The following is a 70,218-nucleotide window of genomic DNA, read 5'->3' as shown; positions in this document are numbered from 1 at the left end:
CAAACCTGACCCTCAGAAGCCATCCTAACCCACAGCTGGCTGTCTATCTGTGATACTTGGATTCATTCAGTCTGTTTGATTCTCTTTCGTGAACTTGAACAAAGAAAGCCTGGTGAGAGAGTGAAGTTCTGGTAGTGGGGTCGGAAGTTGACACTGATGGTAGACTCCGATATACCACTGAGATGCCCCATCAATGAAGGACTGGTACCCTAGGGACAGAAAATGCTGTTGGCTTGACTGGCAGCCCCGTCAGGGACCATTCAGCAGAATCTATGGTACTGGAGCCCTCAGTGGGAAAATGTGCATGTGGCAAGTCCCAATGAGAGAATCATAATGGAGACCCCTGGGGTCTGGGACAAGGTTATGCCATTTGCAGTGGGGAATTGTATACCATTTGGAAAATAATCCTCTGGATGCTATGGGGCCATAGCAGAAACACTGCTTGATTACGGGACACCTCATGACTGTGTGGCCATAACTGGCCTTCATGAATTAGGTCCTGTCAAACACACCAAGTCAGGATGTGGGGCAGGCCCAGAGCATTATGTTGTCAGGTGGAAGTGGTCTACCTGGGATCAAACATGAATAGGACTGGGGGGCATAAACTAAGCAAGCTGCATGAGCACATTGCCTGTCTGCACCAACGCCTCTCCCTTAGCTCATGCTTAGATTACACAGCATGGGAAGGTCCCTTGGGGGAAGCCAATAGACGAGGAAAACACTAAGCTTGATTCATACATCGGACAGCTGGATATGTGGGTGTCAGGAGTAAGAGAATGGTGTTTGCACTGCAGCCCCATATAGGAGTGGTCTTATAAAATAGTGGCAAGGAAAATCCTCCAATGGGCAGAGTCTCAGGCAGAGCATTTGGCCACTTACTTTGCATGGAAAATAGAATAAATATAGACTTATGGGCGAGGCTGTGGTTGGACATGCATCACAGCTCAGCTTCTGCTGCCAGCCCTGCTTCTTCTCCTTCCTTCTTATAGGTTTTGATCCCAAGGGCACATCTTAATAAGCACCCTGCAAAACACCAGGCTCCACCTTAAAGTCTGCCTGATAGGAGCCCCATTCTGTGACAAAGAGAGAAGACAGCTAAAAGAGACTGAGATGGAAGAGCGCAAGGGAGCCATGAATAGTTCTGGGAGTCAGGTAGTGGGTACTCGTGGGAGTGGAAGGAGGAACAGGGACAGAGATGGGGGGAGTGGTTGGAGTGGTGGCAGGTGCTGCTACTGAGTAGATGATAGTGAAACTAGAGCTACTTCAGATTCTCAGCCACCTGCAAATCCCCAGTGGCCTCCCCAATTCTGTAAAGCCTGGCTCTGTGGGTTCCCAGGAACGCCCATCATTATCGCACATTGTCTATACTTCCTTATTCTTAATAAAAGAATTTGTGCTGGATAAATAGTGTAGTGGGTTGAATGGTGGCCCTCCCCCAGAAGACATGTTTACATCCTAACCCCCAAAACATGTGAATGTGACCTTATTTGGAAAAAAAGTCTTGGCAGATATAATTAAGAATCTCAAGATGAAATCACCCTGGCTTATCCAAGTGGGCCCTAAATCTAATGACAAGAGCCCTTATAATAAAAATGGGAAAGGATAGACACAGGGAAAAGAGGGAAGACCATATGAAGACCCAGGCAGAGATTGGAGTCGCCCAGCCACAAGCCATGAAATGCCTGGAGTCACTGTGAGCTGGAGAAGAGAACCTCCAGAGGGAGCACAGTCCTATTGATTCAGCAGTTTTGGACTTTTGGCCTCTGTACTGTGAGAAGAAAGATTTCTGCTGTCTCAGACCATCACATTGGGGGTAATTTGTTACTGCAATTCTAGGAAACGAATGCACGTAGTTGCCACAATAGAGGCTGCATTTCCCAGTTTTCCTTGAAGCTGAGTGTGGTCATAAGACAAAACCCTCCTCCATGGGAGTAAGATTCTGCATTTCTGACCTAATGCCAGGTGATGGTGCTACTGGTGGTCCGGCAACCATACTTTGAGCAACAAGGGCCTGCTTAGCATCACCCTGGGAGAAGATCTGGGAGGGTTTGTGGAGCAAACAAAGATATCACAACAGGGAAAGAATATATAAAATGTAAAGGGGTACAGCAGTGAGGCCCTGTCAGCTGCAAGCAACCAAAATGACTGAAAGTAGCTGGGCCATATGATACAAAAGCTGGAGGTTGGGCAGCACTGTGTGAATCTCAAAGGTCTCTGGGTCTCAACCTCATCATGCTCCCACGTGCTGCCCCTCCTCCTGCTCTAACAGCCCAGAATGTGGGTGATGAAGGCTGGAGTGGCTCCAGGTGTTACCAGCAGAAGACTGGGGAGCATGCCCAAAAGCAGGAATGATATTTTTCCTCTCAAGGAAAGGTTTACCCTCATGCCTCATTGGACAAACTGAGTACACATGCCCTTTTCTAAGCCAATACTGGAAATGGGAGGATTATCATAATGAGTTTTTATTGATCAAATTCTGCCTTTTTGGGACTGGGGACAGGAATATATCTTACATGCAAAATCTGATTAATCCACTATCTTTGGTTCTTGGGGGTCTATGTCTATTGTTTGTTGTTTCTCTTTGCTCTCCCCCTCGGTGGCTTGTTTCCTTGTGGATTAGGTGATTATTAGTCATGGCTTGTGTATGAAGGATATATGGAAAGTCAACATGTTTGGCAAAAACAAAACAAAACAAAAACAAAAAAACAAAAAACAACTGGTGCTTTCTACAAACATTTAACTATAGCTTGGTGCCTGAGAGACACTTGGGGTTGAGCTGATTCATTGTGCCTCCTGATGACTGGTCAGGTTGGTATGTCGTGTGATTCCATGCCTGCTCTGGCATACCTGCTCCCTCTAGCAGATGGCTGCCTGAGGGAAATCATGGAAGGCAGGGACCCAGGACAGGCAGAGAAGGGTATTCTCTCTCCTAACACTCTATGCTAGGGTTCAAAGCAATCTAGGCATCCTGCCTTTGCCATAATATCAGGGTTATGTCTATACAGAAAAGACTATCACTGTCAAAAATGACCATTCCCACCCCAAGGAGCTTTCACTGGTGGTGTCTCTCCTTGGGTTTATGGCCATATTTCCAGGGTCTCTGCACCCACCACAAGCCTTCTGTTCCTTCTCTTACCCCAGACCTCACACCCTAACCCAAACCCACCATTGCCTTCCTCCTGTTCTGCCAAGGGACCCTCCAGGTTCCTGAAACTCAGTTATGATGAGCCAATTTCTGGTAGGAGCACAGGGGCCTCACCTTTCAGAAACAAAAAGGAGCCTGTGAATCTCTCCAGAGGTCAGGGCTGAAACAGATTTGGGTTTCACAGAATGTGTGTGTAGATGAATCTTTCTAGGGGAAACATAGCTTGAGGTGGGCCAGGGGCACAGATGAGTCTTGGAAATACCATCATTTAAGGGATGGGCAGAGAAAGAAAAGACGATAAAGGAGAAATAGAAGAATGATGAAAGTGTAGTGTCCTAGAGGCAAAGGCACAAACGTGTGTCAAGCATGAAATGTTCAATAGCATCAAGCTTGGCTTTCACGGTTCTGGAAGGTCACCCCAGATCTGGCAACATGGAGGTCTTTGTTGGTCTTGTTAGAAACAGTGTTTAGGGGCAGATTTCCCTGGGCTGAGAAATAAGTGGGAGGTAAGAAGTGATGACAGTGAATGTAGACAGAACACTTTAGAAATGGTGAATATCTCCTTCCTCTGCCCAAGGAGATGTACCCAGATCGTCCCATTTAATACTGCAACCTGCTGTCCCCACACCCAGTCCCTTGCCCATATTTACATCTTTCTTCCATAGCACTCACCTTCTTCCAAAATACTATATGTATTCTCTCCTTTACTAATTTATAATGTTCCTTGTTGATTGTGTCTCTCCCTTGGGAGACTGTAAAAGTCATGAAGGCAGAGACCCTTGTCTGTTTTATTAACAGATAAAATCCTAAGGACCTAGAACAAAGGGTTGCCACCCAGTAGGTGTTCAAAAATTTTGGTTGAATGAATTAATGAATGAGGAGAAGGATGGGGATTGAGAAGAATGCCTGGGCAAAGGAGGGTTTTGTCTTTAAAGATAGCAGCAGCCTAGGGGCGCTTGGGTGGCTCAGTGGGTTGAGTCTCTGCCTTTGGCTCAGGTCATGGTCTCAGGGTCCTGGGATCGAGCCCAACCTTGGGCTTTCTGCTCAACGGGGAGCCTGCTTCCCCCTCTCTCTCTGCCTGACTCTCTGCCTGCTTGTGCTCTCTCTTTCTGTGTCAAATAAATAAAATCTTGAAAGAAAGAAAGATAGTTGCAGGCTGATTATGGGTAGGGCTTAGGCAAACTCTCCAGTTTGAAAACACAGGGGAGAGAAATGGGAATTAATGACTCAAGGTCTTGGAAATGATGTGTTTCAGAGAACACTTGGAGAGAAGGGTATAGTTTGGGCAAGTTGTGAGTGGTGACACCTAAGGCTGGGAGGGTAGGTTCATCTAGTGTCTGCCACAACCCTGAGAGGCTCAGAGCTAATATCCTGGGAAATGGAAATCCCAGACTGATGGTCTTTTTGAACAAAGTAGTGACAGTTCACTGTGGGGACCTCTCAGGGTCACCGTGTTGCAGAGCTCAGGAGACACCACTCATAACCTCGTAAAGTGTGTAAGTGATGTCCCCTGAAGTTGTGCAACGTGGAGGCCCAGTGAGAAAAGGCCAGCACTGAGAGTGGTGCAAGACAGGACTGTCCGATGGCAAGCTCTTAGAGATACAATAAGGCCTGACAAGGGGGCGGCACAAGGGACAGGTTGAATGTCACAGAAGCCCGAGTTTTTGCCAGAGCAGAGTTAACACAAATCCAGATCAAATAGCAGGTGGGAAGGTAAGAGGGTCAGAAATGCCAAATGTTCCTTTGCTTATGGAACGACTTTCAGGGTGGGATGGCTGTGCTGGGGAGATAAGGAACTGAGGTTATGGTAGTTGCAGTTGCTCAAGAAAGAAGAAGGAAGTCCACTTAGATATCACAAATTTTTTAAAGTATGATTATAGATAAATTACCAGATAAGACCCATAAAGGGAATTCACTACTTACTCTTAAAAAGGGGAGCTATTGGAAGAGTCTGTGACCTTTGAGTTTGAGGCAGGGAGGCCACCTATGTCATACTGAGATCATCTTTGGTGCCTGTACCATTCCTACTGGATCCAATCACATTCTGTCCACTCCATTCCAATCCAACTTTATTCCAGTCCATTCAACAGATGTTAACTGAGCATCTACAAGTCCTCAGCATCAAAGATAAGAATTAAATGGCATGGTCCTTGTTCCCAACTGGTTGTCAGGCTGGAAAAGGAGAGAGAGAAGAGCAACAACAACAGAATGTGGAAGGGGTTTAATCAATCCACAGGAGATTGAGGGAGGCCAGAAGCAGAAGTTTGGGAGGATTAAGGCTCCTTCTCTCTATGAGTTTCCTATGGAGATGAGACACAGTTGAGCTTTCCTTGGTCATCTTTCTTTCCAAAGTCCCAGGAGCTAGGGCATGCAGGGGCAGAAAGGGGTATGAGAAGCTCAGGATTTTGTATTTGTTCCTGAGATCTCTTACTGTGCTCAAAGTCATAGAGGTACCATTGGACTTGACTCAGTCACTAACTGGCTGTGACCTTGGGGTGTCACTCGCTACCTATAAGCCTGGAAGTACATGGAAGCTCTCTTGACTGCATGGTGCCTACTTTAGCTAGCCACATCAATGAGTAGATCCCAGGGATGATGAGTCCTAGTGCAAAAGCCCTCACCTCCAAGAAGGCTGCCCAGATATCCCTTTTTCTCAGGCTGGCAAGAGTCTCCATAAACTCCAAGATCTAGCTCTGGGAAGGACTCTACTGCAGAGCCTCCCCTGACCTCCCACCAGATGAGTCTCTTCTCCACATGCTTCCACTATGGTGGTCATGGTAGGGGAGAAAGGGAGTATTCATTTGCACAGCACCTTCCCTAGGTTGTGAATTCCATGGGGTCAGGCACTGGGTTTTAATCCTCCTCCTGTTCCCTTACCAAGTGTACAGTAGGTGCTCTGGGCTTATTGAATGGATAAATAAATGGCTGAATGTCAAAATGTTATACCCTCCTTCACTACCCAGAGCCAACATCACTGCCCCTGGAAGCCTTCCCTTGCTTCTCTAGGTAAAAGTCTAGGCCCTTCTTTCTCATACTCTTATCCGGCTCTCTGAATATCTACCACATTACAAGGGTCGGCAGACTTTTTCTATGAAGGACCAGATAGTAAATATGGCTTTGAAGGCTATAGGTCTCTGTTTCAACCACCAGCTACCCTGGCAGCGTAGGAACAGAGTGCAGCCAGAGACAAAGCATGAATGAATGAGCATGTGTTCCAATAACACTATTTCCAGACCCTGAAATTTGAATTTCATGTAATTTTCCTATATCACAAAATATTATTCTTTTTTTAAATTTTTTCCAACAGTTTAAAAAATTTAAAAGCCATTTTTAGCTCATGTGCTAAACGAACACAGGCTGTAACCCATATTTGGCCCGCAGGCCATGGTATGCTAACACCTGCTATGGAAATTATTTAGATCTACTTGCTAATGGACTTATTTTGGCATCTCCTATTATTCTAGGAAAATGAAAAGAGTGGAATAATTAAGAACCTAGCCCTTGGAGACAGTTGAGCCTATATCCTAAATCTGATTCCAGACTCCCTCCCCTCCCTTCCTTCCTTTTAAGTCAGTCACGAGGGAGGTCTGAGCGGGAAGGTGCCAGGCCAACTCCTCCAAGGAGGGGACATTCCTTTCCTAGGGATACTATAACAGAACACCAAGAGTCAGGTGGCTCAAAGCTACAGAAATGCTTGGGCCCCCAGTTCAGGAGCCTAGAAGCCCAAAATGAAGGTGTCAGCAGGGCTATGTGCTCTCCGATGTGACTGCCCTGGGTGAGGACCATTGCCTGCCCCCTTGAGCTTCTGGTGTTGGCCCCAGTCCTTGGTGTTGCTTGGCTTGTGTCTGTACCCCTCCCTGTGTGTCTACACATCTTCTCCCCTCTGCACACATCTCTGTGTCCAAATTCCCCTTTTATAAGGACATTAGTCATATTGGATTCAGGTCCACACTCCTGAGCTCATTTGAACTTTGTTATCCCTCGAAAGACTCCATTTCCAAGTAAAGTAACATTCTAAAGTCCTGGGCGTTAGGACTTCAACATATTTTTTGGGGAGGAGAAGGGGGCACCGTTTGGGTGTCAGAACAGGGATGCAGCTCTTCAGGGAAGGGGGCTGCAGGCAGGTGTGTAAGCATCCAGGGAAACATTCTGAGGACAAGAGAGTGTTTCTCACAGCCAAGAGGAGAGATGCGGGCATATGTGAGAGAAAGCTAGAATGAACTACTGTGTCATTGGATTGGAACCAGGAGAGTCGGTGTGAACTTGGGATTTTCAAAATACTAGATATAGAAATAACTATAGCTGTAAATGCATAGTTCATGCATTTATTCATTCCCCGGATCGCTCCACTTCCTAGGCAGTAGGGGGCCCCATACCATTCTTCACTAATAAAACTGAACAAAAGGAAAAGAAGAGAAAATAGAATTTCTTGGATCTATGTCTGAGCCTAAGGCTGGGGCAGGAGAAGTCCAAGATAAGACGAGAGCATCTTAGGGTGCCTGGAATTCAGAAAGGCCTCCGGAATGATGCGGATATGTCAAAAGGACACAGGAGTCACTTCGAAGGAGCACTTACTGGCCAAACCTGGAGGGATTAAATCATCCCAACAAATAATCAGTCATCGTGATGCATGCCATCTACAACAAAGTAGGAATCCATAAGTTTGCATGGATTATACAAGTGAAAAAAAAAAAAACAAGGGAAGACAGTGAAGCTCTTTCTTCTAGTGGAATGTCAAGAAATGTGGAAGGAGGAATGATACCATCTAAAGGGGCAACCATTCTGGTTGTATTTGATTTCCTGAAGGAGCATCATGGCTTACTAAGTCTGCAGGTTGAAGGAGGCTGACGATGGGATCTCACACAGTCTCAAGGTATCCTCCACAAAATACTTATTGATTTAAAGGGTCAGTGGGGGACTAACTTTACAACAAGTTGACTTGGCCAATGCCGTCTTAATCACGTGACCAAAATGAGGCTCACGAATGAGCTTCACACCTGACAGGATGTCCTGTCCTGAGAAGAAGCCAGTGTCATTGCTTTGTTATCCTGACCAAAAATTATAACCTGAGGAAACACCAGACCAACCTAAACAGGGAGAACTCCTGCAAAATGCCTGGCCTGCAGACTTCACAGAGGTCAAGGGAAGAGGGGCAACCAGCCCAGGTTGAAGGAGCCTGGAGAGACATGACGTCTACACGTGGTATGTGGTCCTGGGCTGGATCCTTTGTTATGAAAGACAGTGAGGCTTGAATGGGGTTTTCAGGCAAAGGGTGTATTGAGGTTCTCTGTGCTGTTCTTAACACTTCCTGTATTTTAGAATTGTTTTGGAATTAAAGTAAAATGAAAAAATAATGCAGTGTTAAAGTAGACTGGCTATGTTACTTTTGACAAGTTATTTCCCTTTCTATGCCTCAAATTCTTCATCTGTAATAGGAACTTGATGCCGCCTGGCTACTTAAAGGATATTGTCAGGAATAGAAGAAATCATGTTGAGTGAAGCCCAGGGAGTCCACTATCTGGTCATATCATGAAAGTGCTCAGGCTGTGGTCATTATTCGTTTCATATTCTTCTCAATATTGTACTGTGTTTCGTAGAATCTAGATGTCAGCAAATGTAAGACATGTTTTTGATTTATATGCCCCTGGGAAAGTAAAACCACGCCCAATTAAACTGACAACAGGATTCCTCACTTAGAATGTTTCATATTTATTGAGAAAACTGCTTTATTTCTTAAGTTTTTTATCCCAGTATAATTAACATACAGTGTTATATTTTTTTTGGGCGTCCAATCTAATGATTCAACAATGTTATATATTTAAACAGAAGTACCATATGAGGGTGCCTGGGTGGCTCAGTCTGTTAAGCGTCTGCCTTCGGCTCAGGTCATGGTTTCAGGGTCCTGGGATCTAGTCCTGCATCAGGTTCCGCACGGGAAGTCTGCTTCTCCTTCTGCCCCTCCCCTCCCTTATGCGTGCCCACGTGCTCTCTCTCTCTCTCTCTCTCAAGTAAATAAAGCAAGAAAATCTTTGAGGGAAAAAAAAAAGGTGACACCAAAAATTCATTAGGGATGAAATGCTGAGATGTTCCTCATAGTGTTACCTAAAAAAAGAAAAAGGGAAGTACAATTTGATTAACAGTTCCACTGCTGGGTCTGTTCGCAAAAGAATTGAAAGCGGGGACCCGAACAAATGTTTGTACACTCATGTTCACAACAGCGCTGTTCACCATAAACGAACAACCCAAAAGGCCGTCAACACATAAACATATAAACAAAGTGTGGTTTAGCTGTACCGTGGAATACTATTCAGCCTGAAAAAGAAGGAAATTCTGACTCATGCCACAATGTGAATGAACCATGAAGCCGTTCCTGTAAGTGCGACAAGCCAGTCACAACAGGACACATGTTGTACGACGGTACTTATGTGAGGAACGTGGGGAGGTCACATTCATAAGGGCGGAAAGTAGAACGATGGTCCCCAGAGAGGGGGAAGGAGGGGGATGGGCAGTTATTGTTGAATGGGGACAGACTTCTAGTTTGAGATGATGAACAAGTTCTGGGTGCAGACCTTGGTGATGGTTGCGCAACAGTGTGAATGAACTTGATGTCACTGCACTGCGCACTTAGAAGCGGTAAATGGCAAATTTTATGTCATATATAGTTTGCAACTGGAAGAAATAGACACTACGAATTTACAGGGAGAGAAATCGGAGTAAAAGGGACCTCTGGGAGGCAGTGATGGGCAGGGGGCACAAAGGGGCCCTCTGGTGTCGGGGAACATTCTGTATCTGATCTAGTGGTGGTTACGTGAGTGCATGGAATTATAAATATGTCCTGCACTGCACACTTAGGATTGGTTCACTTTACTGTATAGAACTTGAAAATATTTGCGGGGGGAGGAGTGGGGTGAGGGGGAGAATCTCAAGCAGGCTTCTCGCCCAGTGCAGAGCCTAATGTGGGGCTCGATCTCACAACCCCAAGATCATGACCTGAACTGAAATCAAAAGCTAGACATTTAACCGACTGAGCTGCCCAGGTGCCCCTAAGGTTTTTGGGTTTTTTGTGTGTGTTGTTTTCGTTTTTAGAGAGAGATAGTGCCAGTGCGGGGAGGGGAAAATATGTTGAAGGCAAACACAATAGAGTATGAGCAAAACTTCCCAAGTCCCAGGAGGAGAGGAGCTAGCCTCCACGGCATGCAAGTCACTTGTCTAAGAATCACAGAGCCGAGAAAGGCAGGCTCCCGGGGAACTAGGCAGGATCCCTGTATCGCCCACCCCTCTCGTCCGAAACCCCCTGAGTTACCACATACCCCACCTCCCCTGTGAGATCTCATCCCTGCATCAGAGGCACCCCTGTCCCCAAGAACATGATCGAGCTTTTCTCGTTTTATTTCTTTGTCTTGTTGTTGCTTGCTTGCTTTTATATCATCAACAACTGTATTTTTTTAAAAGCTGAACACTGGCAAATTCTGATGTTCTGAATTCAGGCCACCTCACTGCTGAGTCCTGGTCACACCCCCCTGTCGTGCTGGTCACACAGGGAGCCCAGAGGCTGAGGGGCACTTGGTCCACCCGAGGAAGGGGTACAACCTGCTGTCAGGAGCTCGGCCCCGGTGCGGGAGTAGCCAGCACAGCCATAAGCCCCAGGGAGAGAAGTAAGTAAGCCTGGATCCCTTGTAGATGGAATAAGCCAGGCTCTATGCCCAGGGAAAGCACCGACTCCCCTTTCCATCTTCCTCATTGAATGGAGCACAGGATGAGAGGATCCTGGAGGCAGGACAGAAGGCTCCGGCCATTTTACAGAGACTGGGGTTCAGGGGAGGGCGAGGGCAAGGGTTTGGAGTGGAAAGAATGGGGTGCTGAGTCAGATCGGGGAAAGCGTCCCCCAGATGCCCCTTGAGAAGAAGACCTCTGCCAGAAGCCTCTGATGCAAATATGTAAAAGAACATGACCAGCGCCCTCAGAGAAGGCACAGTGTGTCCCAAGTCTGGTGTGGGAAGGCAGCTTCCCCCACAGGCCCGCCCAGGAAGGCTTTGTGATCGCCCCGGGCCAGGCCTAGAAGGCACACACAGGTTGTCAACCAGAAGCCAGATTCCTCACCAGTGTGGGTCTCCTGCCCTCTCTTGGTGGGCAAGGGGGGGGCAGGGGTCAGACCCACCCTCAAGGTGATAAGACAGAGCTTCTCAAGCTCCCAGGCAGCAAAAATCTCCAGGCGTCCCCATGGGCCTCCTTAGGCGTCAGTGCTCCCGAAGGAGCACTCTGCCCCACCCCGGGCCCCAGGAGGGCCTGTCTCCTCCCAACCAGGCTCCCGGTGCCCAGTGACCAGGCCTGAGGGAAGAAAGGCCTGGGGCATGACTTCAACCCCCAACTCTCCAGCCCTGGACACACCCCTGCATGACCTCACCCCACCAGGAAGGGATTTCACAGGAGGGACCCAGGTCCTGCAGGTGCCACTCTGCTCTCCAGCATGGGCTTTTCCCACCCCTCCCCACTGCCCCCATGGGACCTTCCAAGCCATCCTGGCTCAGTGAGCCCTTCCCGGCAGGAAGAAGGCCAGGAATCCAGGGGCTTTGGAACAGAGTCCCAGCCCCGCGCCCCTCATCCCTGCCCTGTCACTGCGACCTCTGCCTGGGAGGTGTCCTCCTCTTTGCTCACCAAGCTCTCTGCTTGGGAGAAATGGCACAGCTTTTTCCTTCTGCCCAACTCCAATACAGTTCATGGAGCACTGAGTGTCTTTATTTAAAATTTTGTGGATTTCTTGTGTTATTTTTTACAACATTGCACTAAAATACTATTTATCTTTTTAATCTTAATTAAAATATTAATTTATCTTAATTAAATATTAATTTATTAATTCATATATAATTATATTAAAATTAAAAATTAATTAAAATTTATATTAAAATATAAATTTATTAATTTATCTTAATTAAATTATTAAAAATACTTAATTAGTGGGTGTTTGGGTGCCCCTTTACATTTTCCGCCCAAGGACATGCCTTACTCGCTTTGCCTTGGCCTCAGCCCGTCTGCGCTCAGGAGTCATTCATTCATTTATTCCCCACGGGGTCACTGAGAGCCTCCTTTGCGCCGGGACACGTGCTGGGTGCTGGGCAGAGAAACATGAGCCACTCTCAAGGCCGAGCTGGGAAAGGCAGCTGGCCACACTGAGGACTGTGGGACAGTATTGGGGCAGGGGCTGGTGCAAGACAGATGGACACCAGGGAAATCACAGGAGCAGGGCTAAAGGCGGGGGTGGGGGGCGCTACCGAAGCCCTGGGCTCTGAGCATCTCAGACAGACAGCTGCTTGCATGTGGGGAACAGGTGGGGGTCCCGACACATCGCCACCGGTGATTTGCACAAGGTCACACTCTGTGAGGTCAGTCATAGAGGTGGGAGCGGAGGGGGGGGGCGCTATTTGGTATCCTCCCACCTCTCCCTGTATCCCCTGGGGGCGTCAGGGACTGCGTGAATCAACTAGTCAGGGAGCTGACTGACAGAGATGTGTAGGTGTGAGCAGGGAGCAGTACTTGTGGCGGAAGGAACATTTGCAAACTCAGTAAGGCCTAGGAGAAAAAAAAAAATCAATACTCTCGGTGTCCACAGTTCTCAGAAGCTGGGCAGTCTTGTGAGGAGTCACAGAAACCGGCCTGGCCTGGTGTCGCTTCCTCTTTCTGCTTCTCTGTTTCCTAACGACAACGTCAGCATAAATAGGAAGCTCCCGCGGCTCCCCATCGCCTGGACACTCCGGCAGAAGAAGGCTCTGCTGTCCCACCACGAAGAGGTACACTCTGGCTTTCAGGGGCGGAGCAGGGGGTGTTTGGGCCGGGAAACCAAGGACAAAGAGAGCCTGGGGGGGTGGAGTGGGCAGGGGTGGCTCTGGGAGCCCAGGAGCCAGAGGGCGAGGAGACAGGCCGCGCTGCCACCTTGCCTGAGGGTCGTGTGGGAAGGGCTGTAAGGTTATGGGGGGGCAGGGGTAGCTCACCTGCGGGGTCCACCTGTCCTGGCAGCAGGGAGGACGCGGGGTGGCGGGGTCAGGGAGGTGGAGAGCTCAGACCTCGGAGTCAGACACCTGCGTGCATCTATGCTTTGCCATTAAAGTGTCGCTAAGATGTTGGTGGCGGTGAGAACATCCTCTCCCTGCCCCCGGTTTTCGCCTCCTGGTCTCTGGAACGGTGAGAGCTCCCATAGTCTCTGACATCCTGGTCTAGAAAGGGAGAGTTGGAGAGCGAGGGCGCGTGCGCGCTTGGGGTGTGGGTGTCCGTGGCAATGCAGGGGTGCAAAGAGACTGGGAGGCGGCGGGGGAAACCCGGAATTTTGTCACGCAGCGAGCAAACTAGAGCTTGGTGTGGCTTTGGAAGCTCACTTTGGAAGATGAGAAAGGGCCCTGTCCCCTGCGGAGGGACTATTTTCCCCCCCGGGAGAAAGTGTTTTGGATAGCATACTGGACCCTGAGCCTCTGCTGCTTGGTGGAGTTCAGGCCCGGGTGTGGGTGTTCTGTACCCACGCGTGCTGGCTGGCTGGAGGGGTGCGGGGGTGGGAGCGCGGAGATGTCTAGGGGTAGCTGCGTCCCGGCATACGCAGCTGCGTGCGTTTGCCCTATGCATGGGAGCACAGGTGTTCCCCTGGTCACCTCGGCGGTGCGAGCCTGTGGGGCTTCCTCAGTCTGGTCCCGGTGACAAGTTGCAAATGTACAGTCTTGAGTCTTCAAAGACCTTGTATCAATTTTGCATCACCAGGTTCTGATCTCAACTTCTCATCTTTCCTACTTTCTGATCGTTTTAAGAGGAACGGAACCTTTCCTGTTCGCTTTTGATCACTCTTTTTCTCGTTCACCCGTTCTCCTCCTGTGCCATACCCACCAATACTACAGGGTAGTTATTGAGTTGTTTAATGAGCATGTTTAATACTAAGTGAATACATGGGGATCTGCTTTATCAAGTTAGAATGATCCGGAATCATGTAACACACAAAGAGAACGCGTGCCAGCTTTCTCTATCCCCTGGTCCAAACGTCTTCTGAGCACGCTGCAAGTATATAGTTTTCCTTTGTACATAAAAGGGATTATAATATACATATCGCTCTATGACTTATTTTTTCACCTAATACATCATTTAGGATAACGTTCCTCAATAACACAAATAGATTTAACTCATTTTTTAACCCTAAGAAATAGGCGGCATTTACTAGTAGGGGTAAACCACAGGATACCCCATCCGGTACTGATAGACATTTAGGTTGTTTCTAATTTTTCCACACCTGCAAAAGTGTTTCTTCCGCAGCCCGCATGCCTAGAAGCAAAATTGCTGAGCAAGAGTTTGTGTTTAAAAATTTAATAAATATTGTCAGATCGTCCTCAAAGTAGTTGAATTGACATATACTCCCACAGTCTTGTATAAAAGTCAGTTTCTCTTTAGAGGATCAGTCTTTAAACGGTGTCCAATGGGTGGATGAAAATTATCGGGATTCTTGCTTGAATTTTTCATTTCCCTGATTATGGGTGAAGTTATGACTCTGTCATATATATTCTTGGCCATCTGAGCTCCTTTTCTGAAATGAATGGAGATGTTCTGTCCATTTTCTTATGGGTTCTTTGCCTTTTACATATTTACTGTTGTAGTGGCTCATTTATTAGGTATCTTAACAGTGTATTTACATATGTTTTAAATATGTTTCCAGATTATCACTTGGCCTTTTTTTCTTCACCATGTTTAAGATATCTTGTTTCATATAAAAGCGTGCTAGTTTCTTTTCATATTTATCTTTGTTTTTCTTTATGCTTTTTGGATTTGGTGTCTTCTTCAACCCCTAAGGTTAAGGAAATACTTATAATGCTTTCATCGTTTTAGTTCTGACTTTTAGGTCTTTAATCCACCTGGAATTTGGAGGGGTGGGTAATATGTAAAGTAATAATCTGACTTTAAAAAATTATCAGCTAACTGTCTCAATGTCATAATTATGAGTATGTAGTCTGTCCTTTCCTCCATGATTAAAAATTCCACTCTTACCTCCCAAATTCCTGCTTGGTTATTTTCCTTACTGTTTTCCATTCCATCTGTCTGGGATTACATTCCCATTATTTTCCTGGCTAATAGAACCCGTCTCTCATGTTTGCTTTGTTATTATCTAGAATGAGTTTGTCACGCACATTAAAAATCGTTTTTGGAGTTTTGATTTAGATTGCATCGAATTTAGAAATTATTGGGGGGTGGATTGACCTCTGGAGATGGCAGTAATGGGCAGACTTCCCCTATTTGTTCCTTTGACCAGAAGAACACAAACATTTTCCTTTTGACTCTGACGTCACTACAGATTTGTAGTAGATGCCCAGAAATGCCAGTATTCCCGTCAGTGCCTTCTTTTCAAGATTCATCTGTTCGTTTGTTTCATCTGGAATGGCTTTTGTATTATCGAATACTGAGAAGCATTTGTCGAGATAAGATATTCCTTTTTTCCCTTTTAATCTGTTTTTATATTTCTTTTAATCATGAAGAGATTTCTTAATGGCTCTTCATCTGTGTCTGGAACAATCCCCATGTGGCCATGATGTGTTCTTCTTTTAAAAGTCTTTGTCAGATTGTTCTATGACATTCTTTTCATCTGGAATGAATTTGTGTGTTTTTTTTTTTTTTTTCATTTCCAGTTTTTGTTCCTACCATTAAAGTTCTTCATGAGTTTGGGAATTTTGGTGTGCATGTTTGTTTTGAGTGAAAAGGTGCTAGCTTTTTCTCTTCTCTTTTCTCCCTCTCCCTCCTTCTCCTGCCCTTTCCCTATCAGTCTTTTGCTGCCATGCTTACCTCTCACTCTTAGTGGGTTTTAACACTTATATTTTTAATGCATGTATTTAATGCGTATTTTCCATCAGCTTTTGGGTATAATAAACATACATTGTGCTTTTCCAAAGAAGACACGATCTTTAGCTTAGCAAGCTTTCAGTTCTCCTCTGCTTTCCACCCCTAATCTGAAAGCCAACTCCCACATTAAGATCATCTGTGTTTTACTTCAATATAGTAATTGTGAATTTACTTATTTTCACTTTATAAGTAACAATTCTTTACTTAGTTTAAGTTTTACTGCCTTCTTTTCTTACCACTAATTTCAGTATCATACACTTTTTGGACAATTTCTTTTTTCCTGAAATGCATCCTAGAGTAATTGTGTTCCTCAGAAAAGATCTGAAAATTTTCCTTGTCTTTACATTTCCAAAATGTGTTTTTCTGACCTCGAGCGTCAGTGTAACTTTGACTTTTTCAATGATTCTAGATTTTAAACATATTGCCCCTCAGTATTTTCGAGACATCATTATCTACTTAGAGTTCAGAGTCACTTGTGAGAAAATCTGGCCAACCTGACCCATTGAAAATAATGTTTGTTTCCTTCTGGAAACTTCTCACAGTATCCTTTTATTCTTGGATAGCCAAAAGTTTACCAGCGTGTGACTGAGCATGGCACTATTAAAAATGGAGTTTACCCTTCACTCAGTGGACTGTTGTCTCCTTTAAGCCCTGTGAAGTTTTCTTCTATTTCCATCTGTTTGGTCTCCAAACAGTGGTGGCTTAACAGTATGGAAGTTTATTTTTTTTCTCACATCAAGAAAAAAAAAAATCTCAAAGATGTCCAGAGGTAAGCACTCTCAGGCTGGTGTGGTTGCTCCACAGTGACAAGAAGGATCCAGGCTTTGCTCTTTCTCTGTTGCATAGGGCTCCATCCTCAAGGTAACCATATGGTCTCAAACAGCTTCTGGAGCTCCAGCCATCACTTCCAAGTTGTAGGCTGGGAAGAAGCTGGAGAGGCAGGAGGGCAAATGTGGACCCTCCTACCTGAGCCAACTCCCTTTAAGAAGCCTTTTCTGGAAGGCGCAACCAATGTTTCCACTCACACCCCCTTGGACACTATTTAGTGATGTGAACACACCTAGCAATAGAAGAGAATAGGAAATGTAATCTTTTATTCCATGTAGCACCAAACCCAGCTGAAACCAGAATTTCTTTTACCAAGGAGGAAGGGAACAGCCCAGGAGAGGACACTGTCTGCCTCATGGTTTGCAAGTTTAATATGATTTAACTTCTTATATTTAAATTTGTAATTAACCTGGTATTTGGGGATGGTGTGGAGTAGAGAGTTAGGTGGATATGTTTTACAATGTTATTCAAGTATTTTAGCACTTCTTATATTCCATCCATCACATTGATTCACGAATTCTCCATCATGTAGTACATTCTTGGGGAGAATGGAATTGCCTGGTCCGTGTGTCCATTGATCTATCGTGTGTATGTCCAACACACTGCTTTAATCACCAAATCTTTGAAATAAATTTTGCTATTGGGGAGAACCTCCTCATTTTTATAAAAACTCATTAACTGTCCTCACGTATATTTTTTCTTCTGAGTTCCTGCAAAAAACATCATGTTAAATTTTGTTTGGAATTGTATTAAACCTCTCACTTATTTTAGGATTACTCGCTCTTTTTACATATATAGTATTTCTACTTGTGGTAAGACCCAAATAGAAGCTCTGGGTTTTTAGGCTAGTCCCAGATAGACAGAGCAAACTGGGCCAGCCACAAGGACTCGTATCCCTCCCCGTGGCATTGCCCCCACCTGAAGGAGCTGAAATGGACAGTCTCTTTCCCCAGCTCCACACAAACCTCCTCTTCTTTCCTGAGCCTCTTCTTGTTGTTGTTATTAGATTTTATTTATTTATTTATTTATTTGAGAGAGAGAAAGAGAAAGCCCATACACGAGCTAGGGGAGGGGCAGAGGGGGGAGGAGAAACAGATTCCCCACTGAGCCCAACTCCGGGCTCAATCCCAAGTCCCTGAGATCATGACCCGAGCTGAAGTCAGATGCTTAACCAATTGAGCCACCCAGAAACCCCTTTCCTGACCTTTTATCCGACTAACTGCTTTATAAACATCACCGCATTGACACACATGTATTTGTACCCACATTACTGGTGCAGAGAACAAGGTTCAGGTGCATTGGTGGGTCAACCCAGGCTGCTGGCATGGGACGGGCTGAGCCTGTGCTGAAGGTCAAGGTGGCTGCATCCAGAGCTGTGCTTTTCCCAGTAAGACAGCTGCTGCTGCTGCTGTGTGTGTGTGTGTGTGTGTGTGTGCATTTTGAAGTTTCAGACAGTCTTACAGGGGGAAAAGGAACCACTGTCCTCTGCTCTCCTCTCCTGGGTACTTCCCAGGGCTACACAAAATGAAAAGAGGAAATCCCCAACCTTCTGCAGAGAAAAGGGAACAGGCATTCTGAGGGTAGTGTGGGAGGGATGACAGTAAATGGAGGGAGGGCGGGACAGCACCAGGCCCCGAGAGTGTGCGCGCCCAGTGTTGAGCACAACTGGGATCCCAGCCAGGGGAGGACACTGTGGACGTCGTGCTCTGTGATTGCTCTGAGCAGATCAGGTCGGGGGCCCTGAGGGAGCTCAGAAGAGGGCTCCCTCCTAGGTCTTCCATTTGCGAGGGGGTTGCACGGGAGTTCCTGGGGCACGACCAGGTGGGGATCCACTTCTGCAGAAGCCATCAAATGCATCTCCCTCACGGTCATGCCCTAGGCACTGAGGCTAAGTGGAAAGGACCACCCTGGGTGCTAGGCTGAGGTGGGAGGGGGTGCTGGAACCCACGCATCACTCCTGGGTTCACCCTGTAACATGGGCCAAGTCCCTGGGCTATAGGATGGGAGGGGCCAGCTCTCAGCTCATGTCTCTTCTGCCGGCAGAGTCCCAGAGAGAGGATTCACAAGAGCCGGGGACATGGGTCTGGCCTGGCCTCCAGCCGGGGAAGAAGCCAAGATTCCAAGCCAGTGAGGACCCCAGCCCCTGCCCAGCCCTGAATCCACTTGTGCCGGCCACCTGCTTGCCCAGAGCTGCCTGAGAGATGGTTGTGTCCCAGGGCCTGCTCCCTGTTGTCTTGCTGGCTCTGTTCTGGGGGCCCAGCGTGGCAGGGGCCCATGGTGAGCTCTGTTGCTTCCTCCCCTTCCCTGGCCTCTCCTCACAGCCAGTCCTTGAACAAGGCCACCCCCACATGCCCTCCCCGGGCCCCAAAAGCCCCCAGGCCCCTCCCTCCCTCATTTTCCTCCTCCCCGATCCTCTCGGGTGTCCCCCTACCCGTTCCTGGATTCTCACTCTTCTCCAGCCTCCCGAAGGTTCATCTCTGCTTGGATGGCTTCTCTTCTCCTCCTGGCTTTTGAGGCTTCTCCCGTCCAGGCTGGCCGTTCCAGCCTTATCTCTGTCCCCATCTCACCCCACTCTGCTCCTCTGATGGCCTTGACCAGTTGCCTCCTTTGTGCCTTCATTCCTTGGGGACCTCAGTCTCGTGGTCTTTGCCTGCTTCGGTCCCAGCACCCTCCTCCTTCTCAGATGTTCCTCTGGCTCCTGAGTCCCCCAAGTCCCCTCCCCAAGGGCCCCCAGAGAACATGAATTCTCCGATAACCCTGAGAACCACATTCCCTTTCCCAACCTCGAGGCCCTGCTGCTGACCAAGAGACCCGGCCAGGGAGGTCCCACGGGGCTCTGCCATGCTCACTCTTAGGGGTGGTTTTGTGCCCCTCCTCCCAGCTGTCCCAAGGGGTCCTGGGCCTGATGCATGTGTCCCTTGTGGGGTGGGAGGGAGACCCTGCGCCAGGAGCAGGGCACAGCAGGGGCTCAGGAAATGTGCTGCACCTGCAGTAGAATGTGGTGCTTCTCTCCCGACGGGGGAGTCCACAGCTGGAGCCGCGGACACACAGAACCTCTGGCCCCCTTGGGGCCCCCAGGGAGCTGTGCCTAGCAGCCGGGAGCCCCTGGAGTACTCTGAGAAACCTCTCCCCAGCTCTGGGCACCCCCAAGGCGCTAAGAGGGCAGGTGACAAGGGACATCAGGAGGGGAGAGATGTGACTCCCTTTGTGCCTCTCCCTGGGCAGAGACTGTCCCACTGCAGACCCTGAGCTGCTACAATGACTACAAGAGCCTCATCACCTGCAGGTGGGCAAACACTCAGGACGCCCAGGGGCTCATCAACCTGACTCTCTACCGGAGGCTGAATGAGTGAGTGACACCAGAGCCCAGGGACAGAGTGCAGGGAGGGATGCGGCTCTGTGGGGCTGTGCCAGGGGTGGGGGAGGCCACACAGAGGTCAAGGATGGGGAGGCCCCAGCCCCGGCCCTGACCTGGGCCCGGGAGCTCCTGCTCCATTAGGCAGCCTTCTGGGCCCAGGTGCGGGTGTCCGATATCAGGGTTTGGAGTAGAGGCTTACGCATTAACATCGCTGTTGATGAAGGGATAGCGATAATCTTATATCATCACAATTGAACGGACTTACCCTGCAAAAGCCGATGTCAGATGGTCCTCCCTGTGAGGAGGACAGGGCAAAGGGTAGATGCCCCAGTTCACAGACACACAACCTGAGGCTGCGGAGAGGACGTCCCTCTCCCAGCCACAGGACGGCTGAGCGGCAGAGTGGGGACCAGTGCCCTGTGTCCGGTGCATGGGGGACTGGCCTCCATGTCTCTCCAAGGCCCTGCTGCCTCCAGAGTGTGGGTTTTCTCCTTCTCCTTCACGTGATCTCTGCGGTATATGCCATTTGGGAAGATTCCTCACACTGTCTTGGGGTCTGGGGACAGTCTAACTCACCGTAATAGAAATAATTAAATGGCTAGCATCTCAGGTGCAGGGAGACCCCGTGGAGGCCAGCCCTGGGGAGGAGTAGCTCCTCACACCCACAACAGCACCCCCCAGCTCTCTCTCCCACGCTCCTGGGAGCCCACTTTCCCGTCTCCATCCTCCTCGCCCACCTCCACCTCCCCACTTTGCTGTGGCCCACTTCCTCCTGCGTGGAGACTCGTGCTCCCAGAAGAGGGGCTCCCAGCCCCCTCTGTGCTCACACCGCCCGCCCACCCCCTCTGCCACCTCCCTGGGTGCTCCCTGCAGCGAGTTCCCACCCCAGACCTGTCTACAGCTGCACCCGGGCTTCCCATTGCTCTTGCTGCTTGAGAACACCACAGCCACCCCAGTCCCCGCTCTTCCTGTGCCATCGACAGGCCCTCTCCAGGGGTCATTCTTGATCCCTGAGCAAATGTATCCTGGCCCCCACTTACACCTGCCAACAAGGGCTGACGCTCTGGAGGGGCCTCCAGACCCCCATCTTCTCCAGCAGGGGCCATTCTCTGCCTCCCTTTGAGGCCACCCTCCTCCAAAGAGCTGTCTAGACCCACAGCATCCCGGGTCTTTCCAGTCATTCTGAACCCACTCCCCTGGGCTTCTGCTGCCCCCATCAGGCCACCCAGACTGCTCCTGCCAAGGCCCCAAGGCCCTCCCTGCTGCTAAATCTCCATGTCCTCCCTTCTTGACCGTCCTCCCTCCTTGACTGAAAGCAGCACCTGGCATAGACGGACCCTGCATGCCCCCACAACACCTCCATCTCCCAGCTTCCAGCCACCACACTCCCCCCTCTCCTTGTGTCTCCCCTGGCTTACCTTTTCTGTCTCCCTGTTTGCTCCCTTCTTCTGTCTCCAACTCAAAGGGTGAGATGCCCGGGGTTCATCCTTAGCTCTCCCCGCTGGTATATCGTGATCCAGGGGCAGAGCCTAGCCTAGCCTGCCAGCCTAGCCTGAGGCTGAGCCCTGGTGACTTTCACACTCTCACCGGCCCCACCTGCCCCCAAAGCCAGGCCCGCAGGTGCACCTGTCTCCCCACAGGTCCTTAGGGAAAGGCGTCTTCCACCCCCAGTGCTCTACACCAAATTCCTGCCCTGCCCCAACAGGGCTCCTGGCTCATCCCCATATCCCGCGTCACTAAGCAGGGGCTCCAAGAGGCTCCAACCCAAAAGCTGGGAGGTATGTTCCTTCACCTCCTTTACCACTGTTAGGTCCGTGATCAAAGGAGTGAGACTGATACAAAGCGAAGGTCAAGCAAAGCTTTATTTCGCACCAAGCATCGAGAATCAAACCAACCGGTCAGGGGCGCCTCTTACAAAGAGGCTACTCCTCCCCGCCTCTTACAAAGAGGCTACTCCTCCCTGCCTTACCGACTAACTTTTATAGAGCAAAGGCCATGTGGATGAGCCTGGCCACACACAGGTGGCCAATGAGATCGCAACACACAGAGAAAACTGCACAGTCATGGTAGGTCCCACACGGGTGGCCAATTGAATTTCAATTTACCCTAGTAGATATTTGAACTGGCCTATCACCTTGGTCAGAACTGGCGCCCGAAAGGTGGGCCCACTCTCCTTGGTAGCTAGGGAGACAGTATGCATGCCCCACTGATTGGATGTCTCCACCTGACCTGACCCACCCTTATATCTGGGCTTTGCTACCTGGGATTGGTTTCCCCGACTTGCTTTTAAGTAAGTTCCTCTGGGAGGGGCAGGGTCAATCTAAGTTTACTGCATAAACAACAAAATGGCTCCCTCTGGCTAAGTAGGCCCTTAACACCACCTTTCCTTCCCCACCCGTGCCTCTAATCCACCAGCAAATGCCGTTGACTTCATCTTTAAATAGAATGTGGATCTGGCCAAGGCTAACATCTCCAGTCTGGTATGAACCACTTCCTATCACTTGGATATTCTAGAAGCCTCCTACCTGGTCTCTGTTTCCAAGACGACCACCCTCCCCCAAACCTAATCTATCCACCATCCTCTATCCTAGAGGAAGCCTTTCAAAATATATATCACGCTATGTCACTCCGTTGCTCATAGCTACTCATAGCTCTCCCACCCTCCAGGACTGCACTCCATGTGCACTGGGTAACTGCCTAGTCATGCAATGCTCCCAGCCTGTGCCTGCCCCAGGGCTTTTGCACTTGCTATTCCCTTTATCTGAACTCCCCTTTCCCCAGGATGTGCATGGCTCCCTCCATCACTTCCTTCAAGTTTCTGCCCCAAAGTCACCTTTTCTACGAGGCTTTCCCTGTCTCCTCTGTTTGAAATCACACCCCCACCCCCGCCCTTCTGACTTCCTTATCTCCCTGACCTGCTCTATTTGTCTATGTGAAGTTTGCTCCATTTGACACATGACATATTTTATTAAGTCATTTCTCATGTGTCCCCCTGGCCCTGGACAGAGCCTCGAACACCGTGACTGCTTGGTGACATTTGTTGAGTGAGTGACTCTCCCATGCTGTGGGCTAACCACATTGTCTCCTGGCAGGGACCCTCCAAAGCCAGTGTCCTGTGATCTCAGTAACGAGACGGCCTTGATAGACCACCCCTGTCCCGCCTGTGTGTCCAGAAGATGTGTCATTCCATATGAGTTTTTCGTTATTGCTGACAGAGACTACTTCTCATTCCGACCAGACCGGCCCCTGGGCACCCAGCTCACCATCACTCTGACCCAGCATGGTAAGGCCTGGGGTCCCCAGATGAGGGTGGCCCCTCCATGGGTGGTCAGCCCGCAGAAGGGCCAGGGGATGAGAATCTTCAAGGGATGGAGATACTGGCTTGGGGGTGGGTTTGATCTCTGAGGAGAAGAGGCTATGGTCTTCCTATGATGGTGGCATTGGAGCGACAATGTGAGGAACCCCTGGCCAGTGGCACCTCCCTTGGCCCGAGCTGCCCCACCACCTGCAGCAGTGAAGGCTTCCCTTCCAAAACAATCCTTCCTATTCAGGTAGAAACCTTATCACTTGAAAGCACTCATCCCCATCTAGTCTCATCCAATGCCTGCAATAACCCAGTTTTAGATGAGGTGATTAAAGCCCAGAGAGGTCATATAACTTTTCTAAAGTGCCACTCCTGAGCCATGGTGACAGTGACAGGTGAGAGAGGGCACCAGGTGTCCACAGCGGTGCCAGAAATCAGTGCTCTTGGGTGGATGTCTGTGATCATTTCATTTAAATAGTTAAGCTTCGTTTGACTGTCTGTTACACAGAAATATAAGCAGCACTTCGATCTCGTTAATTCAATTATATCTATGCTCAGGATGAGCCTAAAATAGAGATGGTCTTTGGAATTCACTTGGTAAGAATCCTACGGATGGCTGGCTTTTAGGAAACACTGCCCAATATTATTTAATCATTACAGTAATGCATGGTGTCATGCCCTACTTTTCTTTTTTCCCCCATTTCTCTGATAATGAAATGGAACTGAGAAAAGAGGAACTTGCCCAAGGCCACTTGGATGCATGTGTCTGACATAGCGTCCTGGGTCCCAAACACCGGGCAGCCTGTTGCACCTGCAAATGTCAGATGGAGACGGGGCTCCGGCCTCTGCTTCCTGCCTGTTTTCCTCACAGCAGCGCAAAGCTGTTGCACAAAGAGGAGATGGGTTAGGCCATGGTGAATTCATGTCAAACAGCGTCTCAAAACGTGTTTGATGGATGAGAAAAGGCTCCATCTTGGTGGAGCTGAGAGCCTGCAGAGAGGCAGGAAGCAGTGGAAATTGAAACACAGATGGATGCCATGTGCTGAGGGGCAGTGGGCGAGGAGCCTCTGGGGGTCAGGACAGGCTTCCCAGAGGAAAGAGTTTTGCAGGGAGATCTGAAGGGTGAGTGGGAGGACAGAACAGGAAGAGGAAACAGCGTGCACCAAGGCTGGGAGACGGGAGGGCAAGGCAGTGTGGGAAAACCATCAATCATTGTATCCCAGGAGCATCAGTGTCCAAAGGGCTGGATAGTGAGGGAAGAAGGAGAGGGGCAGTGGAGGTAGGAGCCTGACCTGGAGATGCTTCTGTGCCCTGCAAAGGGACTTAGAGGCCAACATCTAGGCGATGGAGAGCCATCGAAGGGACATGACATGATGCTGCATGGGTGACAGGATAGATGGCAGGGGATGATGGGAGGTGGCAGGAGGCTGGGGCCCAGAATGCAAACTAAGACGCTCATTCCAGGGAGAAAGGATGAAGATTCAACTGGGACACAACGAGGGGATGGGAGCAGGGGGGCATACGATTCACAGAGAGGGTGTACACACACTTCATCCACTAATCTGTTCTCTCGCTGAGTGCCCACATGCACCAGCAAATCAGTGAACAAGCCAGTCAGCGTCCCTGCCCCGTGAAGCTGGTGGCCTCATCACAGGGAAGGTGTCAACTTAGAAATAGGGGAGGGAGTGTGGTGTTTGCCTCCTGGAGTGCACGTTCAGCAGGGAGGTCAGTTCTAGCCCGAACCATTTTGGCAATGAATCAGGGAGGCTGGTCGGTGCTGGGCAAGGGGACAGGGGTGCATCTGACCGCTCTGAGACCCCCACACATGGAAGTCTGGGACATTTCACTTCCTCTCTCAGGTCTCCACCTGAGAAATGAGCTAGCAGTGTAAAATCTCTCACGTCGGGTGAATAGGTTTTTCCTTGAGTTCCTGGTTGGTCCAGTTTTTTTTTAGGAGCTTCTAGAGCTCCACACTGAAAGGGATTCCCACTCTCTGACCGGCTTAGGGGCTAGGCGGGCAGGGACTGATGAGCCTGATGGAGGGTTGGGGTGGAGGGACTAAAGAGGGGGTGCCCTGTATCTGCCATTCCGGCCTTAAGATTTCTCTAGATGCTCCAGCGCTGCCATGTTCAACGTCCAGCACAGAACATTTACATCTTGTTTGGAGTCATTGAATTTTTTGTGTTTGAAAGTCACCCCTCAGCATTCAGACCCAGAAGCTTCACGAAGGAGGGAGCCAGGCCATTCTTGAATGAATATGCTCGCCCAGCAGACAGATGTTTGCTGTTGGCTGACAGAATGGTTCCTTGAAAATTCTCTGAAGGTTGCCTGTTCATGTATTCATTCAACGTTCACTCAGTTTGTCCCCAAATTCCCTGAACCACTAATCTCAGGCCATGGGGACAGAGAAGGGCGTCAAAGTCCAAACCCTACACCCACGAGCTCCTGACTGCAGGGGCAGACACGGAAACGCATGAATGCACCAGGGTTGTAAGGACAATATGATGGGCTATGGTAGGACAGGAAAAGGATTGGGGGATTCTGCCCAGGGGAGGGGGGCCCAGGAACGTACTAGAGGAGGAGACATTTATGCTGGGCTCTGAGTGGTGCAGGACCCTCGGAAGGTGGAAAGGGAAGGAGGACGGTGAGAGGAAGGGGGAGTAACATGAGTCACAGCGCCCTCTGCTGGGAAGGGGGCGACACAGGCTGCACAGTGAGCTGTGGGGACAGGTGGGGACAGGTGGGGACAGGTGGGGACAGGTGGTTCCTTTGGGAGATTATTGCCAGCGCTTCATGGAGCTTATGTGATATGCGCACAGCTTTTGTTCATGTTCACAGTGAACCCAGACAATTTTGCAGGTGAAGGGCCTGAGGTCCACAGAGGAAAAGGGTCTTGTCCAAGGCCACTCAGCTGGTAAGGACAACACTTGGCCTGGAGCCCATCTGCCCACCACACAGAAAATGCCCCTCTACCATCACCCAGCCCCTTAAGGGCCCTTGCCTCCTCCTTCCTCCAGTGCAGGCCCCGGCACCCAAGGACCTCCTGATCAATACTACCGGGGAGCGCTTCCTGCTGACCTGGACAGTGGCCCTTCTGGATTCCCAGAGCCACTGGCTGTCCAACCTGGAGTATGAGGTGGTCTACAAGCGGCTTCAGGACTCCTGGGAGGTTAGGACCACGGCCAGCTCCGCCCCACAGCCAAGGGACCAGATCCAGCCTGAACCTGCTCCACTAACCGCTCTCTCCCCACAGGAGGCCTCCACCCTCTACTTGAGCTCCTCCCAGGCCGTCCTGGAGTCAGAACACCTCATTCCCAGCAGCACCTACGTGGCCCGAGTGCGCACCCATCTGGCCCCCAGCTCAGGGCTCTCGGGACGGCCCAGCCAGTGGAGCCCGGAGGTCCGCTGGCACTCGCAGACAGGTAGCATGGTCAAAGTTGGGGCAGCACCCTTCTGCGGGGAGGGCGGCTCATCCAGCTCCTGGGAATCTGCTGCAGGATTCCACCAGTCTCCTGTGTCGTGTTCAGAATCCCTTCGCTGGGCCGACTCCATCTGGGCTCCGAGCTCGGCACACCTTCCAGCTAGGAGCACTTAGGTGACAACGACAGCAGCCTTATGAGTGGCTCTGTCTTCCTGAGGGCTGTGCTCCCTGGGGACCAACCAGCATCACTGTGTCGAGGCCCTGAGCCCTGAAGAAAGATGCTGTCCCCATTTTGCCTGGGGGGGTGTGAAGGGTCATGGAATTCACTCACTGAGCTGGCAGGTCCCGGCTGTGTTGAAGCTTGAGTTTTCCTGGGGACGAAGCCCATGATCTCTCTGACACGAGGTTCCTGGTAGGCCCCCCAAGAGTAAAGGAATGAATGCAGGAGGGGATGAATGAGGGACTGTCTCCCCTCCCAGGGGACAAGGCCCAGCCCCAGAACCTCCAGTGCTTCTTCGATGGGGCCGCCGTGCTCAGCTGCTCCTGGGAAGTGAGGTCCGAGGTGGCCAACTCAGTCTCCTTCGCCCTCTTCTACAAGGCCAGCCCCAACGCAGGGTGAGTGTTCCCTTCCTCCCTCCCCTCTTCACCACCTTGCCCTCTCCAGGCCTCCCCTGACTCTGGGGGCCCCAGAGGAAGCCACACCCCTCTCGTGGTCCCCTGCCTCCTTCTGCTCTCACCTCCACCGTGATCCTCAGGGAAGAAGAGTGCTCCCCAGTACTGAAGGAGGAGCTCCCTGGCCTCTACGTCCAGTACCGATGCCAGATTGCCGTGCCCGACCCCAGGAAGGACAGCCGGTACACCATCTCCATTCGGCCAAAGGAGGAGGAGAAGTTTATAAAAAGCTCGGAAAACAGTGAGTCTGCCCTCCAGCCTTTGGCGCAAGTGCTCCTGCAGTGGTCCTGTCACCTGTGTCCCCCACATCCACTCAGGACTCCTGATGGCCCACTCTCCATGTCTGTCTCTGTCAGTAAAACGCAGCCCAGTGACCAAAGGGAGCCAAAGTGATTCAAATCTCTTCTTGAAGCAGTCAAGATGCGACAATCTGACAACGACAATGGCCAATAGTATGAAGGAACTTCAACGGATAGTCCCCACAAACAGATCTTTAAAACCCATTTCCCCCTTTCCTTTAGCTCTGCTTTCCTGTTGGGCTGCTCTGCAGCCCCTCCTGCCAACCACACACACCCCTGGTCCTCCCACTGAACTTTCCCTTTCCTTCCCTGATTGGATTTTTCTCTCTCGGGTTCCCAGAGTCCTCTGCCAATGGATATTTTCTGTCTTCAAGATAACTGATTTAGGAATGACTTCTTCAATCAGGGGCTAGACTACATGCAAAGAAATTGTAATTCCTTGCAGAATCCTATCCCCTCTTCTTCTAAAGTAGCAAAGACCTCATGCAAAGGAGCCTCCTGCATGGCATCCCGGGACCCCAGTCCCTTCCACCCAGTCTGGAATGTGTGCAGGAGGCCACATAGCCCCTCTGTCTCTGTCACCTGGTTGGAATCCACCAGTCACCCTAGGGTTCTGCCGTCTTTTTCTCCACCACTTGTTAGCTGCCTGTCCTTGGTGGGTGACCTAATCGTTCTGGGGCTCAGTTTTTCCATCTGTGAATTGTGACAAATGAACAGGACCCACCACATAGCAGATCTGTTAGAATCAAGTGCAAGGATTCCTGCAGACAGAGCCTGTGTGACAATGCCTACAACATACTTAATGATGTGGCAGGGAACCAATTGTTGGTGTTTTTATTTTTTTACTTAAACGCGAGGAGTAACCCATGCTTTGGGTGACCTCACCGAAAGACAAGTGTATCTCAGCATCTGCCCAGAGAAGGGCTGCTCAGGTCCAAGTGGACAGTATGGGGAAGTGGGGGGGTCCAAGGACCCTGAGATGGGCTGGACCCCGCTGGAGAGAGCACCTGTGACTAACATGGAATGAAGAGAGTGTTCCATCGGAGGCATGTTAGGAACAATGTTCCCTAAAGGTTTCCCTCCCTCCAGTCCAGATGGCTCAGCCGACACTCAATGTGACCAAAAGCAGAGATGGCTACACCCTGCACTGGACGGCACAGGAGATGTTCTACAAGCACATAGGTCACACCTTCCAGGTCCAGTACAAGAAGGCTACAGCCTCAAGGGAGGTGAGGACCTCATGCCTGGGAAGGGGCCTATACTGGGGTGGAGGGAGGGGCGGGGTGAGGAAACACACACGAGAGCCCCCACCTGCCAGGTGCCTGGCTCCCAGCAGGGGACCCATCAGAGGAAGCCACTGAGACTCAGCGGTCATGACCCTTTGCTGTTGGCTGGTCACTGTCTCCTTCCTTGGTGAAGGTCTAAGGCTCACAGAGGTGATATGACATGGCCAGAATGAACTATAAGACCCTGAACTGTGAAAGGGATGCAGACATCAGGGCTTGGAGGGCAGAGAGACGAGCTGGATGTCAGGTTTTCCAAAGTTACCAGGCGACTCTTCAGAGAAGTCTTCTCTGGAATGCAACTGTGCGGCCGCTCCGAGCCCAGCTGCTCCTGATAAAGCAGGCAGGTCCCCAGGCCAAGGTTCTGTCTCCGGCCCACATCCTTAGGCAGTCTTAGGGTCTGTGTGCAGAACCTGGGGCTCCCCGTGGCCCAAGTCAGAAACTTTGGAGCCAACCACAGAACCTTCAGCCCGGAAATAGGGAAACTGAAGCCAGGATCGGTGTGGTCAGTGGGGGAGCTAGGAGTGGGGCCCCCAGAGTCCAGTCATGCTGCACAACATTCCTGGGAAGGCCATAATTGGGGTCCAGGCTGTCCCTGAGGAGCTGGGAGGTTGGGGGGTTGTCTCAGAGTAAGACTGGGACATGATGTGTCCTCAGGATTTCCGGGCCTCGGTGTTGTCCTAGGTCACAGGGAGGGCAATCCCCAGTCCCACCCAGGGTGCTGACCTCTGTGAGCCCTGGGGTAGGGCCCTCCGTGGGGGCCGGGGGGACTTACCCAGACCTGGGGATGCAGCTGCAGCTGGGGACTGATGAGGCAGAAAAACTGGGGCCCTGAGGTGGGAGGGGATTGGGGCTGTGCCGCCACACACCAGCAAGTTGCCTCGGTCTCAGCACACCTGCTCACTCACCTGTGCCCTCAGGAGAGCAAGACAGAAACCCTCCAGAACACCCACAGCATGTCGCTGCCGCCACTGGAGCCCTCCACCAGGTACCAGGCAAGAGTGAGGGTCAAGCCCACCCCCGGCGGCTATGACGGCATCTGGAGTGAGTGGAGTGAGGAGCTCTTCTGGGACACTGAATGGGGTATGTCTCCCGGCCTCCACCCTCCCTTCTGGGTACAGCCCAGCTGGGCAGAGGACAAGGATGGTGTGGACACAGAAGTGTGACCCCACCCCACCTGAGTATCCTCTCTTCTGTGTGTCACTAGTCATGCAAAGTGACCCCTGGTGTGTAACACAGACTGCAGGTGAGGTCCTGAGAGCAGCCAAGAGCAGTCCTAACCATTGCTCCTCCCTCAGACTGGACCTTAGCCCTCTATTAATATGGCCCGTGGCTTCATTAGGCTTTGTGGCAGCCCTCACCTAGTGACCACTGAGCCCGAATTTCCAGTTGGTTACCACGGCAGCAAACATCACAAGCTATGGACTGAGGCCCGGCACTGGAAGGGTTTGGTCTGATTTCTTCCTGATTTTTTTTTTAAGTAGGCTTCACATCCAGGGGAGTTCAACACAGGGCTTAAACTCACAACTGTGAGAAAGAGACCTGAGCCAAGATCAAGAGTCAGACATTTAACCGACTGAGTCACCCAGGTGCCCCAAATTTCTTAATCTTCCCCATTTCCCTGTACTTGCTGCTTCCCTTGTCCCTCACCGTTCACCATTCTGGCCACCAGGAGGCAGGTACAAGACTAGGTCCAGGAGGATGGAGGCGGTATTAGCTGCAAGGACCCAAGCCGCAGTCATCCTCACAGGGGAGGAGTCTCAGGAAGAGGGTTACAATCAAGTGGAAAAGAGGACTGGACACCGGGCCTAAGAGAAGAGACCGAGGGAGTCCTGGAGGGGCCCAGCCTGTGAAGGGCTTGACACTGGGGCTCCCGATAGGCCTTTACACCTCCTAGTTCCTCCACCAGTTTTTTCCCATCTCTGCCTCTCCAAACCTCCCTGTTACTTGAAGTTGAAGCTTATGTGCTACCTCCTACATGAAGTCCACTGTGATTGCCATGAGATGTAGTCATTGCCCCGCCCCCTCCTGCTACTGGAAAGAATCTAACCCTCTTTGTCCTTCCTGATATGGGGAACAAAGGCAAAAGAAATAGACAAAATTAAATTTTCTTATAACCTGCCGTCTTTACCTCCCCCAGTTCCAAAGTATTTAATCAGTCACTGCTCACAGTCCCTGGGCAGCCCTTCCTCCCACGGGTCCTGTCCCCGTGCTGTAATAAAAACACCTTTTTGCATCAAAGACATCGCAAGAATTCTTTCTTGGCCTTTGGCTCTGATCCCCAGGACTCTAGCATTTCCACATCACTTCCCAGCACTTGAACCTTGAGTTGCGGGGGGCGGGGGGGCGGACTGATTCCTTGTCCTTCTTAGCCTGTGTCTGGGCCTCCCTCCCATCTGCACCCCTAGGAAATGAGCTTCGGGAGCACTGCGGCTGCACAGAGCAGGGTCTGGACACTCTGCCCGGCCTCACCTCCCCTTACCTCCTCCCCCCTCCTAAGCCTCCAGCTCTGTCCTCCCCAGATGCTAATGCTCCTTTTTCCCTTCCTGGCACCCTCAGTGCTACCCATGTGGGTCCTGGTTCTCATCCTGGTCTTCACCACTGGGGCACTGCTCCCTGCCCTGCGCTGCTGTGGCATGTATGGGTACAGGTAAGGGGACTCCATGACGGGTGGGGGGTGCTCGGGACCCCACAGCTGGCTTGCTCTAGTCCCTGTTCTGCCCCTCCCTCTTGGGGAAACCTTGGATAAATCTCACCTTCTCCTCTGGGTCTCAGTTTCCTCTCTGCACAGGAGCGTGGGGCAGCTTCCCTGAGGTCCCTGGCCACTGTTACCCCTCTGGTATCTTTCTAGGCTGAACCAGAAGTGGGAGGAGAAAATCCCCAACCCCAGCAAGAGCCACCTGTTCCAGGTAGGATCTGGCTGCAAAGGCGGCTAGGGTGGTTGGGGCTCCTCTCTCCTGCGCCAACCTCCCCATCCCTATGTCTCCCCCACCTTTCTGTGGCTTTGAGCGTGAAACATAGGTGGCCCAGGAAGGTGCAGGAAGCTCTCAGGGGCGGCCAACACCAGCAGGTTCAGCCCTGCCCTCCTCTGGGCACTTGCAGAGGCGCGGGACTGGCCCTGCCTGCTGGGCTCCCGTGGAGCAAGGGTAGAGTGGAACGGGGGCCTGCCGGGAGTCAGGGAGCTCAGCGAGAGGCCTGGTTCTGCAGGGGCCGGAGGGATGACAGGAGGCAGAATGTTTTCCCCAAGGACGGACAGCGGAGCTGAGTTTTGGAGAATCCAGGGTGGCGACAGGTGGGGGAGGCCCGCAGTGGGTGGACAGGACCCCTTCGCAAAGGGGACTGTAAGGGGCGGGCCGTGAGCCTGGGCTCACATCCCAGATGCTGAGATGGTCATAAGGCGAGTGTCGGCATGTGGGTCACGGGGCCCTTTGGTCAGGCATGGCCAGCTTACCTGTGGAGGAAGGTCATGTCTAGTGGGGAAGAAACTAGGGCATGGGTGTGGAGGCAGCGACACTCAGATCTGTGGCCTTTCGAGAAGACAGTCCCCATCCTCTGGTGCCCAAGGACCCACAGCAAGTCCCAGCCCCTCTCTGGGCCTCTCCTTCCTGGTGTCAGGAGGCCAGGCGGGGCTGGCCCTGGACTTGCTGAGACCCTTCCGTGTCTGGGGGCTCCCTGTATCCCCTGTGAGTCCTCCCCTCCTTCCTCCAGCTTCTCGAGAGCTCACACACCCACAGCACAAATGTCCTTTTCCTTCCCAGAACGGGAGTGCCGGCCTCCAGCTCCCAGGCAGTATATCGGGGCTCATCAGCAGGAGCCCCCCGCATAAGGAGCCGCAGGGCAGCTTCATCCTTGGGCTGGACAGGTGAGTGTCTGGGCTTGGGATCCCTGGGAGGTAGGAGGGTGGCCCCATTGTGCACTCTGGAGGCTCAGAGGAGGCAGCCTCCAGCCTGGGGCTCGGGATGAAGAGAACCAGGGAGGTTGGTTTCTCTAAAGCCAGAGGATACCAGATGGTATCAGGAGGAACTTCCCAAATATCGGGCAAGGGAGGGCCCTACCTTGGACTTGACCCGAGGTAGAAGACTGGAGCAGGTGACCTCTCCCTGCCCTGTTGCCCAGGGAAAGTCCGCATGGGGGTGCTGATGACATGGTGGCAGGGGGAGGGACTGAAGGGACGAGGGCATGGCTAGGCATGCGTGGGCTGGGCATCCACCTGGTCCCCTGAAGCTGGATGGATGAAGGAGTCAGGGTGAGAGGAGCCACACCTGGCAGAAGACTTTGAACCAGAGCATGGAAGCTGGCAGGTGAAGCCAGCGGGGCACCGAAGGCCGGTGCAGTGCCCTCTCTTGGCTTGCTCCCCAACCTTGCCCTGCCCTGTGCCCTCCCTGAGCCCTGGGTGAGGTCAGGCCTCCCTCCACCCCACTCCAGCCCTAGCATGAGCCGAAGTGGCAGCCCCGGGTGACCTCAATATCTCTGCGCCTGTTCTCCCCGCAGCGCGTTCCCTGTAGACTACAGACACAGCGAGGTGTCGCCTCTCACCACGGAGGACCCAAAAGATGCCTGTGAATCACCATCAGAGCCTGACACGACTCCAGCCTCCTTGGACCCGCACTCGGAGGAGGCCCCTGGCCCCCAGCTAGACCCATCGGCCCCCGCAGGCAGGTCGGAGAGCCAGGCTTCCGGCTACGACTTCAATGGCCCCTACCTGGGGCTCCCCCACAGCCACTCCCTGCCTGATGTGCTGGGCCAGCCGGCACCCCCACAGGCAGGCCTGAGCCAGAAGCCGCAGCCTCCGGGGTCCCTGGAGTACCTGTGTCTGCCCGCAGGGGGGCAGGTGCAGCTGGTCCCGCTCGCCCAGGTGATGGCCCAGGGCCAGGCCATGGATCGGGAGGGGAGCCCTGACCCGGGCAAGGAGGGGAGCCCCTCCCTGGAGTCAAGGGCATGCCCCACCCCTTCAGCGCCTGGGTTGATGGTAGGTGGTCAAGACCCAAAGAACAGCCCCAACCCGAAGGATGGGACACTTGCAGCTCTGCCCACTGGCTCTGGGGCCCATGAGGATGGTCTTCTGGCCTCTGGCTATGTCACCACTACAGACCTAGCACTCCCCTTGCCCACGGGGCTGCCATCTGCCTCCACAGTTCACCTACTGCACCTGCCCACAGACCAGAGCCACAGCCTCCGTCCTGGAGTGGCTGGTGGGTCCCATGCAGTCCCAGGCCCCGTGAAGCCAGAAGTTGAGGGCTATGTGGATGTCCCTCCAACCCCAGGCCAGTCTCCTAAGTCCCCTCTGGGCAGTCCTGCCCTTCCTCCAGCCAGCAGCCCCACCCTAAGCCCAGGGGAGCCCAGAGCAGAGGGGGTGCCCCCCTCCCCATACCCCGAGGGGCTCCTGGTCCTACAGCAGGTGGGTGACTACTGCTTCCTCCCTGGCCTGGGCTCTGGTCTTCTCTCACCCCAGACAAAGCCCTCTTCCCCAGGACCCTATCCTGAGATCGGGGACCCCGACCAGGTGTCCCAGGCCAAGAAGGCCCTGGGCCAGGCCATTCCCCAGATGCCAGCCATCCGGCACTTCAAGGCCCTCAAGCAGCAGGACTACCTATCACTACCGCCCTGGGATGTCGGCAGGCCTGGGGAGGTGTGCTGACACCTTCGAGCTCCTGGGGGACTGAGTGGAAGTTCTGTCTCCCCTTCCACTGGTCCCTCACCTCATCCGCACTCCATTCTGCAAAGCTGCATTGGGGCTTCTGAGTTGGAGCAGATAGAGGTGGGGAAATGAGTCGGCCTCCTCTCTTCTAACTTGACCTTCAGCCAATCGATTTTCCTCTCCCCACTGCCTCCCTTTCTCTCTCACAGACAGGCGGACACAGACACGTGCACATGTTTCTTTCATGTTAACTTACTTTTAGGGTCCAAAGTATTAGAGCTTCCTGTATACCCATTCTATTTGCCCCTGATTTTTTGTTTTTTGTTTTTGGGGGGTTTTATGTTTTTTGTTTTTGTTTTTAATAGATTTCCTTGCTTTCACCTCTGTCTTCTTTCCCTTTCCACTGATTTATTATCTGAGTGACTTTGAGCTAAGCCCAGTCTGAGATGTCGTGTCTGGGTCGGAGCCTGTTCTGACACCAACATGTCCAGTTCCATGGAAGTCTTGGGTCTGTGGCCTGGCCCTGGCAGGTGCGGACACAGCCCTTGTGTGGAGAGAGGCAAGGGGCTACCCTGGCTGAGACCCCAGAGAGGGAAGGCTCAGGAGAGCTGTGCAGGGCCTGATTCTGGGCGCTCCGAGCAATGAGCATGGTAAGGGGAGTGCAAGAGGAGAGTTGTGCTGAGCTCACAGGAGCCCCCCCACAACCCCAGTCTCATGGTGTGCGTTCCGCCCACTGGCTACTTTCTATGTCCTGCCTGGTGGGGCCTATGGAGGGACGTCCAGAAACCACATGCACTACAGAAATGCTGGGAAGAACCGCTCAACAAAGGGAAAAAGGGGAAATTATCAAAGGCCTGCACCCTTCGGGGCTTAAAATCAGAGTCATGCTGCTGCCCTCCCTCCAGAAAGAACTTACAGCTCCTACCTCTCCTGGCCACGGCCCAGGGGCTTTGGAGCTATGTCTGGTCCTACCCAGAGGATTATGGTTTCTTAAAATATGTGCCTTTCTGACATGCCAAAAAAAAAAAAAAAAAAAGGCATTAAATTGTTTTAATTTGCATTATTTGATAACTATCAATTTTGCACGCATTTTCGTATTTCCTGGGCATTCGTATTTCTTGACTGGGCTTAGCCCGTTAAGGACTTTGTTTTGCAGGGTGTTCATCTTTTCCCGATTTTTTTTTTTAACTGTTTACATGTGGTCTTTCATGATCGGTGCAGGTTTTTCCCTCTAGTTTGTAGTTTGTCTTTGGGTTTTGTATCTGAGGATGGTAGACAGACCCATACAATGTAGCCTTCTCCACACACAGAGATTTACTGGCGCTACTTTGGGTGTCCAATTTACAAGGGCTTTCCCCCTCCAAAACTATATTGGTCCTAATTGATATTTTTCTAGTTCTTTTTCAGTTTCAAGCTTTTTGTGTAAAATTGTGTTGGGTTTGGAATGTTCGCATGCGAGAGGGAGAGTTGCCTTCATGTTTTCCCGGAATGAGTGGCCTGGGTGTTTTTCCATCGTTTGTTGAAACACCCATTCTTCGTCCCTGTGTCTAAAACGCCAGTTTTATGATCTAGAAAGTCCCTGATATACTTAGTGGGTTTCTAGGTTTCCAATTTTCTTATCTTACATTGTCTGCTCAATGCCCCCCCTCCCAGCTTTGTAACGTTTTAACAAGTGGCAGATCCAATGTTGTCATTTTTGTTCTGAAAGCCCTGCTCAATACAGCAATGTTGGGAGGAGGGAAAGGATGATAAACAACGTGAATATTCACAAAGGATGACTTGCTATAATAATAACACTTCAAGTTATTCTAAAGTAGAATCCTGTGTTACAGATGGATGAGGTAGCCCTACATGGATTAAAAAGAAATCCAAGAGAATGAATTCCAAAATGTTCGGACATTTGTTAGCTGAAAAAAATTGCAATAAAATATTTTTTTTTTATAAAATAAAACCCAAACTCTAAATTTGTGTCTCTTGTGTTGGAATAGCAGGGGAGGGGTGTGGTTTGAAACAACAGTTGCATTAAGGAGGGTGAATCCTGTGAAACAGAAGGGCCCGTAGGTCTCTGAGGCATCAAAGTGGATTTCGGGAAAGCCAGCTCAGGGTGTCCTTATGGTTGGACGGTTGTGTGGAGGTGAGTGCAGATGGATTCACAGATAATGAATCACGACAAATGCTGGGCCAGGTGGAGGGTGATTGGAAACAGGACCTGAGAAGTTGCAGGAAGTGGCCATGTTCTCTTACCCAGGCCCCAGGCCTGGAGCGTGAGCCTGCGCCGCCGAGTGGCGGCCCTCATCCAGAAGGCCCTCATAAGACACCAGAGCTGAGTTCAGAGACCTGACATTGTCTGAGCCTTTACCTGGCTGTGTCATCTTGGGGGGCCACTTGCCATCCCTGAGCCTCACTGTGAGGTCTCCCCAGCTACAAAATGCTGGCACCAGATGGCATCTGCCAGCCTGTGCCTTGAACCTGGCTCCCCCGGACCCTGGTGTTCCCTCTTGCCCTCACCACTCTGCTGATGTCCTCACAAGCAGAGCTCAGGGTCCTGAGGATAACCAGGGCCCAAGTCAACCATCATCGGCCTAGAACAAACTTCAGGCATCCAAGAAGGAACAGAAACATCATTCATCAGAAACGAAACATCAGGGGCACCTGGATGGCTCAGTGGGTTAAAGCCTCTGCCTTTGGCTCAGGTCATGGTCTCAGGGTCCTGGGATCGAGCCCCACATCAGGCTCTCTGCTCAGCAGGGAGCCTGCTTCCCCCTCTCTCTCTGTCCCTCTGCCTGCCTCTCTGCCTACTTGTGATCTCTGTCTGTCAAATAAATAAATAAAAACCTTAAAAAAAAAAAGAAACAAAACATCACTACACTTTATTATTGCAAATGTGAGTCTCCCAGATTGAAACGCTGACATTTTCCTGGCTACTAATGACAAGGGCTCAGCACTGTGGGCACCAGGCTGCTCCCTGGTTTCCTCTCGGGCACCCAGTGCTGCTTCATTGACACCCCTGGTCAACCAGCCCTTGGGATGTTACCCTGATCTTCCGGTGCTCAGTAGAACATAATTCAGGTCAAAGTTTCTAGCAAGTATATTTCCAGAAGAAACCCCGTACTCAGGATGAGTGGCTTAGACATATCCCGAAAGCCTCATCTACAACTCCCAGAGCCGTCATTTCTACAAGTGTGTTGTTGAAATTTTAGCCTCCGAAGACGCAAAACTGTGAGGGGTGGTACCTTATGGTGTTCATGTTGAGTCTGCTGTGTTGAGGTTGGAAGAATAAGGATAGGCTGTTGGCCGAATGCCTTACTGATCTGTAATCCCGGCTCCCTTTCCTTTTTTGCTTCCCCCCTTCACCACGTCTGCCTCAAACACACTTGCTCACTCATGCTGTGCTGGGAACTTTGTCCACTGTGAAATCTGGGCGCGCGCGGCGAAGTTGGCATTTTGCTTGTAATTTACTCTCCCAAGATGTGAACGATTCTCAAACAGGTCCTTTGCTTGAAGGATCCATGGCCTAAAAGGCATGAAACCGCTCAAAAAGGAAACAGAATTCTTAAAGAGATTCTGTTCTGTGTGAGGAACGCTAATACCCTCCAATTTCTACAGAGATTAGAATTATAATATAATTAAATCTCTACTTCCTGCCTTTTACTGTTATTTAAGTTTAATAGGATTGGTCTGTAATAGTCTTCCTGAAATTATCAAGCAAATACACTGTCTTAATATTTGTACTAACCATCCATCTATGTCCCTATTTAACTTTTAAACCTCTTAATTACGGTTTTCTTCATAAAAATTAATAGCTTTCACCATCCTTAATTAGTGCAGCATTTTGCTCTTGAAATAATAAATATGTATTTATATTTCAACTGCCTGATTCAGTTTCAGCATGAGAAGTGTGTAAGCAAATGCATTGCAAGGGGAGAAAAGAGCGGGTACGTATAGGTTACAAAAGGCAAAGTATGCGTAGTGTTCAGAGACACACAGTGGCTGGTGCAGGAGAAGGACACTTGGGATGGTGGTAGAGGCCCCCCTAGGAGTCAGGGTACTGCTTTGGGGCGGGCTGGGAGGCTGGCCTGGGAGAAGGGCAAGGATCTCGCTCCTATCCTGGGGGAGGCAATTACAAGGATATTCACCTTATAATTTATTGTTAAGCTAAATTGTTTCATGTGGGTTTGAGTACTTGTGTTACAAAACAGCTTGTAAAAAAAAGATCCAGTACCCATCTGGAAATAAGAAACACTAACTGCTGAGACATACTACATCACATCCAAGGTCCTTTTATAAATTCCTTTTCCACCGGCCTGTATCTGTTTATGCTTTTTCGCTTTGGCTTCCGGCCCTGGTGCACCCCTGCTTGCGTTTCAGTGCATCCTGTGGGGGTCATCGTGCATGGGAGAAACTTGTTCTCTCTCTCCTCCTGTCTCCCCTCCTGCGCCTTCCCAGCCCCAGTGCCCGGGGACCCCCGGCACCTCTCTGCTCTAGCTCCCGCCGCACCGAGCTGAAATCATCTGTCCGCTCCTCTGCCTCCCATTCTACTGTGAGCACCTGGGGAGCAGAAGCCCAGCATACTGCCAGACACCCAGCAGACATCCAATAAATTAGATTTCAAATTTCAAATTCATGTTCCTTTCTGTACCGATAACATCTCAGGTTCCATTCATGACCTCCCATGATTATTCAGGGAGGGCAACGAATCTTTTCAGAACTTTAATCGTCGGAAAAGGGATTTCTGGCTGAAGGTCTCTCAGGATGAACTGCTAGTCCAGAGCTCTCCAGAGTCCCCCCATCTCCTGCGTGTTTTCTCTAGTGAACAAGATTCAGGGGATTCTCGTTTTCCCTTTTGGTGAAACGTGGTCTTGTCACTTTCCCATACGAAATGCCCATCAGCGTAATAAAAGAATAAAAGAGAAACTTCATTAGGGATAATGTTTTCTCTTTTCATTAGCATTCACTGAACGGTTAAAAAAAACATCGAAGACATTTTCACGGCAAGGTTCTATCTCGAATGAATGCTGTGGCCAACTGTTTCCAAGGATAATGGCCACCGTCCCTCCCACCTGCATGCCCCTCTGTGCTGTGACCTTCGTGGGGCCTCTTGTTCACAGGAGGGGACGATTTCTCCTCCCATCTGACTTGGGTCAGCCAGCAGGGCACAGAGGAGCTAGGTGGGGGACCTCGGGGGCAGGTGGGCAAGGGCCAGAGCTTGTCGGCTCCCGGTCAGCCAGCCGGTGAAGCAGATGGAGCTGCCCGGTGTCGAGGACTCATGCAGACAGAAGGCCTGGAGGGTGAGCAGCCCCCATGGAGGGGAGGGAGGCGGCCCGGTTACACTAGCGTGGCCGTCTCTGGCATTCCAGCCACGCGGCCCAGCTCCCAGCTAGCTGCTGCACGTGGATGTCCCGACCTGGCTTCGTGGAGCAGAACCGCCCGCTGACTGGGGACATCTAATCAGCACCTGTTCTCTTCAGCCACACATGTGAATGGTTTGATCCAGGACAACGGGTTCCTGCTTTGCTGGGTCAGCTCCTAGAGGTGGGGGTGGGGGTTGGGGGGCTGTCGTGTGATGGGTCACACTGAAGCAAAGCCAGAAGCTTCTCCGAAGGCAGGCACTTGGCCAGCAGGCTTTTCCAGGTCCAAGCTCATGGCATTCTTTTTCCTTGTCATCACACCCCTTCCCTACACCAGGCCGTTCCCTCCCGTGTCCCTCAGTCCCATCAGCAGATCCCCTCTTCGTCTGGTCTGCGTTCTCACACCTGAAAACACAGTCAACACTCTTCCATCTTTGAAACGACATCTGTCCTCGCCCAGCCAGGACCCACAATGAGTTGTGTGTCTCCTCGGCCCTCCCTCCGCAGCCGAGCTTTGCCCAAGAGCCTTGTTCCTCCTCCTGTTTTTCGCGGGCCACAGTCTGGCTCCCGCCCCCCATGCCGCAGCACTGGCTCTCGCCAGTGTCACCTGGGACATTGCCTTGTCACCGTTAGCCTGTCCTTGGACTCACCAGGATCCTTAGACATGGCAGCCAGACTGTGGCCTGTCCCAGGGCCTTATACGAATTTCCCGTGTAACACCTGCAACCTCTCAGCTCCGAGCCTCCGCCCACCCCCTCTGATGGGCCCTTCTCTGTCCTCCCTGGCCCAGGCTTCTCCTTCCAGCACAGTGTCCCCAGGGTTGTGCTCCCATGCACGGCCCATGCCATATGACCCCCTCTGGTGCTCCATCTTCAGGGTCTCCGGCTCTCCAGCATTCTCCCAGTGTTTCTCCAGGTCCATTCTCTCCCCCCAGTCCAACAGCCATAGATCCAGCTGCCCAGAGGACACCTCCCCTCAGATTTTCCAGAGACACCCCACATTGAACATGCCTCCCCATGACCCCTGAGCCCCCCACTACTTCTCCTTTAGTACAGGCCCTGGCCCCAGGCCCTTGGTCCTGCTGAGGCCAGAGAAGAGCCAGACACGGGGCGAGTCATGGTAGGGTGATCTGAGCCCAAAATGGGGAACCAGAGAAGGGACCCCAACCCTACTCCCCTAAGCTACATCCCTTTCATCAAGGGTGTGTCACAGGGCCACAGGGGCACCAGAACCAAACAGCAATCATGAGGAAGATAGGACCTCAGAGCACTTGAGAAATGGCCCCCATGAGGGGACAAGAGGGAAGAGTCCGGGCTGAGAAGCATGGCAGCCTCCCTTGCCAATGGCGGGGCTACGCTTATGAAAACCTCTCCCATGGAGGGAGCTCACGACTGGAGTCAGCCTAGAGCTGGGGAAGGAGAGCTAGCTTTGCAGACCCTGGGGGGAGGCCGCTGATTCTTGCTCTGCACAGAGCTGTGTGGTCCTGAACAAGTGACTTCAACTGTCCGAGTCTCAACTTTATCATCTGTAGAATGGGAACAATCATAGCTGTTTCTCGACTTCATAACACTACCACAAGGATTAATCGAGGTTAGGATACTCACATCTCCCTCGGGCCTTCAGCTGTTTGCGGGGGAGCAGGTGAAGGGCGGGTGTGGCAGTCTTGAGGAAGAGGAGAAGACCAAGGAGAAAAGGGCTTTTGGGTCTACAGACCACAAAGTATGTGGCGGGAAGAGGCCCTGGGTTGGGATTTAGAAGCCCATCCTTGAATGTGGTGCTCTAGAGAGGCCGGGGCTGGGGACCCAAGGAGGATGCTTATCCTGCCCTTGGACCAGTGCCCAGGAGCTGTGATTCATCAGGAAACCCTCCAGAAGCCTCCAAGGGGCAGGCCAATCCAGCCCCCCAACCTTGTCTGCCCATGAGAGGGGCCCAAGTGCCACATGTTTCTGGAAGCTTCTATGGAGATGGCTCTGTTCCCAAGTGGGGTCACTGCCTCCCTATGGCACCCAGGACATTCATAAGCCCCAAACAGTCCAGCAAGCTCCCACCCTCTGGGCCAGGTGGAGATGTACCTCTCCCAGTCCCCTTCACCCTGAGCTGGGAAGAGAGGGGACAGAGCCACATCACCATTATCTTAAAACATAATGCAGGCCAGTTGAGATTGCCAGAAAGGCTCCGAAGGTCCTTAGGCATATATTTAGATAATCCCTAAAGAAAAAGATAGAGACAGCCCAGGAGATAAAGGAGAATGTCAAGCCGTGACACATCTGGTTATGAATAAGAACGGTAGTCCAATTTATTTCTCGCCCCCGGCTTGCTAGAAACGACATCAGCTTTAACCAGATACTTAAAAATTCCTCTTTGTCTCTTAAGGAAATCTGAAGTGAGCAAAAAAGATTGCTGGATGTCTCCAAAGGAAAATCACACTTTGTTTGGAGCACACGCACTGTGATGGGCGAGGGAAATCCGAGTCTAGCCTTCTACTGTGTTTGAGCTAGTTTATAACTCTGTAAATTGCACATAACTGATAGCAATGAAAAGCAATCCTTTTCTCCAGGAATGCAAGCAAATTCTGCCCAGTGGAAGGACAACACTCCCCCTCACCACACACACACGCACAACACAGACATACAGTTCATCCCAAAGTTCCTAATCTATAAATATAATAAATGTTTCTGTTCTTTGGACTCCCCTTTGAACTGGTTGTAACATTTGCTTGGTTTGGTCATTGAACAGGAACTCCATAACATCCTTAACATGAGGTCATTTTATTCCCACATGATTTTTTCCCCTTTTAAGATTTGAGATGGGGGACCACACATAGGAAAAAAGCGTTGTGATCTGCAGCATGGAGGCAAAGGCCCCCGATGTTGATCAGACCCAGGGAGGTGGTCCAGGCATGAGGCTGATGGGCATGTACTATGACTGAAGGTCCACCTTGCCAGCCACAGCCCCCATCCTGGAGCCCCGCCCTCCTCAGGCTATCTTGAGGACCCCCAGTGGCAGGTCAGTCACTTAGGCTCCTCCATCAGGAAAAAGACAGCTGGGATGACGGGTATCTCCATTTCCTTGATGGGGAGCTGATGGTCCCCAACAGCCTGGACCCACACAACATCCTCACGTCCACACCGAACCCTAATCCCTGATCTCCCCAGTCCCCTCCTCATGTCAGGCAGCCCTGTGTCTATGAAATCTCCAACCTCATCTCTCAAGGCACGTGCTTAACACTTTTTCTGCCTCATTCAAAACTATGAATTCAGGGGCACCTGGGTGGCTCAATGGGTTAAGCCTCTGCCTTCGGCTTGGATCATGATCTCAGGGTCCTGGGATTGAGCCCCACATTGGGTTTTCTGCTCGGCGGGGAGCCTGCTTCCCAGTCTCTCTCTCTGCCTGCCTCTCTGCCTACTTGTGATCTCTCTCTCTGTCAAATAAATAAATAAAATCTTTAAAAAAACAACAACTATTGATTCAAAAGAACCGAGTCATACCAAGGATCGGAAATAACAGAAGAGTCTGGACGAACTCCAGTCCAGGGAAAGGGGGGTTCTCACACCGGCGCCCAAGCCCTGTGCACCTGAAACTAATTTGAGACAGAGGGGCTGGGCACCCAGTGGAACCAGGCCAGGTCCTCACTGTGGAGGTGATTTGGGGGGGATACCCCCCTGACGGCTGACTTCCTGCCTTCTTCTCCATGCCTGAGCCTCTGTGCTAAAAAAACTCAAGAGACAGACTTATTCTGTCCCTTCCCAGCTCCCAGGTGCACTTCCGGCCCCACCCCTTGCATGCTGGATGTGGGACCCCCTTCCTACAGGAGCCTCCTCTCTGTGCCCCCAGTTAGTAAGTGGAGGCATCCTTCCCCTCTATCCCTTGTTTCTCTGCCTCCAGCCTCTGCGCATGTGTTCCCAGGCATTGAGTTTTCATTGATATTGATGAGTGAAAGGAAAAAAAAAAAGCAAAAACAGGAGTAAAAGCATATCAACTTTTATTTCAAAATCAAGAACAATTGAAAAGAAACCATCCTTTACCAACAACCTCATTTCATATTTTTATAAAAGTCATGTTAATACAAAAGAAAGTCGTGTTAATACATGTTAATACAAAAGTCATGTTAATACAAATAGAAACATTTCTCACTGCTGATAATAGGGTGGTCCCTTGCAAAACCAAGGCAGGTGGTCCTATGTTTCCCTCATTTCCTGTGGGTTTCTTTTCCCAAGAAAGGACAGCAGGAAACTTCATCCTAGATCCGTCCTGGTCTCTACAATGACCTTGGAGACATGCCTGGGCCACGGTGTTCTGTCTGCTGGCCTGACAGTTTTTGACTGAGAGATACAGACCCACTGTAGTGGAGGTTACAAATGAAAACAGCGTTACTACCGAGAGGCCGAGAAGTCATACAAGGTGGCATTTATCTTGGTGATTTCACGGGCATGATCCGTATCCGGGCCCCTCGCCTCCCAGGTCTAGAACATCTGTCTCCCGGGGCCTGCAGCTGATGGGCCCCCCGGGAAGTCAGACCCAGTTTGTTAAAGTCACAGAAACATGTCGGTCTGTCACAAGCAGTTCAGAAGGTGAGCTCGGCGGGGTGCTGAGCGGGACAGTCCGTGACGATCCTGCTGGAAAGCCACTTAATGACAGCAGAATGTCACTCAACCTCCAGCCTCACAGCGGGGGCTGGGCAGCCCATGGGGGGAGGGGGGCTTCAGGCTCTGATAGGGACTAGGAGTGTGGCCAGAGGCGGGCAGAGCACACCCCTGCGCCAGGATGTCCTTTCCCAAAGAAGGCTCAAGGCCAAGGTGGACAGCCTCTGCTGTTCTTGGGGGCCATGGGGCTGGCTGTGGTTGGGAATGCCGGCCCTCTCTGGACTTGGATTCTTTTCGAGTCCCATGAAATGGCAGCAGCTGCCCAAGCCCAAAAGGCTGTGATCAGGGGCGCCCTGGTGGAGCGGTTGGCTAGGCATCCAACTCTTGGTTTCCACTCAGGTCATGATCGCAGGTTCCTGAGAAGGAAGCCTGTGTTGGGCTCTATGCTCCGCACAGAGTCTGCCTGGATTCTCTCTCCTTCTCCCTTTGCCCCTCCCTCCAAAACACTAATTAATTAACTTAAAAAAAAAGACTGATTAGGCAAAGAATGTCCGTCTTTATTTCCTATTCATTATGTGGCCAGGCAGAGCCCAGACATTCCAGCACTGTTTCCAGTCCTCTGCTTGAAGGTGGGGCTCTTTAAACTCCAGAGAAGTCTTAGAGTCTGGCTCGGTGCCCTTTCTCCTCGGGATGGTGGCAGCACCAGTGGGGTTGGCCCATGGCCTGGGAGACGCCTGCCACAGCCCGGTGAGCAGTTCCCAGTGTCCATGTGACACGCGTCTCACTTGGGATAAGGATGCAATCACTTTTCTTTAATTCTTAAGAGACACATATCCACATGTGAGCGGCAAGCAAGAGGGACTCTGAGCACAACGGGTTTTAAACATCATTTTGAGAAAGCGTCTTTGAACTCAGAACTTGCAGAAAATTGTTGCTATAATCCCCATGTAATACATGAAATCATTAATATCCTCAATGCACGATGTTGTCCAATCAGAAGCAGAAAGAGCCCAGTTCTCACTTGGTTCAAGTCTCTCCTCTCCACTGCAGTAGCCTTGAATAAGGTCATCCTTGTCTGTTTAACTTTGCCTGGTACCATTTTTGCTTTGACGATTCCCAGCTTGGTGACATGGAAGCCACCATGGTGGACAGTCCCTTCGAACGCCAAACCCACGAGGGAGACAATGGGTCTGGGTCATGGGACAATTTCTAATGCCATAAGATTTACCTGTAGGAGGGGCGCCTGGGTGGCTCAGTGGGTTAAGCCGCTACCTTCAGCTCAGGTCATGATCTCGGGGTCCTGGGATCGAGTCCCGCATCGGGTTCTCTGCTCAGCAGGGAGCCTGATTCCCTCTCTCTCTCTCTGCCTGACTCTCTGCCTCCTTGTGATCTCTGTCTGTCAAATAAATAAATAAAATCTTTAAAAAAAAAAAAAAGATTTACCTGTAGGATTTCTCCTTTTACCTTTCGCGCTGACAGTTTTCCTACATTGGCACCGTCACCGCCTTGTTGGAATGAATTCTACCCGTTCAGAGATTCTGTGAAAACATTTCTGTGTTTGATTTGCCGATATCTTATTGATGATTTTGTGTCTGCGTTTATAAGTAAGGTTGGTCTATAGATCTTTTTTTTGTGCTAGCTTTATCAGATGTGGGGGACGTGGAAGACAAAGTTTAAAATGATGGTAATGAACAAGCATTGTTTTATGATTTGGATGTCAGCTAAAAAAAGCTGGCAACTATCACCCATTTTAAAATTCTGTTGCAGTAAAAAGAGAACAGAGGGATGTCTCTCTTCATGCCGCGATCATCCATTGGGGCGTCACAGTCTCTGAATTTCACGCTTCTTTAAGAAATTTGCTAAGCCTGCTGCTGAATCCTTTATGTGTCCTGACATAATTTTTGAATCATCATTAACTTTCACGAGTTATATAATTTAGCCTGAGCAATGTTTCACCAGCATTAGAAACAGCTAAATTATTCGGCGAGTCTGAATATGAATAACAAAGAGTAAATTAACATGTTTATTAGCATCAGAGGGACTCATTTTATTCTGGGAGGCAGGACTGAGTTCAGGTAAAGCAAAAGTGCATTAGGCTTTGAACCTTTTTCCTTAGTTTTAACCCCAAGCTTGCAAGTCTGTTCCTGATGAGCTGTTAGCTGACCTCCATTCTGGAAAGGACCTTCCTGACCTTAGGTTTCTTTCCAAAGGGGGAGGGGGCGGTTATATGCTCTCTCCCCACGTTGTAGGAATGTGATAGTTGCACGGAATGAATGCGGAAATTTCCCTCCCATCTGTATCCTCTACCTCTGGGATCAGTTAAATAACGTAAGGATTGCCTATTGCTTAACAGTGACTTGCTTTAAAAGACCTTAAAATCTCAGATGACCTTGACTGTTGAACTGTCTGGGTGACGAGTTTATCAGTGGTTCATTATTAAATATGGTTTTCCATTTTTTTTTTCTACCATTATTCTGGGTTTTAGTACTTTACGTTTAAAAGGAACCATTGCTGGGGGCGCCTGGATGGCTCAGTCCGGTTGAGCCTCCAAAACCTCCTGGTTTCAGCTCAGGTCATGATCTCAGGGTCGTGAGATTGAGCCCCACATGGGCTGTATGCTCAGCAAAGAGTCGGCTTCAGATTCTCTCCCTCTGCCCCTCCCCCAGCTCATAATCGCTCTTGTGCACATTCTCTCTCTAAACTAACTAACTAAACAACTAAAAATCAATCTTTAAAAAAATAAAAGGGGACATAGTTAGTTTTTGAAAACTGCTTCCTTTTCCTACATGGCAGCTGGCGTTCTTGTCTCGAGGATCTGTGTCCAAAGTAAGAGGCCCTCCTGGGAGCTGTGCCCGTCTTCTGTGGGAGGGAATGAAATTGAGCATCCCATGAAAACCAACATCAGAAAGAGTTTCATCTTTTCTCTCTTCCATTAGCATCTCTACTGCTCTTTGACTTCGTTTTGATATATTTCACCTGGTAGTTGTGCATTTCAGCGAGATTTTCCCAAAGCCTGGCACACATTTATTTGCACATAATATTTCTTATAATTCTATTAATTTTCTCTCTCTCCATGACAACATCTGCTTTTCTCATCTGTGCCTTACAGGCTATTGTTTTCTCTTTTCAAAATTTGGGTGGACAAGGTCAGCATTAAAAGCTTCTAAACACTCAGGATAAAATTGTTGCTATAATCTCCATGTAATACATGAAATCATTAATATCCTCAACGCACACCATTGTTCCATAATCGGAAGCAGAAAGCGTCCTAGTTATCACTTTATCCACATTCACATTCCATCCTTGGTGGATGATTTTCATATTTTCTTGGGAAAACTTTTTACATGGAACCTGAGACCTCATGATAGCAAAGTACCGGGACTTTTTTCTTCTGGTAGGAAGAGAGGAATCTTTCCTCCTTCTGGGGCCAGACATTCAGTTCCTGAACCTCTTTTGCAAGCATGAGCAGAACTACAGTGGTATTAGCTGCATTATTAACTTAGCCCCACGTTGTGTTTTGTTCCCTACTTAATTGTATTTTACGTACCTCTTAACCTCATGCAAGATCAATCATTAACTTTGCCTTTTTATCTCTACTCCCTGTTTACCCACTGATTGTAGAAACCTAATGGGGACAAGGGCTGTTAACATTTGTCTTGACATATCTGAATGTACCAGGTCCCAAACAGCGCCTTGCTGTCTGGAACAGTGCTTACCCCCAGGCTGTTTCAAGCTCTCCCGCCCCTCCCCCGTCGGAGGTTTCAAGAAACCCTCCTCTCCTGCGTTCGCCTCCTTCCCCAAACACAGAGCTGCCCCTTGGCTCAACAGGGCAAGGCAGCCTTGGGAATGACTCCCTGCCTTCTCACTGGGCTGCCGTTCTGATGATAAAACTTTCCTTGCTTCGAACTGTGTCTCGGATATTGGCTTCCTACATCTTGGGTGCACGGACAAGTTTGAGCTGGGTAGCCCATCCTTCTTTCCTTCCCTCCTTCCTATCTTTGTTTTTCTTTCTTTAGCTCTTGCCTGGTTTTCCTAAGCAATTTATGCCTTGGGCTCCAGGTCCTTCCAAGAAAGGCTTGCTAATCTCTAACAAGAAAGAATTGCATCATGCCTGGGATTGCTGGAAGTTATCTCCTCCAAATGATGTTTAAAAAGATTCTGTGTGGTTGGAATTCCATTTACTTTGCTCTTTCTATATGTATATGCTTCTCTTAAAAATTAGAGGTATGGAAAAGTTGAAGAGAGTAGATCCTGAGTCCTCATAATAAGGAGAATTTTTTCCCTATTTTTTTCTTTCTTCCTCTTGTATCTATGACCTATATGTATATATGATCTACTGTCATTCCACAGTGCATGTAAATCAAGCCATCATGTCATTCACCTTAAACTTACACAGTGATGTATGTTAATTATTTCTTATTGAAACTGGGAAAGAAATTCGAGGGAAGTACTTACATCACTATCCCAAATGAGAGAATAGGAACTCAGGGTCATGTGTCCCACAGGCCCTGGGAACCTCTCCATCGGGCTGTGGCAGGGGGCCTCCTGGGCCAATCCCACTGGTGCTGCCACCATCCCAAGGAGAAGGGGTACAAAGTCAGACTCTAAGACTTCCCCAAGGTTGAAGATACCCACCTTCAAGGAAAGACTGGGAACAGTGTGGTGGGTGTCTGGCATAAAACAGTACCATGTATTACCTCATGGCCTCACAGTCAGACCAGATGTGGCTCAGGCCGGGCCACAGTCAAAGCTCCAGCTGGGGCCATGGTCCCCTCAAGATTCAGCTGAGCGAGGATTTGCTTCCAAACTCCCTGGGTGACTGCTGGTGAGATTTGGCTCCTCTGGGACTATTGGACCAAGAGCCTCAGTCCCTTCCTGACTGTTGGTCAGCACCCAACCACGTTTAGTTTCTCAACACATGATCGGTTCTCTCCTGCAGCTCCCAACATGGCGGCTGGCTTCGAGTTCCCAACATGGAGGCTGGCTTCGCCAACATGATCAAGTAAGAGAGAACAAGAGAGAGCCAGTGGGAGGCAGTCATGGCCTGTTGTCATCTAATCTCAGAAGTGACACCTCATCACGAGTGCAGTATTCTGTGGCTTGAAAGCAAGTCCCCAGGTCCAGCTCATCCTTGAGGGGAGGGGACTCCACAAGGGTGAGAATATACCCTTACAAGGCTGCCCACCACAAAAGTCTGCAATAAAACCAGATGTATGTGGGGAGTTACTACAAGACAATGGAAGCCATTTCAAATTATGGTGAAAAGATGATACACGCACACAAAAATGCTTGAGATAATCAACCAGCTCCGGTTTGGAGGTTAGGTTCCCTGCCTCACACCATTCACAAAAATAATTTGCAAATGGCTAAAAATCTAAAAGTAAAAAGACACCATGAGGGGCGCCTGGGTGGCTCAGTGGGTTAAAGCCTCTGCCTTCAGCTCAGGTCATGATCCCAGGGTCCTGGGATCGAGCCCCGCATCGGGCTCTCTGCTCAGCGGGGAGCCTGCTTCCTTCTCTCTCTCTGCCTGCCTCTCTGCCTACTTGTGATCTGTCTGTCAAATAAATAAATAAAATCTTTAAAAAAAAAAAAAAAAGACACCATGAAAATACTAGGAAAAAAGGCACACAACTGTTTGTATAATCTTCAGACAGGAATGTCCTTCTGGACATTACTGGCCGCTCAGTTCATGAGGCGAGGGGGATCTGTATGTTTTTGTTACTATGGTTATATTCCCAGAACTAGAAACGGTACCTGGCATGTTGGGAATGTTTAAATAATACTTGTTGAGAGCATCTGGGTGGCTCAGTTGGTTAGGTGATTGTCTTCGGCTCAGGTCACGATCCCGGAGTCCTGGGATCAAGTCCCGCATCGGGCTCCCAGCTCCACGGGGAGTCTGCTTTTCCCTCTGACCTTCTCTCCTCTCGTGCTCTCTCTCTCACTGTCTCTCTCTCTAAAATAAATAAATAAAATCTTTAAAAAATAAAAAAAAGAATACTTGTTGAATAAGGTTGAAGGAATAAAACCCCAAAACCCTAACAGAAAACACTGACATTTCTGACCAAAGATGATTGTAAAAAGTGTGTGGGATGGTGGACACAGGAAGCATGAAGAATTGAGCCAAATGGAGAATAAAATGTTGGCTTCATTAATGGCTGAAAACTAATCAATAATACAAATTGCAAAACTTCTCATAAAACATGTTATACAAAGAGGAAGGTCTTTTCATCATCTCTTCTCTGAACCCCACCTCTGTAATCCACGAACAAACCCATGGGGAAGCTGGGTCTGTGTTTCCCACTCGTCCTGACTTACCTGTGGGCCACGGGCACAGAGGCTGGAAAGTGGAGGTTCTGCCCCAAAAGCTGGGGAGGAGTGGATGGGTTGCTTGACGATTTCAGGTGTCCCTGGGGAATGAGAACTCAGCGTGGACACCCCCGGAACAGTGACCCCCTGAACCAAGTGTCATTTCTTCCCTAGGGAAAAAGAAAGACTGGAAGGTGGGAGGAGAGGGAGAGAGGGGTTAAGATTCCTCTCCTCTGTGGACATCAGGGATGCACGTGTGTGAATGTGAGTTTACATGAACATGGGAGTGTGTGTGGGAGTGTGAACGTGAGAGTGTGTATGAGAGTGAATGAGTGTGTTAGTGTGAGCGTGTGAAATATTGGGTAGTGTGAGTGAGTGTAAAAGTGAACGTGTGTGTGAGTACGAGGGGAAGGAGTGTGTGAGAATGGGTGTAAGTGTGTCCGTGCGTGTGAATGTATGAGAGTGAGTTTGAGTGTGTGAGAGTATGAGTGTCAGAGAGTGTGTGTGTGTGTGTTGAGTGTGTATGCATTGGGGAAGGAGGGGTGTTCCCTCTTCCCAATATTCCAGGACAAAAGTGGCCCACAAAAGATCACTATCTATGTTATACAAAGGGTTCCATCAAGAAAATAAAGGAGCAGGGGCGCCTGGGTGGCTCAGTGGTTAAAGCCTCTGCCTTCGGCTCAGGTCATGATCTCAGGGTCCTGGGATCGAGTCCCGCATCGGGCTCTCTGCTCAACGGGGAGCCTGCCTCCTCCTCTCTCTCTGCCTGCCTCTCTGCCTACTCGTCATCTATCTGTCAAATAAATTAAAAAAAAAAAAAAAAAAAGAAAGAAAATAAAGGAGCAATATCCAATTAAAAGGGGAAAAAAATCAAGAGACGGCCAGCTCAGTCAGTGAAGAATGCAACTCTTGAGCTCAGGGCTGTAAGTTCTAGCATGGCACTGGGTGTGGATACTAATTAAAAATAAAATATTTTTTACAAAAGGGGGAAAATCTAGAAGAAAACACCTGAGCAGACAACTTACAGAAGGAATACAAATGGCTGATAAAGATGTAGCAGATCGAGAGGGTTTTTTTTGATTTTTGTTATTTTTTTCCTACTTCATCTTTGTTTCTGTTTTTTTGTTTTTTTTTCCTGCTTCATCTTCTTTCCTTGATCTCCTCACTCCTGGAGGGAAGAAGAAATAATCAGAGATTATTTTTAACATAAAAGCACACAGAAGTTCTCCTATGATACGTGTTCAGTAGGAGCAAGCTTTGTGGGGTTCAGTCAGGAAAACGGCAACCATTCTATGCATTTTGAACATGAAGGACTAAGCACAAGAATTGGGGGCTTCTCCAGTTTATGGAAGAGTGGAGAAAGCAACTGGAAGCTATAATCAAAGAGCCTGGCCTGGAACACCAAGGGACGGGTTCCTGAGAATTCTCCAGGAAAACGGGATTCACATGCACTTATGGGTCTGGATGCATCTGCTTCCAAAGAATAATGTCTTGTCATCCGCCACGCCTCCCGCATCTCACAGAATGTCTCTCACTGACAAACTTTGATCCTGGACCACACAGAGAAAGGGATTCTGGGAACTGTAGTTCCTGTTTTCTCTGCATTGAGCAAAAGACCTCTGCGGTGCCAGCAGTGATGTCAAGGTGACTCAGACGGCTGGGGACGTCCGCGGGGTCCACACACATCCCTTCACTCGTGTTTAACTTCCAGAAACAGGAAGTGAGAATGTCATGCTTCTGCGTAACCAAGCCAACCGCCGCTCAATCAGATAACGCCATGCTCACTGTCTCTCAGAGAGATGGGCATCTCTCTAGGGACATTTGCCTTCTCAGCCACAACTCCCTTAAATATCCAATAACATAAATGTTGAATCAAAAATACTTTGTATTAGATAAAGAGAAATAGAAAGAAAAAGATTTTTTTTTTTTTTTTTGAAGACAGAAAAGAGTCCAAGAGCCAGGAAAAATGTTGCAAACATGTTTTATGGGCAACTTCCTATTTAATGATGTGCGAGTTTCGATCTGAGGACCTCTCTGGGGAAACTCTTAAAAGGAAATGTATGTCTGGGCGCCTGGGTGGCACAGTCAGTCTGTTGAGAGGCGGACTCTTGATTTCCCCTCAGGTCGTGTTCTCTGGGTCCTGAGATCAAGCCCCACGTGGGGCTCTGTGCTCAGGGGGTAGTCTGCTTAAAATTCTCTCTCCTTCTTTCTCTGTCCCTCCAACTTGTGCGTGCTCTCGCTCTCTCTCTCTCTCAAATCAGTCGATCAATCTTAAAAAAAAGAGAAATGAATGTCAACCAAAACTGACTTGCCTTGTGAATGTTGATGCTCCTGAATGCTCTTAGTAATTCAATAGCAATAAAATGAAGTATTTTTTTTTAAAGGAGAAAAAACTGAATAGCACCTGCACAGTCCTCCTTTTCTACAACTGGTCCTGTGGGCATCATGGGAATTAGTAACGTGTTTTTCTATCATCCAACCTGTGTTTTCCTTGCCCTCAGCCATCACTTTCACCTTCATGGTTCTTGCCCTCAAAGGGGGACCCAAGTGAGTCCTAAAGGAGGTTCTGCCTCCATTGGGTTGCTGGAGTAGTTTAACTAACTTTTGCCACTGGATATATAATATTAAGAGGCATTGCAGACAGTGCCCTGGGTTCCTGTTCTTCCCCACTGCATGGTGTGATAATAATCTTCTCTTTGCTATCACTACCAGTCACTTCAATGGGACATCACCTGCCTTCTTGCCTCTTGGTTCAAAGAGATGAGAACCCCCAAATGGCCAGGTGTCAGTTTCAACTTCCAGGTCAACAGAACCCTGTTTGATTGCCCATAAGAAGCAGTTGTCTCTTGCGAACGAAGATCTCTAAACCAGCAAAGCCACGTGTTGCAGAAACAAGAATAAAATATTTGCTAGAGGGCCATTAAGCAAGCCCTGTCCCAGCTCTAGCCTGGTTTCTGGAGCAATCATCTTCAAAACGTCTGGGTACTTCCTGTCCCCAGCACACAGTGCCTTTGGAGAAGGCAGGGAGAAGCACTTCCCATATACATTTTGGACAGTGTAGCTGAGTCCTTCCTCGAGAGGACCACTTAAGGGGCTCTGGGTCTGTGAGCTGCCTCGGTTCTAGGAACTGGTCAAGGGGTCAGAACTCCCTAGCAAGGTGCCCCACATCTCACCTCTGGCCACTAAGAGTTTTTTCACTTGTGCAGATTAAAACTCTGATAGTCGCCCTACTATTTCAGTCCTAAGTACACCACTCCCCATCAACACCGGCTAAAGCTCTCTCAGGCTGTGCTAAACATTTCCTTCTCCATCTCCTCTTCCCCTCTTGCCGGCCACAGCACCTCTGAAGATCTTTCTCTCAGAACCTGGATCCCACCTTGCCCCACAGACCACAAGGAGCCTATCTCGAAGGTGGCCTCTCCCACTCTCGTCCCTGGTCTGCAAAGAAGAACCACTCCAGAGCCTTTCAAGGAAGCTGGGGTTCCTCTTGCCACTGAAGCAAGAATGACCACATTCCCGGGGTCTCTACAGCCAGTGGTTGGTTTGATGGAAGATGGCAGAAATAGACAAGAGAGGAAGGAGCTCCAGGGATGCCAAGGTCAAGCATTTTGTTGCTTCTGTCTTCCAACGGTAAGATGCACCTGCCCTGTGCATCTCTAAGAGGTGGTGGGGGAGGGGGAAATCACCTGAAAGATCCTGCTTGCTCTGTCAGTTACCACGTGCTCGCTCATCACCACAGATCACGTCCTGTTCTGAATTTGTTCTAACGACAGTCCTCTCGGAACACTCTGCATGCTCATTAGATAATATTTTTGTCTCGTGCAGCTGCACATCTGCACCAGATGCGTCCTGTGTCCCCAGATGACTGATGGCAAGCGGCTTCTCCGTCCTCAGTAGGCCTTACCGTGGCTTATCACACCAATGTATGTCTCCCCACCAGCTTTAATAACCTATGATTGACAGACAAAAAATGTACACAATTAGGTTGTACAAGGTGATTTTTCAGGGTGTACAATATGATGATTTAATATACGTGCACATTGTGAGATGATCACCACAGTCAAGTTCATTAACGTGTCCAAGGCCTCATATAGTTACCTTGCATGTGTGTGTGTGTGTGTGTGTGTGTGTGTGTGTGTGTGAAGAACACTTATGATTTACTCTCTTAGCAAATTTCAAGTCCACAGGAGAGGATTAACTACAATCACCGTGCTCCACATCAGATCCCAGAACTTATTCCTCCTATAACTGGAAGGTTGAACCCTTTGACCCATGCTTCCCTATTTCCCCCAACCCCTCAGTATTCTGGCACCGCTCTAGCCTCCGGTTCTATGAATTCGACTTCGGTAGATCTCACATGGAAGTGAGGTCATGCAGTACTGTGTCTGGCTTATTCATCTAGCACAATGCCCTCCTGGTCCATCCCTGTTGTCACAAGTGGCAAGATTTCCTTCTTTTTTATGGCTGAATAATATTCCATTATATATATCCCATTCCATCACACACACACACACACACATAATTAGTTATTAGACTATATATGAAATGAAATCTATCTCATATATTTGTTTTTGTTATTTATATTATGTTATTTGTTTGGAGTTTTTGGTTTGGTTGGTTGGTTTTGCTACTGAGTTGTAACAGTTCCTTATATATTTTGGCTATTAATCCCTTATCAGACCTATAATTTATAAATATCTTCTCCCATTGGTAGGGGGTTTTTTTGTGTTTTTTTTTTAAAGATTTTATTTATTTATTTGACAGAGATACAAGTAGGCAGAGAGGCAGGCAGAGAGAGAGAGGGAAGCAGGCTCCCTGCTGAGCAGAGAGCCCGATGTGGGGCTCGATCCCAGGACCCTGGGATCATGACCTGAGCCGAAGACAGAGGCTTTAACCCGCTGAGCCACCCAGGCACCCTGGTAGGTTGTTTTGTTCACTGTGTTGATGGTTTCCCTTGCTGTGTAGAAATTTTCAGTTTGATGGACTCCCACTTATTTATTTTTGCTTCTGTTTCCTGTGCTTCTGGGGTCAGATCCAAAAAACTGTTGCCAAATCCAATGTCAAGAAGATTTGCCTTTATGTTTCCTTCGGTTTTACACTTTCAGGTCTTATATTTAAGTCCTCAGTCTATTTCAAGTTGATTATTATATACGGTTCAATCTCATTCCTCCTAATTTAGACACAGAGGTACCCAGGCTCTGAAAAGAATCACAAATGACAGAAGTCAGATGTCCTCTGGGTTCTGCCACCCCAAGTCATCTGAGACACACTCTGGCTGTTACTCCTGACCCCCATCTCAGAAGCCTGGGTAGAGAGGAGGAAGGAATGTCAGAAATGCTTGGCCACTTGGAAAATCTGTGGCTTCTTCCCCTCTCTCCCCATGGGGAACGGGGGTTGCTCCCCACTACCCAAAGCCAGGTGAGGTTACCTGCAGGAGAACCACTGGTGGAGGCGGGTGGTGTATGTTGGAAGGGGAGACTCACATTCCCTCCCCAGTTAGGGGGCAGAGCCTGCAGGGGACTCAAGGCTCTGCCTTCTGAACATACAAGAAGGAAAGAAATCTGGAGGCCATGGTAAGTCCAGCGGTGGGCACAGAGGAACTGTCTGTACTCCCCCAGCTGATGGCTAATGTTCCACAGGACTCTGAGGAAGGTATCGAGGCTTGGGTGGCCAAAACCCAAGAGAGGACCCCGACAGCAGGTCAGAGCCGGCCAGAGAAGGAGCGACAAGTCCCAGAGGCTGTCTGTCCACAGAGGCACCGGGAAAGAGGGAACCTTCTCCAGTCCTCCCACCCTGAGACATCAGAGGAGCTGAAGCAGGCAGGAGAGGGGTGAGGGGAGCTGAGCCACCAGGACCCTCCCTTTCTGGTTCTCTCAGCAAGGGTTCGAGTCTTAGGGGAGGGTCAATGAGATTGAGTGGGAGTAGACTTTTAAAATAACTGATATTGTTCAGAAAGCTGGAGAACTTGCCCAAGATGTCATTAGGGGACAAGAAGGGGAGAGCCTGGGTAGCTCCGTGAGGATGCGGTAATGGGAGAAAATAAAGCCGCCTCACGCGTGCATGAGCCGAGAACAGACCGTTCAATTACCTGCCGACTGCATTATGTGGAAGCCAGGCTTAACAATTAAGTGAAAAGTAACGAAGAACGTGCACAAAATATAAGTCTATTTGGGGGGAAATAAAACACTTCTCTGTGTGTTTATACGTGGAGGTAAGAACTATGGGTAGGGGGACCTGGGTGGCTCAGTAGGTTGGGTGGCTTGATTTCAGCCCTAGTCATGCTCAGGGTCAGGAGATGGAGCCCCAAATCAGGCTCTGCGCTCAGTGGAGAGTCTGCTTGAGAACCTCTCTCTCCCCTTCCCTCTCTGCTCCTCCCCCACCTCAAATAAATAAATACATCTTTAAAAAAAGAAAGAAAAGAAAAGAAAGACAGGTAAGGGCTTGGGAAAAGTGTCTGGAAGGGCGTGTGGCAAGTTACCAGATGGAGAGGTAATGGCACTTCCTTCCACAGCCTTAAGACCAAAAGAACCAAAAGGTGTCAGCTTATGGGTGATTTTTTACTTTTGTGTGTGTGCTATTTTCTGTAATAAAATGTACTGCATTTGTCATCAGACAATTTTAAGAAACAACGAAAAAGGAAACACAGTTAAAATGAACGGGAAAAAATGAATTGGAAGAAAATACAGGCACCAAAAAAAAAAAAAAAAAAGGGATTGGAAAAATCCCTAGGAGACTCTGTTGCTTCCGGGAAACCTCCATGCTTTCTGGAAGAGGGTAGATTCCGGGAGTGCCCCAGTGACACCCACTTCCTTGTCCCCCGCTCCCCACCTCCCACCCCACCCCTTCCTTCCTCCCCCTCGACCGCAACTTGGCTGGGCTCGGCTCGGTGCTGCCACCTAGAGGTCGACGGCCGACATGACTTCAAGCCCAATCTGTCTGGAGCGGGACGCTTACAGCTGCAGTTTTCAGTTTTTCATTCTGAGAAAACTGGTTTCAGGGCTGAGGATGGAAATTCGTGGGAACTTCCTGTGAAAATACAAGAGAGGAGGACGGAGCAAAACAGAATTAGAGAGAGAACACCTGTATGTGCATTATTAAGCATTTCAGAAACCAGAACAGTGGGGGCCCTAAACAGGCGTGGGGCTTCCAAACACAGGTTGCCTCCGCCAAGAAGCCGCTCCTGTTGCACACTTGTATTTGGATGTGTGCCTGTCAGCGAGGCTTTTGTGTGCCGGTCATTTGCGTGGACGTGTGCACACGTGTCCATTTGCACTGTGCGTCGTGTCGATAGACACCTACCTGTGCAAACATGCGTGCGACGTGAATACACGTTGACTTCGGTGATGTTGTGTCTGTTCGCGAACGGTGTGTTTGCGTTTGTACGTTTATGTGAGTGTGAGAGATTGAACAGGCGTCTGCGTTCCGGGTCACGGGAGCCTGGCTCTCTAGCTGAAGCTGCCGGGCATTGGCAAATGGGCTGGCTGTCTTCCCTGACGTTACCTGTAACAGGTGCTACAGAATTGAAAGAATTCTCAGCCCATGACCAGTCCATCCAAACCCCTGCACCGAGAGCCTTGACCAAGCTCTAGCCTGGTCTTCTAGCGGCATAAGGCTGTGTCCCTAGGATGAGCCCGGGCTCCCACTGAGATGGCTGCCTAAGAAAGCTCACTTCTGCCAGAATTTTCTGTGTGTTCCAACCAAACCTGGTGACAGGTTCCTGCACTCATTTTCTTTGAGCATTCACTAAAAAGAGCTTAGACTTGCCAATCTTTCTTCGGCCTCCTTGATAGATCTCTGTATCTCCTAAGAGCCAGGAGTATCTTTCTCCAGGACCTGAAAGCCATTCTTCTGAAATGCAGTCATCTGGAAGGATAGGTCTCTATCTCGAGTATCTGCTGGAGGACCGACTCCCACCTTGCACAATGGCCAGTGAGCAGACACAGCTGGCCTCATGGCATTGACGCTGACCAACCCTTTGTAACTTGCCATGTGAGCCCCCTTTCTCCACCCTCATTCTGCCTTTTGAAATCTATTTTCCCCCCTTTAACCAATGTCTGGCTTTGTTCAGCTTCGACACCACATACCTGCCCCCTTTCCTGCTCAGGATGCTTGATCTGACTCCCCCACCCCCACCCAGACCTGCGTGGCCTCCCAGAGGACACTCTCAGGCTACTGGGGGCACAGCTGGCCAGAGGCCTGGAGCACCAGCTCCCTGGCCTCTCGGGAGCAGCTCTCTCCGCACACCCTCTGGTGGGATAATTCGGAAGCCCAGGGGCCACCTGGCTCCCGGAGTTCCTTGGGGGGATTTCCGTTCCTTGCAGGGGTCGGAGCTGTCATTTACCAGACAATGTACATTTTGGTGGCTTCGGGCTCTCTCCCTTCCCCACCCACCAGGGGCATCTCCAGGTTAGGGCTTCATGGGATCCTCAGCCCAGGGTCTGGTTCCAGGGAACTCAGACTCTGAGGTGGCCTCCCAAGGCTGGTAGCCAGCCCTCAGGGCTCTGTCCCCACGGGCTGTTCTCCAGGTGGGGTTTGTTGTTTGTTTTTGGTTTCTCCCTGTTCAGCCAGCTGACAATGAACAAGGACAGCTGGGTGAAGGGTAATGGGTTTTTCTGCCTCCTGCATGCAAAGCCTCCAGAAAGGGGACCTAATTTCTGACCCTATGGGTGTCCTTAGTCTCCCCTCTCAGCTTTTCTGCCTCCTCACTGCTTTGCTTCTTTGTTTTGTTTTGTTTTGTTTTTTATGATTTCTGGGGAGCAAGGGCCTGTGTGGAAAATAAGAGACAAGAGTATTTATTAAGCACCTATTCTGTGCCCCACACTCAGGGACACATCTAGCCCTTACTGTCGCTCTGTGACAGAGATCTCACTGTCTATCACACTGCAGGCCAAGGTCTTGGGCTGGGAGCAGGCTTGCCCAGCACTGTTCAATGGCCCAGCCGGCCCCTGGGGGGAGAATCTGGGACCCCGAGTCCCAGCTCTGCCAGCAGTGAGCTGAGGTAGCGAGAGTCACGAGGTCACTGAGATCCCACTTCGGTTGCCCATGTGTGCCTCAGTTTCTCCATGTGTTGAATGAGAGGGTACAGGGTCCCTCGACACTTTGCAGCCTCTGTGCGCCTGCTCTTCTTTACGGAGGGAGCACGAGATCCAAGGACTTCAGATTCTCAGTCCCAGACGCCTGCGGACGCGGTCGGTCACCCGGAAACACGGCTCAGGTTAGTTTTCTTTGCAAGCGTTGCCTGGCGATCACTGAAGTTAAACGCTCCGCAGCTCTTCCTCCTCCTCCAGCTTTGAAAGATCGCTGACATTTCATTATGAGGAATAATTTAGAGACAAGCAGCAAAGAGGAGAATCTCTGTGTGAACTTCCTCCTTTGAACTTCGAAAACAAACATTCTGGAAGCCTCGCCCGTGCCCATACTCATTCCTGACAGAACCACTGTTCACCCTTCTTCAGAACACCCCAACCTAGTGCTTAAGGGCGTGGACTTGAGAGTGAGACCATCCGGATTCAAAGCCCAGCCCCAGCACTTACCCACCATGTGATCTGTAAAATGAGATAGTAAAAGCACGTACAGGGCAGGTCACATGGTTTGGAAGAGTTGTTGGGGTCTGGAAAGAATTCTTGAGACGTCTGGTGCAAAAGGGTGATTTTATTAAACCATGGGGACAGGACCCCGTGGGTAGAAAGAGCTGCAATGTGTGTGATCTTATACTTGGGAGCTGGGGGAGGGAAGCAAAAAAGGAGGAGTCCAAAAGGACTTTCACCTGCTGAAGAAAACTCTCCAGATCCGGGAGGCCAGGGTTCTGTCTCCCCCCACCCTAGTAAAGCTTTAACTTTAAGATAGTTGGGAGTTTCCGGGAGGAATGCTCTACTCTATCTTAAGTTATTTGTCCCTGGGCTGCAGCTTATAAAGACACTTAATTTTCTTGACATTCCCTTCCGCCTCTGTTTCCCACACTGTGGAGAGGACCTTGATGTTAGGGCCCCAGGAAATGGGATCTACGAGTCTCTGAAATTTAGGCTATTGGTAAGAATGCTTTTTTTCTTGTAAATCACGAAGACCTTTATAAGCTAATGGAGACTCCTGTCCTGCGGGACTGGGATCTTCCAGTGAACCATTCGGTTTTTTCCTTCCCTTTATAGGGGAGCCAGGAGTGCCTGAGGAATGTCACACACATATCCGATGGCGGGAGGATGTCAGCTCACCTTCTGTTCCCTCATTCCGGGGGCTTGTGACTGACTTAATGTACAGAGATGTGTCAGTGGTGCTGGCTACTATTCCTAATGGGGTCACCCTGGGCTGGGAGCCTCCAGTATGGGGAGATAGTCTCCAGAGAAACCCAATTTCTTTGTGGGGGACATTTGCACAGGGGCTGGGGGATGGGGAGTTACCCTGGGTAAAGGGGTTAGCAGACCTAACTGAAGGGCAAACCAAAACCTAGGGGAAACCCTGTAAGAGCGAAGGAAGAACCTTATAGGGGAGCCTGGGTGGCTCAGTTGATTAAGCGTCTGCCTTTGGCTCATGAGCCCGATGTCTGAGATTGAGTCCCGCATGGGGCTCCCTGCTCTGCAGGGAGCCAGCTTCTCCCTCTGCCTCTCTCTGTCTCTCGTGAATAAATAAATAAATTTTTAAAGTCTTAAAAAAAAAATAAGGACAAACCTTATAAATCCCAAGGGCTTGAGCACCTACAGAACCAGAGGGGAAGAGCTGTGGGAATGAGCAGGGGCCCCTTAAAAAAACAAAATTCAATTGAGTAAACTGAAGATTTAATTGGCTTTATTCATGAATCGGGCAGCGTCCCCAGTAGAGGGGAGCTCTGACCAGCTGCACAGAAATGATAGGATTTGATAGCAAGAAACAGGGTGGGGTGATTAGCAACAAAAAGGAAGGATCCCTTCTGGCAAGGTCACTTTCCCTGAGGGGGAAGAGCGGGTACACGGATGACCTCACCTCGCTTCAGGGGATGGAGAGTCCCTGAGACGAGTGACCTCATTGGTGCTGCCCGGAGAGTCCCCGGAGAGTTCCCAGGGAGGCCAGAACTGCATTTGATTAGATTTTAAGCCCCCTCTTGGAGACTTGGCCTAAGTGACTCCATTTTGGGCCCGTGGCTTTCTTATTAACAGGAGCAAATAGGCAGTGGCGGCACTCTTCATTTCTGCCCTCCATCAGGCCAGCAATCACAAATCTCCTTCCCTCAGATCTGTAATGTTCTATATCAGCAGGACCCTGCCCTCCTCCAGAGCTCCAGCAACATTCACCCAAAACCTCCTGTGGCCCACGGGGGGCAGCCCATCACAGCTCCCGGAGGCCTGAAGGCCCCAGAAGGCCCTTGAAGGCCCCCGAGCCCTGTGCTGCCACCCCCCCCCATTGTTCCATTCTGACCCTCTCATCCCCTTATAAAACGCTCATCTATGTTCCCCATTATTAATCCCCAACCTGGGAGCCCTCTGAGCAGAAGGACAACTCATCCCTCTTTCTCCCATGGTGCCAAGCGCCCAGCACATAGGGTGCTCAGTAAATCCCTGCCCACTGGGAGGAGATTTGCAACAGGAGAGGCCCAGGCCTACCTCCTGGCCGTTGTCTGGGGCGGGTCACATTTTTGCTGGTGAAACGGGGAAGCTAGCCGCACAGGGCAGTGAGCAGAAGGCTGGGCTAGACCTCCCTTGTCCTGTCTGGTGCAGGACCAGTTATAAACCCCAGCAACACCCCCCTCCACCCGAGGCCAGGCTCACGCCTTCTCTGATTACGTATTTGCTCCCCAGATGGGCTGCCTGTGGGGTTGACCAGAGGGAGGGGTGCCCAGGCCCTTCAACAGCCATAGGTCCACTGATAATGAGCACCTTGATTCACACACCAGCCCATTTACCAACCCCCCACCTCCAAAAAAACCAGGGTTACTCTTCCTGGCTTCTGAACCTACAATTTTAATAAAATCATAATTCTTGTCACAAGTATTAGTGGCTCACTCTGTCTGCACAGGCACAACGGGAAAGAGGGATCCTACGTGCAAGAATTTGGAGGGACACAAGGAATTTTAGGGTAGTCCAGGTTCTAAGAAGTCTTGCACAAAAGGAATCTGTTTGGCGTTATTTAAAACAGTGTCACCCAAATTCCCCTGACAATGGGACAATTTTTACAGAACACCTGTTAGTGTGTTGCAGTGTTCCCTGCAGCCTGGCCCCAAAGGAAAGAAAAGAGCAAGTGTCTATCCCCCCTGTAAAAGGGCTCTGCCCTGTGCCAGGCCCTGGCCGTGCACTGTCTCAGGCAATCCTGACAACGGCCTCTGTCGGACGTGAGCGCCAGGCTCTGACAAGTCAGGAGCTCTTTCCAGGGACCCAAGCCCAGTGTGAGAATCCCCTATGGCTGTAGAGTCCCTTGTTGCTTCTAGACTACAAACCTGCGCTTGGATTTTCCCCTGCTTTTGCTGCAGCTCAGAAGCAATGATTCCTGGGGGGAGAAAGGGAGATGACTGCCTGCTTCCCAGAGCCGCCACCACTAATGGTTTGGATTCGCAAATCTGGCCACATGGACGGTTCACTTCCAGATTAGACATCAGCTCCCTCAACTAAGACTCAGGTTTCTTGTCTGTAAATGGAGCTATGGGTGCGGGGCAGCAAAGGCGTGGTTAGAGAGATGTGACCTAAAGCTCTCAAGGTCCCCTCAGCATATACCGCCTGGATTTATGAAGGCCAAGTACTCAGCCTGCAATTTAGAGACACTGCCACCAGGGGGCGAGCAGGACCGAGCTAATAGCCAAGTGAGGTTAGAGCCCCAGGTTGCTTTTTGGTTCCCCCTCTGGCTGGGTATAAGAGAAACTATGAAGATGGTTCTGGTCACTCTGAGCAAATGGGATGGCATGGATTAGGATGGATAACAGGATGGATAACTTTTCCACCATGTGAATTAATGCTACTTAAGACCTGGTCCCTGAACCTCCTTGAAACTTTAAGAATCACCATGAATTCCACCATCTCGGGGCTTCAGGAGCATGAGGAACAAGGAACAGTGTTGGAAACAGCACCAGTGGGATAAAGGACTTAAGTTTAAAAAAAAAAAAATCTGTGCATGTTTTATTTTGCCTGTATAATGGCTTCTCTCTCTCTAGAATATTCAATGTTTAATCTTAATGTTCTGGGGTCAAATCTTAAGCGGAGGCAGTCATGACACCTGTTACCTTCGCTCGCTTCTGTCAGAAGTGAGGAGGATTGAAATCGTTGGCTTGGCGCTCAGTCAGCTCCCCTTCGGGCGACTCTCTTGTGATTGCAGAAAGCAAGGCATCTGAAGAGAGCTAAATAAATATGTGAAGCTGAACATCTGACTCCTTCCAACCCGCCTCCGCTACTCGTCACGGCTCCTTACAGCGATGGAGTGGCTCTGTGCGCGCCTTTTGAAGGTGGCCCAAATGGTGCTGTTTCATACAGCAGGGCTTGTGCTGCAGATTGTCTTTTCCAGACCCCACTGCAGTGTGTCGTGAGATCACTCTAGGCTGGCATCCGGTGACCTGGGTCATTCCTTTCCCCTGCTGTAGATGACCCGTTTGCCCACTCTCCTGCTGGCAGACACGTACGTGCACACAGCACCGCAGTGGGTGTCTTTGCGCAGGGCTCCTCGTGTTTATGTAAGGGTTTCTCCAGGGTACACAGAAGTGCAGATTCTAGGTTCTGAGACTTCAGTTTTGCTTAATTCTTCCTTGTTGTCCTGCATTCACAGTTCATGGAGTGTATGAGAGGTCCCACTTCCCACCTCACCTACCCTTGCCTTTTCACGTTTGCCAACCCAAGGAATTTGTTTTAGTTTGTCTCTCTCTGATCATTGGGGCATCTTCTTGATGCCTGAGCATCAAGGCTGAGCATCTTCTTGATTCTTCTGTTTGGCTTCTCCGGTCATTATGAACCCTTCTGCTCTGGCTAAGCTGGGAGGTTCTGGAGGAAGGGGCTGGGTCTCACCTGTAAGGCTCTCCCAGGGCACAACCCCATCCAGGCACAGATTTTTCCATGTGTATTTCCCACCTGATCTCTGTGCTTTACCCTTCAAACTTAACAAGAGCCCTGGGCTGTATGGGGGGCCAACTATGGCATGCTGGCTTTTTATTCACATTGTGTCCTGTCTCAAATGCTGTGCCCCTTCCAGTCCACCTGAATTTACCTATTGATGTGTCAAGACTCAAGAGCTACCTTCTCCTTGAAGGCCTCCGTGACCACCAGCCCCAGACCATCCCAGGTTCACCTTTGTGCTTTCTCTGTCTTGGATGAACTTCTCGTTGCACGCGCAAAACCACTGAGCGTCCGTATAGGGATGTATCTGTCTCTCCACCAGACTCTGGGCTCCGTGAGGATATGCCTTGTCCTGCTCACCTCTCAACTCCCAGTCCATTGGGCAGTGCTGGTCAGAGGGTGGCAGCACAGTACGTGTTGGTCTGATGGACAGATGAGCCCCAACGCCAGCCTTGTCCACATCAGTCCTCTGCACACTGGAACATCCTTGAGGACAAGGACTGTATTGGTTTCACATCCCTGTCCTTCATGGTGCCTGACAGGGCTGAGCGTTTGTGCCCCTCAGTATCCATTTGTTAACAGGACAGTATGACTGTCTGGTGGAGTAGAAAATGGCTTTGGTCAGAAATTTCTGGACTTCTGATCCCAACTTCCTAATGGCATGAATTTGGGCATTTACTTGGTTTCTCCAAGCCTTGGTTTTCCCATCTTCAGAAAGATATAACCTCTGAGGACTGGTGTTGGGGAGAAAGAAGATTGGTGTGTAAAGCATTTTGGCATTTAATCATAGGCACCCGGCATATTATAATTTCTAGGTCAGAAGAGTATGAGGTCTGTTATTGCTACAACACTCAGGATGGGGTTTTTTTTCAGTTGTAAGTTTTGATGAGCAGATAATAGCTACTCAGTAAAAGTGAAGTCCAGTTTCCCAGCCCAAGAACAGTGCCTTGTAGAAATTACGAACCCAGTAAAGAAGTTGAGCTGAACTTAGCCCCTCGCACGTAATTAGGTACCCGATCAATATTAAATGAAGCCAAACTCACTTCCCCCAGCTGCATCCTGCTCTAATCCTATCTTAAAGAAGTCTCTCCCTTTTGTGATTCCCCTCTTCCTGACAGCAATCTGCTTTCAGTTTTTCCAAAGCATGATGGTGTGCTAGACTGTTATTGAACTTGAACTTGAAGTTGTCCTGCCTATAGTAATACTCTGGTGCAGTCTCTTGCTATGAGTCTGGGCTGGACCATATGTCCCTTTGACCACAGAGACATTAACAAGCCAGTGCAAGGTGTGATAAGCTCTTCCACACTAGAGCCTTGTCCCTTTGGAAAGCTGCTTCTTGGGATGTGATCACCATGTCAAGAAGAAGCCCAAGCTAGTCACGAGGGAAGGGAGTGATGCGCAAGCAGTCCCCGGCTACGGTACTCATCCCCACTGGGTACCAGGCGTGGGAGGGCAGCAGTCCCTCTCACAGCAGGTGCCACATGGGGCAGAAATGAGCCACACTGAGCCAAACTGCATCACCACCAGCAAATAAATGATCACTGTTGTTTCAAGCGTCTGGGTTCAAGGGCGGTTTGGAACATGAGGGGTAATAACCTCATGGGTAGGACTTGTTTGGAGGACACTGTCAGTAACCTAAGGGGTGGGATGTGCTGCTGGCTTGGAGACTCACCAGGTAAAGCCCTTCAGGATTAGCTGGTAGACTTGAGGGTCTAAAAACAGGAACCCATCTCTGGGGGACTCCTCCCTGGGAACCCAATTCCCAGGTACCTCCCCTGTTGTTACTAGGAGCCTTGCCTGGCTAACGATGACTATCTTCAACAGTGAAAAGTTGCCCAGGCTTGCATTATACGAAGTCCAGCGGTGGTGGCTTCTGGCCAGGTGGATGGAGCGGCTCAGTGAGGTCAAGAAGAACCCAGATTGTGCCCCAGCGTCTGAAATTCCACCGGTCCCAGATTTTCCGCCAGGAGCCGTCTTCATTGCATCATCCTCACTCAACACAATAGGAGAGGAGGATGCTTCCCAGCTCCCCCAGAGGAGAAAAGAATTTCCCAGAAGGCTCCACACACCCGCACCTCTCCTTGCAAGTCATTGGCCCAAATTGAGTCATACGCCCATTTCTGAACCAATCAGTTTGTGTGCACTGGGAGAGAGATGAGAATTACCCCAAGACCAATCAAACCCACTCTTGTATGGGGGGGTGGGGTGCCTGATTCCTCTGAAGTCCACGGGCTCCGTGGGGTGGGGAGGAATTATGTCTGGAAGTAATTGGGGTTCAGCTAGAGAGGTCATGCAAGGTAAGCTCCACCCTGAGACCCCTCCCATGGGACGTGATGGGGAAGCCAAGCAGCGCTCAGCTCCCACATCCTGTCCTGGGATTGTGAGGGAAGGGGTGTAGGTCTAGGAGGAAGATCTGGGGAGGGTTTGGGCTCTTGGGGCTTCTCTCCTCCCCCAGATGGTCTTTCCAGCACCACACATCCACCCCCACCCCAACAGGAAGGGAGGCAACAAGAAGAGGAGAACATTCAGATGTGTGTTTTTCTTTATTATTGGCGCTCTCTCTGAGTGGAGGGCGACTCTTCCTAGTCGTATCTAGGACTTCGAGCTCCTGCTTTTGCTCTTTTCTCCAAATTTCTCATCCAGTGCTTTCTGTAAGTTCATATTCATCGCGTTTTTCTGGTGCCACCGTCCTGCAGAGAGCAGGGAAGGAACCATCCCAGATTACCCAGAGGACTTCTGGAGTGTCTGGTTCCCAGTGGTGACCCATGTCTCTTCCAGGCCCAGCCCAGAGCTCTACCTGCTGCTCTGGTTTCTCTCTGCACCTTGGAGCCAACACATTCAGCCTGGGTAGGGGAGCACCCGCCTCCCACAGCCCAGCACCCCCACGTACCTAGATCGTCCGTCTTCCTGCCATGCCAGTGCTCTATGTCCCGCACTGATTTCTCAATCACCTCGGGAGTGTAGGAGGCCTTCATGAGGCTCTTCGTCTCCTCAGGGGCCCCTGTGGAACCCCATGAAGAAATCCCCAGAAGCCCCAAGTCAACGGAGGTCAGACACTCAAGGATTCATACCTGGGTGTCAGTTTCCCCGAGGGATGGTGGCTTGTGGGAGGGCAGGGCTGTGGGGAGGCAGGCCTGGGTTCAATCACCAGCTCTGGCATTTGTGAACAGTGTGGCCTCGGGCAAGTATTTAACCTCTCAGAGCTTTGGTCTCTTCATCTATTCAAAGGAATAAAATTTTCTTGCAAGATTGGGAAGATTACGTTACTGGAAATTTGCTGGAGCATCTGGCCCAGAACAAATAATATCTTTTATTTTCAAGAAAATTTATTTCTAGGGACACCTGGGTGGCTCAGTCAGTTAGGAGTCTGCCTTCGGCTCAGGTCGTGATCTCAGGGTCCTGGGATCAAGCTCCGCGTTGGGTTCTCTGCTCAGCGGAGAACCTGCCTGCTCATGCTCTTTCGCTATCTCTGTCTCTCTCTCTCAATTAAATAAATAAAATCTTTTTTAAAAAAAGAACATTTATTTCTATATTGCATTGTATGTTGACTAAAATTTAAATTCAAAAAGGAAAATGTATTTCTACATGTACAGTTAAAATACACACACAAAGAAATAAGTTATCAAGGTCAAGAGTCAGCAGAAATATCAGAGAACCAAATCCCAAGAGTAAGGATTCAAATGATCAGTTATGGAATATAAGTGTATTTAGTGTATGAAGTCACGAAAGAGAGAATAAAAGTATCAGTAAAGAGTAAGAAGTTACCCAGGGGCACCTGGGTGGTTCAGTGGGTTAAGCCTCTGCCTTCAGCTCAAGTCATGATCTCAGGGTCCTGGGACCAAGCCCCGCATTGGGCTCTCTACTCAACATGGAGCCTGCTTCTCCCTCTCTCCCTCTGCCTACCTCTCTGCCTACTTGTGATCTCTGTCAAATAAACAAAATCTTAAAAAAGAAGAAGAAGAAGAAATTACCCAGAAAGAACAAATTAGTAAAAGCAAATGGGATTTCTAGAACAAAACCTATAATAATTGGAAAATAAGTTCAATGGATGATAAGAGGTCTGGGATTTACTTTGAAATAATGCGGGGTGGGCAGATGGGTGGCTGGGAGAAAAGATAGAATGAGACTGGCCATTGCTAAAGCTGGGTTACAAATGCAACATAATAGTCATTAAATTATTCTCTCTTCTTTTAGGTTTGAAAATTGGCATCGGGGGGCGCCTGGGTGGTTCGGTGGGTTAAGGCCTTTGCCTTCGGCTCGGGTCATGATCTCGGGGTCCTGGGATCGAGCCCCATATTGGGCTCTCTGCTCAGCAGGGAGCCTGCTTCCTCCTCTCTCTCTGCCTGCCTCTCTGCCTACTTGTGATCTTTGTCTGTCAAGTAAATAAATAAAATCTTTAAAAAAGAAAAGAAAAGAAAATTGGCATCGGAATGTTTAAAAGCAAATTTAGAGGACAAGGAAAATAGCAGATTAGGTGCAACTAAGAAAAAGGTGGTCAAATGGAAGATATAGCTAAAGTAACTAGCTGCGGGTGGCGGGGGGGACACCTGGATGGCTGATTAAACATCCGATTCTTGATCTTAGCTCAGGTCTTGATCTCAGGGTCATGAGTTCAAGGCCTTCACTGGGCTACACACTAGGCGTGGAGTCTGCTTAAGAAAAAAAAAAGAAGAAGAAGAAGAAATTAACCAGAATGCACCACAGAGGAGGGAAAAAATGCAGAAAATATGAAAAGGCTAAGATGAAGTTCTGAGACATGTGTAAGTGGAGTTCTGAAGGTAAGACTGGAGAAACCAGAGAGACGGCATTTGAAACGATAATCATAGTGAGAATTTTTCCAGAATTGGTGTAATATATGAATTCTCAGATTCAATAATCAGCTTCCCAATCAGCATATGTAAAAAGAATTCTTTAGCTAGGTACATCCAAGTAAAACTTAAAATACCAGAAACAAAGAAATCTTTAAAGTGGCCATACCTTGATGTATATTTACATCAATACATATCTATATACAGAAATTATACATAATACACGTGGGTTATAATTTATGGGGCAAAATAATGACTATGATCTCTAACCATCTTTGAAGATTTACTGTGCACCAAGCACATTCTCAGAGCCTGAGAGAACTTGCTCATGAGAACTTCTCAACAACCCTGAGAAGTATGATTATTATCCCCC

The 70,218-nt window shown here is 49.9% G+C and overlaps 2 protein-coding genes across 4 annotated transcripts in view; one reads left to right on the top strand and one right to left on the bottom strand.

Annotated features, from left to right (window-relative positions):
- The first annotated feature begins 12,616 nt into the window (after positions 1 to 12,616).
- LOC111157480 (colony stimulating factor 2 receptor beta common subunit) lies at positions 12,617 to 35,161 on the top strand. 3 transcript variants are annotated; one of them, XM_022518905.1, is made up of 14 exons: positions 12,617 to 12,930; positions 18,872 to 19,105; positions 20,054 to 20,177; positions 23,279 to 23,469; positions 26,508 to 26,659; positions 26,744 to 26,912; positions 27,391 to 27,526; positions 27,667 to 27,824; positions 28,972 to 29,111; positions 30,086 to 30,248; positions 31,725 to 31,815; positions 32,017 to 32,074; positions 32,924 to 33,027; positions 33,657 to 35,161. In XM_022518905.1, exons 2-14 carry the CDS (start codon positions 19,030 to 19,032, stop codon positions 34,801 to 34,803), a joined length of 2,709 nt encoding a protein of 902 aa, XP_022374613.1. In that variant the 5' UTR covers positions 12,617 to 12,930; positions 18,872 to 19,029; the 3' UTR covers positions 34,804 to 35,161. The 3 variants fall into 3 exon arrangements, with proteins under 3 accessions (XP_022374613.1, XP_022374614.1, XP_022374615.1); XM_022518906.1 differs by lacking the exon at positions 12,617 to 12,930 and having other exon boundaries at positions 18,796 to 19,105; XM_022518907.1 differs by lacking the exons at positions 12,617 to 12,930; positions 18,872 to 19,105 and adding an exon at positions 22,602 to 22,666 and having other exon boundaries at positions 20,114 to 20,177.
- A 32,425-nt stretch (positions 35,162 to 67,586) lies between these two features.
- LOC111157709 (testis expressed 33) overlaps positions 67,587 to 70,218 on the bottom strand; it is a 23,624-nt gene continuing 20,992 nt past the window's right edge. The window contains exons 4-5 of the mRNA XM_022519346.1: positions 67,928 to 68,038; positions 67,587 to 67,727 (exon numbers count right to left, since the gene is read on the bottom strand). Coding sequence (XP_022375054.1) covers positions 67,630 to 67,727; positions 67,928 to 68,038 — 209 coding nt within the window. The 3' untranslated portion in view covers positions 67,587 to 67,629. The remainder of the gene's footprint in view (positions 67,728 to 67,927; positions 68,039 to 70,218) is intronic.

Source organism: Enhydra lutris, unplaced genomic scaffold, assembly GCF_002288905.1.
Source record: "Enhydra lutris kenyoni isolate GAN:26980312 unplaced genomic scaffold, ASM228890v2 scaffoldscaffold55, whole genome shotgun sequence".
NCBI classification, from domain to species: Eukaryota; Metazoa; Chordata; class Mammalia; order Carnivora; family Mustelidae; genus Enhydra; species Enhydra lutris.
Note: the sequence above shows the minus strand (reverse complement) of the source record. Positions and strands in the feature narration are given on the sequence as shown.

Bases quoted from the DNA above. Each gene is read 5' to 3' on its own strand.
- LOC111157480 (XM_022518905.1), top strand. From the start codon at position 19,030: ATGGTTGTGTCCCAGGGCCTGCTCCCTGTTGTCTTGCTGGCTCTGTTC. The intron at 30,249-31,724 runs GTATGTCTCCCG...TGGCACCCTCAG, and splicing joins CTTCTGGGACACTGAATGGG to TGCTACCCATGTGGGTCCTG. The intron at 33,028-33,656 runs GTGAGTGTCTGG...TTCTCCCCGCAG, and splicing joins TTCATCCTTGGGCTGGACAG to CGCGTTCCCTGTAGACTACA.